At 40.5% G+C, this 64182-nt stretch overlaps 13 protein-coding genes across 18 annotated transcripts in view; 8 read left to right on the top strand and 5 right to left on the bottom strand.

The window, feature by feature from the left end:
* Positions 1-801: 801 nt before the first annotated feature.
* On the bottom strand, positions 802-4353 carry Tes (Testin). Its single transcript, XM_064686568.1, has 4 exons — positions 3931-4353; positions 3220-3872; positions 1850-2768; positions 802-1788 (listed from the first exon to the last, which is right to left on the bottom strand). Exons 1-4 carry the CDS (start codon positions 4235-4237, stop codon positions 1172-1174), a joined length of 2496 nt encoding a protein of 831 aa, XP_064542638.1. The 5' UTR covers positions 4238-4353; the 3' UTR covers positions 802-1171.
* Positions 4354-4549: 196 nt separating this feature from the next.
* qkr54B (quaking related 54B) lies at positions 4550-9702 on the top strand. Of its 3 annotated transcripts, none has more exons than XM_064686571.1 (8): positions 4550-4757; positions 5238-5602; positions 5665-5789; positions 6437-6927; positions 6984-7088; positions 7153-7388; positions 7553-8315; positions 8678-9702. In XM_064686571.1, exons 2-7 carry the CDS (start codon positions 5311-5313, stop codon positions 7591-7593), a joined length of 1290 nt encoding a protein of 429 aa, XP_064542641.1. In that variant the 5' UTR covers positions 4550-4757; positions 5238-5310; the 3' UTR covers positions 7594-8315; positions 8678-9702. The 3 variants fall into 3 exon arrangements, with proteins under 3 accessions (XP_064542641.1, XP_064542639.1, XP_064542640.1); XM_064686569.1 differs by having other exon boundaries at positions 4552-4757; positions 7511-8315; XM_064686570.1 differs by having other exon boundaries at positions 4554-4757; positions 6987-7088; positions 7511-8315.
* A 1860-nt stretch (positions 9703-11562) lies between these two features.
* Positions 11563-14536, top strand: LOC135431783 (fatty acyl-CoA reductase wat-like). The gene is made up of 5 exons (XM_064687110.1): positions 11563-11717; positions 12677-12789; positions 12852-13362; positions 13426-14146; positions 14229-14536. The coding sequence occupies exons 1-5, from the start codon at positions 11642-11644 to the stop codon at positions 14314-14316; spliced, it is 1509 nt and encodes a 502-aa protein (XP_064543180.1). The 5' UTR covers positions 11563-11641; the 3' UTR covers positions 14317-14536.
* Positions 14537-15247: 711 nt separating this feature from the next.
* On the bottom strand, positions 15248-15754 carry insb (insensible). Its single transcript, XM_064688189.1, has one exon. It carries the CDS (start codon positions 15752-15754, stop codon positions 15248-15250), a length of 507 nt encoding a protein of 168 aa, XP_064544259.1.
* Positions 15755-17489: 1735 nt separating this feature from the next.
* On the top strand, positions 17490-20597 carry LOC135431485 (protein 5NUC-like). 2 transcript variants are annotated; one of them, XM_064686643.1, is made up of 7 exons: positions 17490-17589; positions 18462-18690; positions 18748-18898; positions 18959-19212; positions 19275-19569; positions 19625-19922; positions 19983-20597. In XM_064686643.1, exons 1-7 carry the CDS (start codon positions 17580-17582, stop codon positions 20468-20470), a joined length of 1725 nt encoding a protein of 574 aa, XP_064542713.1. In that variant the 5' UTR covers positions 17490-17579; the 3' UTR covers positions 20471-20597. The 2 variants fall into 2 exon arrangements, with proteins under 2 accessions (XP_064542713.1, XP_064542712.1); XM_064686642.1 differs by lacking the exons at positions 17490-17589; positions 19983-20597 and adding an exon at positions 17631-17787 and having other exon boundaries at positions 19625-19942.
* Positions 20598-22987: 2390 nt separating this feature from the next.
* LOC135431439 (protein 5NUC-like) lies at positions 22988-26025 on the top strand. 2 transcript variants are annotated; one of them, XM_064686586.1, is made up of 7 exons: positions 22988-23115; positions 23851-24075; positions 24135-24285; positions 24343-24599; positions 24660-24954; positions 25008-25305; positions 25364-26025. In XM_064686586.1, the coding sequence occupies exons 2-7, from the start codon at positions 23858-23860 to the stop codon at positions 25921-25923; spliced, it is 1779 nt and encodes a 592-aa protein (XP_064542656.1). In that variant the 5' UTR covers positions 22988-23115; positions 23851-23857; the 3' UTR covers positions 25924-26025. The 2 variants fall into 2 exon arrangements, with proteins under 2 accessions (XP_064542656.1, XP_064542657.1); XM_064686587.1 differs by having other exon boundaries at positions 23092-23219.
* Positions 26026-29807: 3782 nt separating this feature from the next.
* Positions 29808-31986, top strand: LOC135431612 (protein 5NUC-like). Its single transcript, XM_064686827.1, has 6 exons — positions 29808-30033; positions 30095-30245; positions 30308-30564; positions 30680-30956; positions 31016-31316; positions 31376-31986. The coding sequence occupies exons 1-6, from the start codon at positions 29810-29812 to the stop codon at positions 31945-31947; spliced, it is 1782 nt and encodes a 593-aa protein (XP_064542897.1). The 5' UTR covers positions 29808-29809; the 3' UTR covers positions 31948-31986.
* A 1555-nt stretch (positions 31987-33541) lies between these two features.
* On the top strand, positions 33542-35525 carry LOC135431827 (protein 5NUC-like). Of its 2 annotated transcripts, none has more exons than XM_064687157.1 (5): positions 33542-33840; positions 33922-34057; positions 34147-34367; positions 34425-34701; positions 35205-35525. In XM_064687157.1, exons 1-5 carry the CDS (start codon positions 33641-33643, stop codon positions 35475-35477), a joined length of 1107 nt encoding a protein of 368 aa, XP_064543227.1. In that variant the 5' UTR covers positions 33542-33640; the 3' UTR covers positions 35478-35525. The 2 variants fall into 2 exon arrangements, with proteins under 2 accessions (XP_064543227.1, XP_064543226.1); XM_064687156.1 differs by having other exon boundaries at positions 33544-33840; positions 34111-34367; positions 35205-35524.
* A 1681-nt stretch (positions 35526-37206) lies between these two features.
* On the bottom strand, positions 37207-42676 carry LOC135432204 (uncharacterized). Its single transcript, XM_064687744.1, has 4 exons — positions 42618-42676; positions 39680-40055; positions 39429-39581; positions 37207-38407 (listed from the first exon to the last, which is right to left on the bottom strand). Exons 1-4 carry the CDS (start codon positions 42667-42669, stop codon positions 37504-37506), a joined length of 1485 nt encoding a protein of 494 aa, XP_064543814.1. The 5' UTR covers positions 42670-42676; the 3' UTR covers positions 37207-37503.
* An 8844-nt stretch (positions 42677-51520) lies between these two features.
* On the bottom strand, positions 51521-53697 carry LOC135432010 (protein 5NUC-like). The gene is made up of 6 exons (XM_064687448.1): positions 53403-53697; positions 53206-53341; positions 52894-53150; positions 52558-52834; positions 52196-52496; positions 51521-52135 (listed from the first exon to the last, which is right to left on the bottom strand). Exons 1-6 carry the CDS (start codon positions 53603-53605, stop codon positions 51561-51563), a joined length of 1749 nt encoding a protein of 582 aa, XP_064543518.1. The 5' UTR covers positions 53606-53697; the 3' UTR covers positions 51521-51560.
* Positions 53698-53708: 11 nt separating this feature from the next.
* Positions 53709-56253, bottom strand: LOC135432011 (protein 5NUC-like). The gene is made up of 6 exons (XM_064687449.1): positions 55969-56253; positions 55764-55914; positions 55059-55315; positions 54708-54984; positions 54351-54651; positions 53709-54291 (listed from the first exon to the last, which is right to left on the bottom strand). Exons 1-6 carry the CDS (start codon positions 56190-56192, stop codon positions 53801-53803), a joined length of 1701 nt encoding a protein of 566 aa, XP_064543519.1. The 5' UTR covers positions 56193-56253; the 3' UTR covers positions 53709-53800.
* Positions 56254-57049: 796 nt separating this feature from the next.
* Positions 57050-57383, top strand: LOC135432469 (uncharacterized). Its single transcript, XM_064688190.1, has 2 exons — positions 57050-57182; positions 57249-57383. Exons 1-2 carry the CDS (start codon positions 57081-57083, stop codon positions 57381-57383), a joined length of 237 nt encoding a protein of 78 aa, XP_064544260.1. The 5' UTR covers positions 57050-57080.
* Positions 57384-61128: 3745 nt separating this feature from the next.
* The window catches only part of CtsK2 (Cathepsin K2), a 3281-nt gene continuing 227 nt past the window's right edge, over positions 61129-64182 (top strand). Inside the window, exons 1-4 of the mRNA XM_064687472.1 lie at positions 61129-61267; positions 63081-63287; positions 63349-63557; positions 63631-64182. The exon at positions 63631-64182 is cut by the window's right edge and continues 227 nt beyond it. Of these exons, the coding sequence (XP_064543542.1) occupies positions 63087-63287; positions 63349-63557; positions 63631-64182 (962 nt within the window). The 5' untranslated portion in view covers positions 61129-61267; positions 63081-63086. The remainder of the gene's footprint in view (positions 61268-63080; positions 63288-63348; positions 63558-63630) is intronic.

The following is a 64182-nucleotide window of genomic DNA, read 5'->3' on the forward strand; positions in this document are numbered from 1 at the left end:
TCGGTCAAAACTTAACAGATTTTCACGAGGTTTGGCTTTTTGTTAATGGTTTGACCTCAAGATTAATTTGGCATCTAAATTTGGCAACAATATTTTTGGTCAAAATTCATGTGAAAATTGTACCCTCAAATATCCTATATAGTCATTAGTTCAAATTTCCCACCCCCATAACTCGGTCAAAACTCATCCGATTTTCATAATGTTTGGCTTTTTGTCAACGGTTGGACCTCTAGATTAATTTCGCATTTAAATCTGGCAACATTATTTTTGGTCAAAATTCATGTAAAAATGGTACCCTCAAATATCCCATATGGACAAGGTCGAAATTTCCCACACCCATAACTCGGTCAAATCTCGTCCGATTTTCACGAGGTTTGGCTTTTTGTTAACGGTTTGACCTCTAGATTAATTTAGCATCTAAATCTGGCAACATTATTTTTGGTCAAAATTCATGTGAAAATTGTACCCTCAAATTTCCTATATAGACATGTGTCAAAATTTCCCAACCCATAATTAGAATTGAAGAATTAAATTTTAACTTAAAAAAGGCCTTAAGAAAAATTAAGGGGAATCGAAGAAGTCTTTATAAATGAGCTTTGAATGTCAGTGAAAAGATCTAAGGAATCAGAAATTTAATAATATTTCAAATGGAAAATGAGTAAGTAAGTTTCCTCAGTAAGTTCCCGGTAAGTTTCCTCAGTTTAACTTGACTTAATCCATTTAAAAACAAACCGCAAGAAAACTAACACAAGCAGCATGATTGATAAGTTTCCCAGAATTTCCCAAAGAATGTGACACATGTTTTATTTAAAACTTTTATTGTGTAAAGTGCATTATAAAATTGTTATAAAAAAACCTGTAGGCATAATAATCTTTATAATGTGCATACTCAGTTATGTACTCGAATGCGAGTGTGTAAATATATATTGGCACGGCTAACAAACGTGTGTGGAGTGTATATTTATATGGTACTATATACTATATATATATATATATATATATAAATGTCTAGGCACTTTAAATACATGTAAAAAGGAGTTCAACCTCGTAATTGTGCACAGTTGCATGGCTAGTGGATACGCTAATCTAGGCATATAGAAGTGTATAATCTGCGTCTGATCAGATCTTTTGTGCGTATTCGAAATACTGTTTGGGTTTCTTCCGTTCCCGGTTAGGCTGGAATAATGCTGCGCACACAGGCGGGACTGCAAAAGGGCATGTCCTGCTTGACGCAGAAGCGGCCGCCAATCAGGGACTTGGCGCACTGGGCCCCGGCGCACACAAAGCACGGCCCGTGCCAGTGGATGTCGCCCCAGGCCACGCCCTGATCGGCTGGTCCGATGGGCAGCTGGCAGCGCTTGCAGGTGCCGGCATAGAACTTGTCGTAGCACTGCAGGCAGAGCGGCATGTTGGACTTCTCGTCGGGAATGTACTGCTGCCCGGCGAGCGGTTCGTCGCACTGCAGGCAGCAGAAGTGCTTAATGTGGTACGTGGCGCCCTCGGCGGCGGTGTACTCCTTGGTGAAGATCAGCTCGTCGCAGGCCTTGCAGCGCGGTATCTTCAGCTTGATGGCCAGATCGCGGCCACAGTAAACCTGGCCGTGATGGAAAAAGTACACCAAGTCGGCCAGCAGCTCACGGCAGGTGTGACACTTGAAACAGCCCGGATGCCAGGCAATCTCTTTGCCCGCCCGCTCCGCCTTGACAGCTACCTCGCCCAGCTCAATAGCTAGACCGCAATCGCGGCAGCTGATATTGGGCAAAGCTACCGATCCTGCTCCTGCGGAATCTGTGCAATTGAGTATATCAATAGTATAACTGCAAATTGGACTCTATTGAGAGGTACTCACCTCCTCTCGCCGGGTTGTCGTCGCCCAGCTGCAGCTGCTGGAACTGCTCCGGCATGGCAGCACAGTTGGGATACATGTTCATATGCTCAATGCCCGGAATGGTGGTGAACCTGCCCAGGCTGGCGTTGATATCTTCGCCCGCGTGCCCGGGCGTCGATGGCTTCGAGCAGAAGCCGGAGTCTTGGCTCGCCGAGTTGGTGAGCGTCTCGTTGCCGTAGCTGATGTCGCCGCCAGCTGCATTGGCCATATTGGCGAACAGCTTGTCAATGTCGTCGAGCAGCTGCTCGTCGTTCAGCAGCCAGTCGTTCATCTGCTTGAGCGGCTCCAGCAACTGGCACTGGTCGTGTCTGATGCCCTTGTCCTGCAGCGTCTGGAAGAGGCGACTGTAGTAGGGCGCGTTGGCCGCCGCCGATTGCAGCATCTGCTTGTCCACGCCCACGCGCTGCAGCTGGGCTTTGGTAACGGGCGCCAGGCCCTCCAGCTGCTGTAGATTATCGGTGGCCACGGGCGCCGAGGCAATGATCACCGACGGAGCTGTGCGTCCGGAGCGCGCCTCCTGCAGTGCCTGCTTCAGCGGCTCCGCCTGCACGATTTGGGCAAAGACCGGATCGCGCTCGTAGTCAATGTGGGCGGGCAGTCCACAGTCGTACAGAATGGTCGACACGCCGCCAAACTTGACTCTTCGCATGGGCGTGTCCTGCCGCATTTGGGCGCCAAAGCGAGCCTGCACCGGATTCTTGAGCGGCAGCGGCGAGTGAAACGGCGTCGCTGGCGACGATTTCAGCGGAGTCGTCGCCAACGCAGGCGGCGCACATACCGTATTAATCTCTGCCCTAAACTGGGGATTGCTGGCATATTCCTTGCGAAACTCCGAGATTGGTCCCAGCCTGGCATCCCGCGAAATATTCAGGTTCTTCTCCTGCAAGTGGAAGTGCAATGGCCGGTTTTCAAAAAAGGGAACTATGCCATATCTTAAGATCGACTCCATGAAAATGGAATAAGATATCGATAAATTCGTTGTGCGCATGCTATTGGGAATTGATGCTAAATACATTTAAGACGGGATTCACCTCTCTTGAAAAATGTATTTAATGGTGAAAACCAGCTATTGGAAACCCGTATTTTAAAGAAATACAACTCGAGACAAATCCACCAATTCTTATAAGAATCTGCATATGCGGATTCAAACTGACGACTGTGTGCTATGATATTTTACACTGTTTTTTTTTCACTATTCTGCGGTTGACAAAAGCTGAATGAGATATTTTGTAACAAAAAAAAACTGCAAGATCTAACTGTTCAAATTTGAAGACTGTTATACTGTTATTTTTGAGTTTTAGCGCCATCTAGATGACTGAGGCGGAACTTACCTTCAGCAAGCCCAGGAGCTTGTCATAGACGACGCCGTGGGTGACGAGGCTTTGCATTGATGGCTTGCTAATGCCCAACAGTTTGACCTTGGTCTCGGCACGCAGTGCGGGATGTGCATCGAACTCGGTTGTGGAGTCGCTCAGCGGCTCCGAGAAGGCCACCAGCAGCTTGGGCTGCGCATGCGCTCCTTGTTGGGCGAGCGCGTGCGCCAGCTTCTGATTGGACAGCAGCTCGTTCAGTGTGGCATCGAGAACGGGCGGCAGGCCGAGCGAATTGAACAGCTTGCGGGCGGCTTCCGGCAAGGCTGGCGACGGCTGTGCCGGCACAATGTGCTCCACATGGCCGTGCGCTAGACGACCTACGCGCACCACGATGCCTTGGCCGACGCACTGATCGCGCAGCTTTTGCACATATTGCTGTAGTTGCTGGGCCTCGGTTTCGGTGAGATTGTCACAGAGCGCGGCGTCCAGGTCATGTGGCGGCACCTGGAACTCTAGCTGCTGCTTGCGCTTGTTGGCCGCGTCGCTGCCGGCAACGGGAATTTGAGCAGCGCCCAGCTTCTCCATGTAGTCCGTGATGACGTCGGGTGCTGCGTTCGGTGGCACCCATTCCACCTGCACCGGCTGGCTGGCCAGTGCCTTGATCTTGATGTCTGTCGGACGGGTATACATATAGCCATATGGATATTCTGAGGTTGATCTTGTACTTACATGCGGGCTTTGCTCGTATCTGGCCCAGGATCTCGAATTGCGCCCAGCCGGTGGCGTCGTCATCCGTGCACAAGTGCTGATCCTTGCGGCACATGCAATTGCGGCACACCTTGCGCCAAAAGTGCAGATCCAGCCCAGGACACTTGTCCTGGCACTCGCCACAAGGTGCTCCGGCGCCGGATTCGTGGCCAAGTTTTGAACGCTTCAGCAATTCCCGTCTGCTTTCCAGCTTGGACAGCCACTCTGGTGCCGTGGGCGTCTCCACGCAGGAGTTGGTGTTGCCATTGTTAGTCGCAGTGTTTGCCATTTCGTTAATGACTCATACCTTGGACGCCGGTCATTAATTTTATTAAATTTAATTGTTAAATTAAATAAAAGGCCAAATGAATGAAATTTCGCAAAGACAAAGCACAAAGCAGTGTGACCGGGCACGACAAGGACAAAAATACCAATTGCTAGAATGTGTAGCTAGTTTCGTTAGGTTTGCTCCACAATTCGTTTAGCCTAGACATCAACACTTTCAGCGAATGCAAAATGTTACACTCAGCTGATTTGCGAACTTCGAATAATAGTTAACTTGGCCGCAGCTCTTTCTGTGCATTGTTTTTCGCGAACGTGCAGCCCTGGCCAACAACCAAAACTAAATTGCCAGCCATTGCATAAAAAAACATACATATTCCGTGCAAAGACGTTTGAAATACTAAAATACGGATTAACTACGGGATGCGAAGAAATTAAGAAAATCGCTGGCGAAAAACTGTCGATAATTATATACTCTAGCAGCGTTCACGCAGAATTCGCGAAACATAAAAGAAAATGCAATAAATGTATGTGTATGTAGGTGGAAACAACTGCGTCCCACTGAAAAGTGAAAGTGCAGCAGGACAGACGACGACGACGACGGACGGACGGACGGACGGACGGACGGACGGACGGAAGAGCTTGACTGCGGCTAAAAAGTGGCCAAGAAACTGGCAAAGATAATCGCTTACAACTACAGCTGCAATTGTAATTGAAAATTGTTTTAATGTGCGTTTTACCGGTCTCGTACCATTCGACGACAACAAATTGACTTTGAATTTCGCACGGTGGTTGTTTTTGGTTTGCTGTCGTTTCCGCTTGTGTATGTGTGTGTGTGTGTGTGTTTGTGTATGCGTGTGACTCCTGGGGTAGGTGGGGGGAGCTGCATTTGAATTGAATTTTGAGTGCGTTTATAAAAAAGTGATTTAAATGTTGCTCCGTCAAGGGGTTGTCGCGGCAGTTAACACTACATATATGTATTTACATTTAAAAATTGATCGTTTTAGCTGCTGTGAGGGTCATTGAGTATCCATTAGCCAAATCAAACGCGGATTGCTGCCTCTTGATTCACCCGTAAATATGACCGAAAAGTACGACGGCAACGGCGACTACTCCTCGTACAATGAGGAAGACAGCAATGAGTATGTCGGAGGCGGCGGTGGCGGGGGAGGCGGAGGCAAGCCGCGCAAAAGTGTGAGCAGCGGCGGCGCCCACAATGGCGACAGCGGTGTCCACGATCATCACGGCGGACCCGAGGGCAGCGCCAATGTGCAGCTGAATGAGAAAGCCAGCGAATACATACGCGACTGCATGGCCGAGAAGAATCGCATGGACAGAAAGTTTCCAATTGCCGAGAAGCTATTGGAGGGCGGTAAGCGGCAGTCGAATTCACACTTTTCTTCTTTTCACCTGTTTTAATTGCCCTGTTTGCAGAGATTGAGAAGGTGCAGACCACTGGACGCATACCGTCGCGGGAACAAAAGTACGCCGACATTTATCGAGAGAAGCCGTTACGCATATCGCAGAGGGTTCTGGTTCCCATACGCGAGCATCCCAAGGTTATATTAAACAAATATGCACTCGTAATTATAACTAGAACAGAGGTTCACAAGTATTATCTCCGGCAATCAAAGCAAATATTTCAAAAATGCACCTTTTGTAGCTTTAAAATGCACATTTCACTGTCGGAATATCTTATCATCAAGTGTAGCTGGCATTCTAAGAGTATTAAAGAATGTATATAGAGGAATTTTAGTTGCATCGGTTATCTTTACTTTACTTAACAATATTGACTTAGATTACTCTAAACTGTTTAATTTATTTGACTCACGACAAGATTTCTTAAGTGTAAAGGGGTAATATTTAAACTAAAATGTTTGCTTTGATATATAATATGTACAACATTCTCTGCCTGTCTATTGTTCTTATGGACACCAATATCTGTGCTGTTAGAATGATATTTTTAGTGGGAGCCATAGATTAGTCTATTGTCACAGGAATTATCGCTCAAAAATTAATAGATTGCTTTGAATAACTAATTTTGTATACAGATAAATCCAAATTTAGCTTAACTTTCAGTCCAATCAGTTTTATTAATATGTGGCTAGGGTTTTTAAACTTTGCTGCTTCAAAATAAGTTGTTTAATCATGTTATTGTATTCACGTTTATTAACCTTAATGTTGTGACTAATGTCTATTGTTGCAGTTCAATTTTGTGGGCAAGCTGCTTGGACCGAAGGGCAACTCGTTGCGTCGATTGCAGGAGGAAACGCTGTGCAAGATGACTGTGCTTGGCCGCAACTCGATGAGGGATCGCGCCAAGGAAGAGGAGCTGCGCAGCTCCAAGGATCCGAAGTACGCGCATCTGAACAGCGACCTGCACGTAGAGATATCAACAATTGCGCCACCCGCAGAAGCATATGCGCGCATCGCGTATGCCATGGCCGAGCTGCGCAAGTATTTGATACCGGACAGCAACGACATCATACGACAGGAGCAGCTGCGCGAGCTAATGGACAGCACCAGCCTCAACGACAACGACACCAATGCCAAGAACAGCTACAAGAAGATGCCGCACATGCAAAACGCCAGCGTTGGTGCCAATGCCATGGCTGGGTCTGGGTCTGGGCCTGGGCCAGGCAACGCTGGAGGTGGTGGCGTGGGCATACCCAAAAATGTAGCCCATCACAGTTACAGGTAAGCCCTTAAGATACGCAGGCGTTGGTCAACCTAACTCGATTGATTCCCATTAGCAGAGGCTCCCAGCAGTCATCGTTTAGCAAAAATGTATTGGCCCCCAAGCAAAAGGTTATGTCCATTCTCGAAAAGGCCAGAACAGCAATGGACGAAACCTACGGGTGAGTTTCACGCTCCGTAACCGATTGCCTACTATTCTTATACTTATGTGGATTTCCCTTACAGTCGCGGCTATGACGACGGTATTGCCTATGATCCACATCAGTCCTACGACGCCTACAGCTATGCATCGCATAGCGGACACGGACACGGGCCCCACGGGCCGCCCAACAACATCTTGGGCGGCGTTGGCAACATCAGTGGCGTTGGCGGCGGAGCACGCGGTGGCCACTACGAAACCCAAGATTATGAAACAGACTACACAAGGCGGGACTACTACCAGCACTCGCCCGGATATGCAGGTACTTAAGATAGGTTTTCACAAAGATGAGGTTGGTAAGCTAAGAAGAATGATCTTCGAATGAGGATTCACTTCACATAATATTTGTTTGAATTAGTATGATCAATGTTTAATACTTTGCAGCTGGCGGCTCGGCGGCGCAATCAAACCCAAACAACTCAGCAGGCCTAAATTCAAATCATAATCGCAGTCATGTTAATAGGTGAAATTTGCTGGGGTGTAGCAACGCCGGCGATGGAGATGGTGTGAGAGGCACAGACAGTGCGACAAGTCCTATACCGAAAACCCACAATCTGATCAGGAAAGCCCAATTTGGTAACATCAGCAAAAGCAAAAACAACAAACACAACAGCAGCAACACGTTCGTGCCAAGCTATGATAAACATGAGCGCAGCAACAACACCAATAACAACAACAAAAGCGCCTGCTTAAAGGTAACAAGAATTGAAAACTCGGCTGATCCGCAGAGCAACAATTTTGAATTAAGAATCTCTGATAATAATCATGAGTATTTTATGCCACAGCAGCAGCAGCAACAGCAACAACAGACACAACAACATGCCCCACAACAATCAAAGACATTGGTACAGCAACAACATTCACAAAAAAAATACCCACCGCACAACAGTTACAACAAAAACAGCAACAATAACTACAATCACTTGAATAGGAAAAATTATAACAATTCCATCGATGCAACAACGACGACGTTATCAATAGCTTCTCATACACTGAACCAAACGGATCAGAATGCTGCAGCTGGCAGCAATCGCACCATCCACAACGACAACAACAACAACCACCACCACAGCAGCAACAACAACAACAACAACAACATTCACACATTAGGCAGTAAAAACAAGAACAACATGCAAAACAACCAGAACAACACAACAACTGTTACTGCGCCCAGTATGCTATTAGTAAGGTATTAAAAAGCAATTAAGAGCATAATTAATCAAATGGATATTACAACAACAATAATCCCTTGTCCAGTCCAGTTCAGAACTCCTTCACCGTTCCTTGCACACCCAAACGTTTGTCCACGGCTAATATATTACAAATGTAAATACATAGATAGTTTTCGTGATGCCTGCTTGCTTCAATATACCGATATGCTATATCTACCTATACATATCTAGCGCATATTATATATATATGAATATTTATCCTCAAGTTAAAACTCATCATGATACTCTATTTATTTACATTCGCTAGAAGCCGTTGACTAGAGACACCACCATACAGTTGAAATTTCTCTAAATACTCTTAACTTGCATTCTCTTACAGCCCTACTTATCCTACGCTTCATTTTCGTGAGATTCCGTTCTTGCCAGTGCAGTTTTTCTAATCCACATTCAAATCTAACCGATACAATAACAGCAAATACAGCAACAAAATATAGCTAAACAATAACAACAAATCAAGAGACAACATCACAAATACTTTGTACACTAAGAGGGAAGAATATTTACAAACGAAAAACTTAAGATATACATACTTATATATGTATATATAAATATATATACTAAATACAAACATATACAATATATACATTAAAATATATATATACATATATATATATATTTTTGAGTGCAAGGAAATCGTTGGATGATACAGCTGGATCTACAAATTGATATTTTACCTTGTGTTGGCTGATGGACGATGGACAATTTATGCCAAGGATATATTGTCCGGTTTTTTAATCTATATTTACACAAAGAGCAAAACATCTTTAAGATACTCGTATTCAAAGTGCGTGCATAAATAACAAATTATCAAGAGATATAACCGTTAAATACTTAGATAAGCACAGCTTAAAGCTGGCTCTGATACTTTGACATATATAACAACGTAACGTAATACTAATATATACATATATTTATTGCAAATCTGCTAAAAGAACAAAATGTAAACATTTCTCAAATACATACGTACATTTATGTACGCATACAATGCTCGATCTCCAGAATAGAACGCACAAGTCTTCAAAAGCAGCCCAAGTTAATATCTATGAATCTATGTAAATCAATGATTAAATTGCTAATTATTATTTAAATACCATAGCTGCAGACAATTGAATTTATATTTAGACAATTCTATCCTGGAGCTGAAGGCTATTCATGTATGTGTGCATAGCGTGCTGCAAATCTATGAGATTAATTACGTGAAACTAAATAATTGGGCACACTTAAATTAAATATATAAATATATATATAAATAAATATATATACAAATACAGAATTGAATATTTACATTCGAGTAACAAGCAAATAAATGATTGATCAAATAAAAGTAAAATGCTATTTATAAAATATTAATACTTATGAATAAAATACTCATAACTTAATATACATACATATTTATATTAATCGGAGATTGTGAGATGAAGCCCATATGTGGATAATGCTGCAAATGATTACTTTATTGAAACAAACAAAAGAAAACACTAAAATATTGTAACAAACAAATAATACTCATTGAATTTACACAACTATATGTGCAGAGTCAGAAAGCTCAGAATATTTTTCCCAATTTTAGTAAGTCCCTTTTTTTTTATTTTGATTTGTACTTTATTTGTGAATTGACTAACAAATTGTGTGATGAACAGAAATTTCGAATATGAAATCCATTGAGAGAGAGGGAGAATGAGAGAGTTTGTGCCAAATGTAATAAGCAACTGATGGAGCAATAAAGTTTTCAGAAACACAATCTTCCAGTTCCATACCAGTCGAAATAAGTATTCTGCATTGACTTGACCTGTGAATTGACTTCTGCATTGTATCACAGTCTAAATGATTTTAAATTATTATTTTGTTTAATTTAGAAGCTGAGCCAATCGATATGAACATCAAGAACATAAAGACTAACCTATTGTTAGTAAAGTGCAAACATAATGAAATCAGATAAAAAGAAAAATATCTTGTCCAAAAATGCAAATTGTTGCAACTAAAGCAAAACTTAAGAAATATTTACTTATAACCATGTGAAAGTTGAATTGTTAAAAACAATTAAAATCTAGATTGTATAACAATATCAGTAATAAAGATACATTCATTTAATTCAAGTAAATATTGTTATTATTATACTAATATAACTAATAAACATACATACTTTAAAGCGGTTCGGAGAAACCCAAATACAGAACTTAAATTATATATTAATAATACTTAAATGGATGGCAAAAAGTTAAAACACATTTACAATACAAACTATAATAATCAATACTAAAAATTCCCCGCCCTAAAAACAACAATAAAATATATGATAACGAAATCGAAATCGAAACAATTAAAATATTGAGATATTCTCATTAATTATTTCATGTACAATTAAATAATAAAAATATTTAAACTAACGCTCGCGCTCAGCTTTTTTCTTTAAATTTATTCCAGCTTTTCTCCAACCATTTTCCGCTCAAGGGAAATTCAAATTATTCGTCGAAAAGCCAAATCTTATCAACATCGGACCACTTTGCCATATAGCTGCTGTAGGATAGATCGGTGGACTAGTAGGATCTTTTTCGAGCTGCACTATTCAATCTATTTTTAAATCTTCGTCGTGCCGAAGACATCTTCACTTTATCGATTTATATTGAACTCGACTATTAGAACAGATTATTTGTATGGGCGCTATGTCAAACAGTTGGGATGTTGGGAATCCGATTATCTTGTTTTCCCACAAAAAGTCTGTGCCCGACCTATATTTCATATGGTAACAATATGATATTGTGGTGGGAGCCGGCCGACGTCGACAGGTGTATACCCTGCACTAAGCGGACGGACGTCAATCTTCTAGTTTTCATAGATACCTTGTCGAATCGGGTATTGATTTACTTTATTGCAACTTCTCTGGGTCTGCTTGAATGCATTACACGCAGACAAATTGCAGGGAACATACAATTGCATTATTTTGAATCTTATCAAAGTTGCTAATTGAGGTCAATAATATTGGGATTCAAAAAGTAGGCGCACATTCTAGTCTAGTCAGAGGCGGGCTTGCATTCGTATCAATCCAAGCAAACATAAAGTAGCACTAAATGTTTACTTTTTTTTGACTTTAGCTAGTTCATTAATATTGATGAGTCCAGGGTTATAAAGCTTAGGAATGAATTTATCGAATGGCCTGTATAAAAGGTTGTGCAAGTTTGGAAAACGTGTCATTTCAACGTCGGCTCTTTAATCTGATATCGGTTCCCTCGAAAATTAATTCTTGTTTCTTACATAAAGTGCATATAATATAATATCATTTCAAATGGAATCCGAAATTAAGAAATTTTATAAAAATAAAACGATTTTTTTAACCGGTGGCAGCGGATTCCTTGGCAAAGGTACAAAAACGTAAAAGTCAGCTACGGCAATTCACATTGGTATTGAAATAAAACGAGAAAGTAAGGATATCTTCGGCACACCGAAGATTTGATACCCTTGTAGACATTTGTCAGATAAGCGAAGCTCGTAAATGATGTAATATATTAAAGTAGTGTGCTCTTGATTAGAAAAAAACAAGAAGAGTTCAAATAGAAAACGCCGGAATTTTTCTCACAAGAACTATATTTTCCTCCGATCATGCCTATGGCAGCTGTACGATTTAGTAGTCCGGTGTGGATACGATTTTGCTTATATAGTGAAACTAATAAACGCCGAGCTTGGTCCATATACCTTGAGAAACAAAAAATTAGTTAACTTCCGATCGATCTTTCTTATTGTAGCTATAATATATAGATTCGATGTTGACAAGATTTAGGCACATATGTAAGGAACATATCTCGGGTGAATATTGTCTGATTTTGAAATGTTACACCTTTTTGAATTCGTACGGAACCCTACTATCAATTGACATTCAAAGAAATTTAAAATCGATGGGTTCAAAAAAGTTGTTGACCAAAAAACGATTCGATTGTAAAGTTAACCTTTTTTGACGATTTTTTGGAATATCTCGGCCGAATAATGTCTGATTTTAGAAATTTATACCATTTTGGACTCGTAAGGAACAGTTCTATCGATTGGCATCAAAAATATGAAAATCTAAATTTTGACCCAAATCAACCAAAAAGCAAGGGGTTACATCACGTTTTTACTCAAAATCGGGTTTCGGTTCGAAAATCAAAACTTTTTTGAGGTTTTTTTTTAATATCTCTGGTAAATATTGTCTGATTTTGAAATTTTACACCTTTTTGGGGTATAATAAGCAGCGAAAAGTATCGGAGTTTGTGGCTATATCAAGAGTTCTGTTCGATTGGGAAAGTTGGGTTCAAAGTCTAAAATTCTGGAACATAAATACTTTCAGTGATTATTGAGAAGCTGCTGCGTGCAACGGATGTGAAGCGCATCTATTTGTTGATTAGATCCAAGCGGGGCAAGGACACACAGGAGCGCTTTGCCCAATGGAAAACCAGTTCCGTGAGTATCCACAGTCGATCACGTCTATTTGTAAGTCGAGCAATATAGCTCCCAATCCATAGCTTTTCGATGTCCTGCTCAAATCCAAGCCGAACATATTCGATCGCGTGGTGACCATAGCAGGTGATTGCCAGGAGCCGGATCTGGGCATCAGCCCGAAGGAACGCGCACTGCTCACGCAGGAGGTGGAGCTGGTCGTGCACAGCGCGGCAACGGTGAACTTTGCCGAGCCGCTGCACGTGGCATTGGATATCAATGCGAGTGCCACACGCCAGATGCTGCAGCTGGCCAAGGAGATGCAGCGCCTGGTGGCATTTGTGCACGTCTCGACGGCTTTTTCCAACTGCGTCATCCATCACATTAAGGAACGCTTCTATCCAGAGCACTTGAGCTGCAGAGTGAACAAGGTATTGGAACTGAGAGAGCTGCTGAGCACGGATATGTTGGATCGGATGGCTCCAGCACTGCTGGACAGGTTTCCCAATACGTACACCTACACGAAGGCCCTGGCCGAGCAGCTGGTCCAGACGGAGGCGGGTGATTTGCCCGTGTGCATCTTTCGTCCAGGTTCAAGTAGGTAGCATTAGCTAATCCATTCGATTCATTTGCAAATGCTCCATTGTTACCGTTATTCAGTTGTGGCGACCAGCAAGGAGCCCGTTCCTGGTTGGATAGACAACATCTACGGACCCATTGCGGTGCTCTACGGCGTCTCATTCGGGGTTTTACGTGTCGCCCCCCTCAACCGGAAGGCCATATCCAACATTGTGCCCGTGGACGGCTGTGCCAATCTGGTTCTGGCCTGCGCCTGGCGTACGGCCATGGAGGCCACGCAACGTAAACAACAGGTTATCCCAGCCGATGCGACCATCTACAACTATGTGCCCAGCAGCGAGAATATAATCCACAATTCGGATTTCACTGGCGCCGTGGAAGGTAAACGGCACGTTTTTCCCATGACCCAGGCGATATGGTATCCGTTCCTGCACACCACCACGATACCGTGGCTCTTTAAATTGGCCACCATCTTCTATCATCTGCTGCCCGGCTACTTGGTTGATCTACTGTTGCGCCTGCGCGGCCAGAAGCCGCGCCTGATTCCAATCTACGACAAGATACACAAGAATATCGATGTGCTGCAAAAGTTTATGATCGAGAGCTGGAGCTTCGAGACGCCCAACACGGATCGGCTGTGGCACAGCATGTCTGCCGCGGATCAGCTCGAGTTCGAGTTCGACATGAAATCCTTGGATTGGCCTGGCTATTTCGATCGCGCCTTGTTCGGCATGCGCACCTACCTGGGCAAGGAGGAACCAACCGAAGAGTCCATAAGGCTCGGTCAGCTGAAGGTCAATCGGTATGTTGACTATTATTTAAATTTGAGCATATATCCCATCTGATATCTGTTATCTGTACTCTGAGCTTATGTCTACTTTCAGCTTCCTCATACTGCATCGACTCCTGCAATTCGGCATTTTCTGCCTTGGCATTGCTATTGTGAGATGGCTGCTCCTCCTGTTCCTGTAATTATGTAACCCAGGAAGACTCTATGCATATTTTAGAATCTTAGGTAGTTGTAACATTAGGTTTTAAAATATCTGGCTCAAATTAATATTGTTGCAAATGGGAGTGGTATTTTTATTCTATGCAGAGCTCGTGCCAACTTCATAAAATGTACATATTTCTTTTTGTAATAAACATGTCCCTAATCCCAGTTTCTGTCATCGAGCAGTCCTGATCCATTAAATTGCCTTATTGTTCCCGTTGTGGCCCAATCAACAAACAAAGTTAATGCCTGGCTATATATTTGATTTTTCTACTCTAAGTTTGGAAATAAACTAACGTGTATCCATTGTGGATAAATCTATGTTTCCGGGACCATAAATCGAAAAATTTAAAGACATTTAAATGAGTACGTTTCAATTGCCAAAGTGTATTATTAAATAAAAAATGTTCATATCTGACTGAATGGCTTTCATAGTTCAATTGCAATTATCTTGCCACTGTCAAAAGCTAATCGCTACGCCACCTCGCAGCGATGACAAGAACCAACAAGTACCCGAACCAATAAATTATCCAAGAGCTCAGCGCTATTTTCGAACGGATAAATATTTGTATACCGAACGTACTTCTATCCGAAGTTCTTTGTTATCTCAACGGAAATGATATTTGAATTTTCAATTCAAAAAAAATGCATAATTTGTAAATATATGGTATTCATTTATTAAATAAAATATAGATTAGTTTTTATATTGCTTCACAATAACTGACTAGAGTAAATCCACTAAAAACTAAAATTTGTATTAAATGTTTGAACTCTCCCTCGCCTTAAGGATCGTGTTGCGGAGCCTTTATCTAATGAACTTCAGGCATCTACAATGTTCGTTTTACGTACAATAAAATTGTACATTAAACTGACTAGAATGTCCCGATTAGGGATTGGTGGTGCTGTCCTCTTTTAGGCATGTAATAGTCCGTCGCTTTGGCCTACCAGCTTGCCAAGCAGCGCCTTGTACAGCACGGACTCCGTGGAGACACCCTCGCTCTGCAGGAAGAGCAGCGTTTCGCGTGCGCACATGGCAAAGCCCAGAGCCTCGGCTTCACTGCGTCGGGCTGGCGCTGGAAAGTTGGCTGCCACCTCGGCATCTTCTTGGACTTCTTCGTCGCTGTCGAATGCGCTGGCCTCGCGTTCGTCCAAATCCTGTTCGAATGAGTCCAACTCTGACTGCAGCTCCATGATCTTTTGCAAAGCCTCGAGCAAAATGCTGTTGGGCGCATCTCCAATATCGTTTGCTGGGCTATGCGACTGCTGAGCTGGTGGTGTATCCGATCTGGGCTCCAATTCCAAGCGATGGCGCTTCTCGCCAGCTGGCTCGTTGTCCAGCTCCTTGTCCGGCTGCTCCTCAGCTTGCTGGGTTCTAAGCTGATCCGCACGTTTGCGCTTCATAATCAGTTTCCCGGACATAAGGGAATCTTCTTCAGCTTTGGGTGTGTCCTGTATCCAGTTGGTTTTTGTCCGCGGCACAACCTTCGTTCACCTGGTGATCACAACAACTGAACGCCGAATGCACCCCAGCGCAGCACGAACGGCTCGAACTGTTGCAGGGAGCGCGATCCTAAAAGCAACCCCAACTGGAATAAGAGACAGCCGGGCATTAGGGGATGTGCCTGGCTGGAAATTAAAAGGCGACCAAAAAAATTGTTGCAGCTGTTGAAATTTGTCGGCCGCTGCTGGCAGCTGAAGCGGGAGGGCAACAGGATACTGGCAGGATATTGTGCTGCAATCCGAAAGCAACCCCTGACAATCTGCTCTCTCCTGCTGCAGCGGCCTGCTATCTCGTCCTCGTCCCAGTGACCCTCGCCTCGTTTCCCTTTCCGTTCTCGTTGCCTCGTGTCTGTTCCTGTGTGTCGGCTACCCTCACTGCGACACACTCTACTCCCTTGTATGTGCTGTGCATCGTAGCGCATTCGGGGATCGGCCCACTCCCAACCGAGCATTTGCAGCTGGCACGCTTCACAGGCATCTCTTCGATTTCTGTGGCGCTGTCCCTTCCGAGTACGCTTTGACCTGTCAATGTTAAGTGCACACCCATTACACTGAAAATACAAATTTGGTTGCTTCTTGTTGGTTGCACTTTTTATTTCATAATTTTGTGAGGTCGAAGGAAAATCCTTGAAATCTTTGAAATCATATGGCATACATAAATGCTTATTGCTCAAAATTTTATATATATATATGTTTTTTTTTGGTATTTTTATTTGCCGTTAAAATTACCTATTATTCAGCTCAGCTCAGATATTGACTCTAAACATTTTGTTGTTCTTTCTTTTTCGTTGGGCTCTTTTACATATACAAGAAAGTCAAGTTTAATTTTATTTTATATTAAATTATATCAAAGTAATATTACATTTTATATTAAAACTATTTTTTTTTCAGTGTATATAATAACAAACAGTATAAAATTGTTTGTAGGCAGTATTTTAAAATGAACTAAAACTATGATTATTTTAAAACCAAATATAAAAATATATTTTTTGAATCGTCGTTGAATGACGGACTTCTCTATAACAAATGTAGCATGTTGCTGGGTATGAAAATAGTTTGTTTTCAAGATAACTTGATCAAGATTGCGGTAGAAAACATTTAAATTTAACGGTAACTTTTCCAGTATCCATTAGATCCATATATATCGACAAGTTATAAGAGGTTGTCATCAATTTTCGAATACACAGATCAAGAATATTGTAATATTTCCCACAAAATAGTAGGAAATTCATTTTTGGAGGTATATTTATAGATATCGCATCCAATGTGGTGTGATATATGTATAGCAGGAAGGCTAACTGGGCGCAGGGTTAAGGATATCTCCTAGCAGGCACTCCCAACTACAGCAACATGTCTCTAGCCCCTCAGTAAGTATAAGAGTATAAACTTCTTTTAAATAGAAAAACCCAAAAAAGTATGGCAGCGGAATTTTCCACGAAATTCGTTAATTTAGTTCGATTTTCTCTGCTATATTTGCGAAAGAAAATAAAACTCATATTTAGAGTGTTATTTTTGCAAACGCAACTTGAGAATTTAGCCATGACTTAACATGCTGCGATTTAGAACAGATTGTTCATATATAAGTAGTATTAGCTAATGCCGCTATCAGATCGTGCTCTTTGCTACGAATAGAGGGGAACACAGCCGCAGGCACCTGCTTGGAGAGAGAGAGTGCTTAATTTTAATTTTAATTTAAAAAGCTGTTTTCTAACGATTTGAGTCCAGTTTGTGAACAGATTGTGTGATGAGTGCATGTAAGCGCCCAGAGTTGAGTTCAATTCAGTTTTATTCTGAAAGTCAGGCACTTTTCTGTGGATAATAAGGCTTGGATTAGCTGCATATCAAAATGATAACCCTTAGTTACTTGACTGCGATAAGGCTCTAGGCCTAAAGTTTTATATATATATTATTCACCTACAAATAACGTACTAAGCCTCCAACACGTATATTATGTAAATATTTTGCTATACCCTACATCAATCGGCATGTCCGACTTAAGAAAGTATACTTAAATATACCATTAATTGATTATATAGATACGAATAATCGATGTTTATAAAAGTCGAGCTCTAGTTTTCAATACCAAATTGTGGTTCTCCCATCAAATGTGGAAAATATTCTAAGTACCTAATGTTCTGCAAGTTTGGTGCTGGGTATCTTATAGTCGGATACCCTGGACAGAAACATTCCTACTTGTTTTGTGTGAGAGTAAATGTAAAAACTATTAGGTCAATAATTTAGATTAGATGTAAAGATCTTAGGTTGTAGAAATGATTATAGTACACAATTTAATATTATTAAAATTATGATTTAATCGTCAATTAACATTCATTAATTACAATCAGATAATTATAATTATTAATTATGAGTCAACAAAGCAACTAGAAAGTTTGAAATTGAGATGTTTCCATTCGTAAACTAGTCTAATTGCTTACTTTTGCATTTCCTGGATTAGATTCCAAGATTAATGTAAACAAACTTGAAGTGCACTAAAACTGGGTAGATGTTATCAAGACAAAGATTTCTACCCAGACTCCATATCACATTAGCCATATCGCATAGCCGTGTCTACAGGTGCATTCAGCTATGCAATTAATCCCAATCAAGCATTCCGTTAACATTTCAGTCCCAAAAATGTGGCAAAAGTGGCTGTTGGTATTTTTAGTGGTGTATGGGCACCTGATAAGTGCTAATCCCATCGAATCCGGAGACTCGGCCCTTACGGAATTCATAATTCTCCACAATAATGACATGCACGCGAGATTTGAGCAGGCGAATAAAAACGGAGGAGCTTGCACTCCGGAGGACGCGAACAGGGATAAATGTTTTGGCGGTTTCCCACGAATCGCTCACGTGTAAGTGCCCTGAAAAACTTTGGTCAATGAAAGTCTATTAATTGCTAAAACTTTCAGAGTGCGAAAATATCGCGAAGAGGCAAAGAACGGAGGAACTCCGGCACTTTATTTAAATGCAGGCGATACATACAGCGGAACAGTCTGGTTCACGGTCTTCAAGGACGAAATTGCCAGCACCTTACTCAATAAACTTCAGCCGGATGCTATGGTAAGATCTCATTGCGAACAATTGAGTACAAATCTTAATACCTGCTTGCGATTTGCGTAGTGTCTGGGGAATCACGAGTTCGATGAGAAAATCGCAGGACTTGTGCCCTTTCTGAATGCTGTGCACTTTCCGGTTCTGGTCTCCAACGTGAACTTCTCGAAGGAGCCCGAATTGGTGGCTACCAATAAACTAAGCAATTCAACAATTCTTGAGGTAAATGGAACTAAAGTTGGTGTCATAGGATACCTAACGCCGAAAACGAAGGAAGACTATATCAACAAGGTGGAGTTCAGTGAAGAAATCGTGTCCATCAAGTAATTGTGCATGTTCTTTTGCTAATGGACTTTATTATTAACTCTCATTAACTCCCATTTAGCGCTGAAGCACAAAGGCTAAAAGATCAGGGCGTCAATATAATAATTGCCTTGGGACATTCTGGCTACCAGAAGGATCAGGAGATTGCCAGAGATTGTCCCGATATCGATATAGTAATCGGCGGCCATTCGCACACATATCTGGACTCCAATCAACCCGTCGCTGACAAGGACGACACCAATCCTGAAGCGGTTCGAGGACCCTACCCCACCACGGTGATTCAGCCAAGCGGCAAAAAGGTGCCCGTCGTGCAGGCCTACACCAGCACAAAGTATCTGGGCAAGCTACATGTCCAGGTTAGGTATTGATACAACCCCCAAGATTTAATAATAACCTATTCTTATTTGGCAGTTCGATGCCAATGGCGATTTGATCAAGTTTGAGGGCGTGTCGCTTCTCTTGGACGCTTCAGTTCCGCAGGAGCAAGATTTCTTGGACTTACTTGATGTATATCGTCCCAATATCACGGCCAGAGGAGAACAAATCATTGGCCACACCAAGGTCTATCTGGAGGGCGGCAATATGTGTCGATTAAGAGAATGCAATCTCGGCAATCTGATTGCCGATTCCATGGTCTACACTCGCGTGCTGGAAAACAAGGGCGGGGAATACTGGACAGATGCGGCCGTTGCCTTGATTTCGGGAGGAGGTTAGTTTCAGACTGAATGCAATTGTTGTTCCACCTATTAAATATTTCCTTCTGTTGCAGGCATACGAACCTCGATTAATAAGAATGCCGAAGGATCTATTACTTTCAGGGACATGGCGGAAACGATTCCCTTTGAGAATCGTCTATTTGTGACGCGTATTACCGGGAAGACATTGCTCAACGCCTTGGAGCTCTCGGCCTCAATCAGGAACAGGGACTCCAATGGCGGCTTTCAGCAGTTCTCTGGCATACGAGTCGAGTACAACTACGACATGGAAGAGGGACACCGAGTGACCTCCGCCTTGATTCGTTGCGCCGAATGCAGTGTCCCTTCCTATCTCAATCTCGATGAATCGGCCTACTACAAGGTTGTTGTGCCGGAGTTTCTACTGAATGGAGGCGATGGCTTTAACCTCATCGAGTCGAACGATCCGTTCACTGAGCTCCTGGAACAGGACGACAAGGGTGCCCTACAACAGTATCTACAGGGTAGACATTTCGTTTATCCCGCCATAGAGGGTCGCATAGTTATAAAAAAATCCAATTAGTTACCTAGTTCCTCAAAAATAGAATACAATCAAAATTTTTCAAAATTTGTGCACAAATTTTAAACTCAAGTTGAAAATACGCAATGAGAAAGTTGTTGACCGTAAAAATGTATCTTCCACATATCTCTTCTGGGCAATATATTTATATCACAAATATCTCAAATATATATCGAGTAAATTGAGTGTATTTGTGCAAAAGTTTTGATCAATTTTGATACTAGATATTAAACATAAAATGTTGCAACATTAATAAATTAAATGCTTAACAGCCTGAACATTAACTAGTCGACAATTAAAAAGACTTTCATTTTCGGCAAACAAAAAATATTAAGTATAAAAAGGTCAATTAAATGCATTCGGGTGAAAGGCTCTTAAGCAAAAAGGAGAATTGAAGTCGGGCCAAACCGACAGCGCGATACTCTGCTCATAATGTATCAACAGATGAAAAGGGCTAGAAATGCGATTTTAGAAACTCGAATAGACTTTAAAATTGGAGGAAATATACAATTTCACTAAATCCTTCAATAAACTTGGTTAGTTCAGCCCTAAAACTGCAAGGTTTTGGAGTCTCTAGCTTAAAGGTTCTTTAACTATGACGTCTTTCGCCCATTTCAGGAATATATTAGGCTTTCTACATTTTAACAATCACAATCGCAGCTTTAGATAAATTATAACAATATATTTATTATGTATTTTATAGGCTGTTCTAGCTTCAGCGATAAATATGGATAGTTAGACGGTCGGACAAGAAGACAGAATATATTATTTTTCCTTTAAATTTTAATATGTTAATTCTGTTCTTGATCAGATGGCAAGCTTAATTGATATCAGAGATTATAATAATGTAGAAAATAATAATGTAGTAAGATAGTAATATATTTTAGTTAGGCCTCAGCAAGGTCCTGCGTTCCTTAATCTTGCTGAAGAAACCTTGAACAGAACTGAGCAATAAAACTCTGGCCTAATGCTTCCTAATATGCCAAGGAATAGTTGTTTGCAGAGCCTACCATCTGCTTTATGGGAGGGGCTAATTGTGGGCAGGTGAGATTTGTTCGTGTGTCAGGTAGGCGAAATTAACTTACCTTACCTTGTCAAAGTCCCGCAACAGACAAGCCAATCAAGACAAAGCTAATCTGATCAGACTGGAATCTAAGAGACTTTGTATTAGTAATAATTCGATTTTTTAGCAAAGTTTGGACTTTGTTGTATAGTCATCGCAGATAAGATATTCTGTGGTTTTTTGGATACCTTATCTCCCTACGCCAAAATAAAACAAAACTATATTTTTAATTTGTGTTGTCTGAGCAAAGCTTTGATGAATATCTGAAAGTATTTGATATTGCAACAACTGCTAAAATACAAATTTAATTTAATGTAAATTAAATGTAATGGAAGAAGAGACATTTAGTTGAATTACAAATTTTGATATTCAACCGTAAATAACGAGTATTGAGTTATCACTGAGCGGAAGCTGTCAGTTTTCTCCGATCTGACGAAAATCAATTTTATTTATTTCGAACAGAGCCTAATAAATATCTTGCCAAAGTAAAAATCTAAATGTGGAAGAGCATAATGAACAACGTGAACATTATGTTTGACATAATATATACTATATGTTATTATGCTAGAAAAAAAGCTGGATGATAAACTGACACATGGTCTAGATTATTTTTGCCAAGATTTCTTTGATTTACGATCGGGAAACAATACATGGCTTTGTTATCATTTTCATTTTTAATAATTTTTTGCGTAAAACATATTGATAGCAGAAGAGTTTTTATAATTCACAGCCGCAGAACAAGATAATGTTTGTTCGTAAGATCTTTTGGCAACTTCTGCAGCTGTCTTTTTCGTTGGCATTGACATATGAATGTGAATGTGAATGTGAATATGAGCTGTGAATAAGTGTCTGAGTGTTTATATGTATAGAATATTTGAATATGCCCATGTACTAGTACGAAAGTTACAGTAGCTAAATAAATACATGAGTACATAAGTATCTGTGTGCCTATGTGTGAATGTATGTGTTAATATGTAAGTATATTAGTATGTGTGAATGTATGTGTGCATTGTTGTTGTTTGCGTGGGAACATCACGTTCTGTTTGGGCAGCTGTTCGATATATAACAAACCTGTAGAATGTATCTATGCATGTGGAATGGCAGTATCTTCTGCACGAAACACGCAGGCAATATCTATATATGCATAGTTTCTGCAATTTTCGATTATACTAGTTAGAACGTATATAGAAGGTATATCAGTATCCGCAGCTACTGAACCCGATGACACCTATGGACTAGAGATGCGACTGGTGATAACAGCCCTCAGCTATATCAGTTAGTCAAGAAAATAAGGAATGAGACAATATTGGAGAGATAATCACATCGCAAATAGCAATTAGAGTCGTAGTGCTCGTATCTGCAAATAAATACAATAGAGCTATTAAAATCATTGCCTTCGCCAGAAACACAGCCAAAAAAAAAACAGAAAAAAACAAAGCAGAAAAAAAACAGCAACAGTCGCAACCACGCGCTGCTCGTATCGTAATCGGGCGCTCAGCGAGACAATATTCAAGTATTTCGGTTATAGCCGCTGTTCCACGACGTTTTTGGGCCAGTTTGTTGGCGGATTGTGTGACGAGAGCATGTAAGTACCTGCCTACGGCTGGCTGGCTGCACAGGTGTTTTCCCGACGCGAGATTTCTGTTGCACTACCTGTTGATATCGTGCAATTGTCAATCTGTATTGTTCGTATGTACATATATAGAATTACGGGTAAATGGAGACTACTTTCGATCCACTTAAAACTCAGGGGGAGAGAGAGAGAGAGGGAGAGGGAGAGGGAGGGCGAATTTAACTTGCAGTCTTCGTATCCGATATTCATTCATTTCTTGTATCTACACACAATCCGCACACAATCAGCTGCTAATTAATAGGTATTACAGTCCATGTCATTGTATTTACATACACAAATTTGGAGTCCATACGTAAGCACACGCATATATATTCATTTTAGTTTTTTTTTTAAAGAGGCCACAAATCATTTAATGAACGAAAACTTGCGTCCGTCTTTTCACGTTTTCACGTACTTCGTGTAGGTACATGTTTTAGATTAGATTTAGTAGCTATTATAATCTTGAATATTGATTTGCTATGAAAAGTTTGCAGCCAATACAGCACATGTCATCTGCTGATAAGCTGTTATTTATTAATGAATCGCCGATAAAAATTGATTTCTCTCACAACAAAACAATATGAGTTAAATATTAAAGATAACGGATATAACGATTATTACGAAATTTAGTCACATTCGCAATTTTGTTCGAGATCAAATTGCGTAAGCTTCATGTACATATATTACATGTAATATACTCCTCTTCAGCTCGAGTATGGCTTATCAGTTGATTATCGTGGCATGCATTTTGCTGCTCGGCCGGACGACCGCCAATCCCATTGCTCCGAGGACCGTTGCCACGGAGCTCATAATTCTGCACAATAATGACATGCACGCGAGATTCGAGCAGACGAACAAGAACGGAGGCACGTGCACCCAGGAGGATGCCAATACGGACCAGTGTTACGGCGGATTCGCGCGGGTCGCCAGCGAGTAAGTGGAATGGACTGAACGATCCAGGGGTCAATCTCTACTTAAACCAATTCTTTCAGAGTGCGCAAGTATCGAGAAGAGGCTAAGAACGGAGGAACTCCGGTGTTTTACCTGAATGCAGGTGACACCTACACGGGAACAGCCTGGTTCTCGGTTTTCAAGGACAACATTACCAGCGCTTTCCTCAACAAACTGCAGCCGGATGCTATTGTAAGAGCCATTCAGTTCGCAAATATATATTATATTAAATACTTTGCCTTTTTGTAGTCACTTGGAAACCACGAGTTTGATAAGAATGTGAAGGGTCTGATACCATTCCTCAATGCCGTGGAGTTTCCCGTTCTGGTGTGCAATTTGGATTTGACCAATGAGCCCGAGCTGGCGGCGACTAAGAAACTGGCCAACTCCACGGTTCTCGAGACGAACGGAGTTAAAATAGGCGTAATTGGCTATCTCACTCCGGATACCAAGAATCTTTCCTTCCAAAACAATGTGGAATTTGCCGAGGAAATCGTGTCAATCAAGTAAAAGCGCCCGTTTCTTACATAAATCATAATTTGTAACATCTTTGTATATATTTTCAGTGCTGAGGCAGAAAGGTTGAAAGCTGATGGCATCAAGATTATTATTGCCTTGGGACATTCTGGCTACCAGAAGGATCAGGAGATTGCCAGAGATTGTCCCGATATCGATATAGTTATCGGTGGTCATTCGCACACTTATCTGGACTCCAATCAACCCGTCGCTGACAAGGACGACACCAATCCTGAAGCGGTTCGAGGACCCTACCCCACCACTGTGGTGCAGCCAAGTGGCAAAAAGGTGCCCGTGGTGCAGGCTTATGCTTACACAAAATATCTGGGAAAGCTGCATGTCCAGGTTGGTTGAGGCTTAAGTACACATAAGTATATGATTTGTAACCTTTGATCCAGTTCGATGCAGAGGGCAATTTGATTGAGTTCGATGGATCGCCGATACTTTTGAATGCGTCAGTTGCGCAGGAGCAAGACCTGCTGGATTTGCTTGAGGTATACCGTCCCAATATCACGAGATTGGAGCAAACAATTGTTGGATACACCAAGGTCAATCTTGAGGGTGGCAATATCTGTCGCCTGAGGGAATGCAATCTCGGCAATCTTATTGCGGATTCCATGGTGCACACCCGAGTGCTGGAAAACAAGGGCGGCGATTACTGGACAGATGCTCCGATAGCTCTGCTGCAAGGCGGCGGTAAGTCTGACAATTTTGACAATTCTGAGCCAATCTAAGTCCAAGCTTTTATTTCTAGGCATCCGGAGCTCCATTGACAAGAATGCGAACGGTTCCATTACGGGCAGCGACATTCTCACAGTGCTTCCTTTCGAAAATAGCCTCTATATAACGCGTATTACGGGAAAAACATTGCGAGCTGCCTTGGAACGCTCGGCCTACGTTCGCAACCTGGACTCGAACGGCGGCTTTCTCCAGTTTGCCGGAGTTCGCGTCGAATACAACTACGACAAGGAGGAGGGGCAACGCGTGGTCTCCGCCTTGGTGCGTTGTGCGGAGTGCAGTGTGCCCGCCTACAGCAATCTGAACGTATCCGCCTACTATAAAGTAATCGTGTCCGAGTTTTTGCTGAATGGCGGCGACGGATACGTATTGACCGAGGAGCATGAACCGTACTCTGAACTCTTGGAGAAGAACGATCAGTTTGCGTTCGGTCAGTATTTGGAGGCGCGTCATTATGTCTATCCCGAAATCGAGGATCGTATTATAATCCGAGGTCCCACAGATGCAGCGGGTAGCATTATTGGCTCCGTGGCATTGATCATACTGTCTTCCGTGCTCACGCGCTTCTTTAACTAGTTGTAACTACTTTTGTATTTGTGAGCTCCAGTAAAAAGTCGTAACTGCCTAGGTTTGAATTTATAAGATTAAATGTACAATAAATATCTTAATGCCTCCATAGATCTCTAGCACAACATACCAGGCCTTATCTTGCGATCTATTTGTGGCATCACGTGCGACAGTATATGTCAAGTGTTTATAAGTAAATCAGCGCATATACATATACATATATAAATACACAAAACCGTCGAGTCACTGAACACATTTCGTTTATATAGTAGAGATTATTGTGATCATAAACACGAACTCAGCATAATGCGATAAGTGAAAACCTTATCTCAGGTAAAGTGAATAATTTTCCATTTTTATTACAAAATGTACACTAAACTACATCAAATTGAAATCATAAGTGCGAGTGGCTTATTCAAATTGGTGATTTACACCTGATTCCATCAGGCATTACATTAGTATTAAAATATTCTTCCTAACAATCTGCTCAAACCTGAACGGCTAATGGCCTATACTTACACTCCAGATTGTAAATAAATAAAATTGACAAGCATATAATAATCAATAATCAGTAATAAAAATATAAAAATAATTAAATATAAAAAAAATACTTTCTTTAATTAGACTCGAACACGAAACAGATCGCACTACTTACTACTAAACAACCCTTTTTACCCATTTTGAATGGGTTCAAGATATAAATATATTCAAGTACAAATTTAACAATTAAACAAACTGTAGACATTAATATAATCGCATTTCGGAACTATATTGTGAATGTGGGCAATCATTATATATTATTATGGAAATAACGAGCACATTTGAGCGTTATCCGAAATCAGCTGGCAACTTTTTGATTGGCGCTTCAAATGTCTTAATCAGGAACTGAATGTCATGATACACAGCGCATAAACTAGGCATGTGTTGATTTTGTGTGTCTGGAACAAGTGCGATCTATATTTAAGTTTTTTTCACAGACACTTTACTTTAATTTCCGATTCAATGCATTTGAGAAATGCGACAATATACAGTTTAATTTCGACATTGCGCCAGCGACAATACACATACATTATATTGCTGTTTATGCAAATGTATCTGTGTCCAGTTGCTTGTGTGCTGAGCATATCGCGCGATCGATGCTCATGCCGCAGCTGATAAGACAGCCATGCAGACAACGTAAAGTAATTGCAACAGTAAACCCTCTCTCATGCTCGCTCTCACTCTCTCCGTCTCTCTCTCTCTCTCTTTTGCGTGGGTGTTGTGCAGAACTGCAAATTAGGAACCAATTTCGATAAATGACAGATGACAGATCTGCCGAGAACTGAACCAACGCCGGCTGCGAAGTTTGTCTCTCTGTTTGCCTCTCTGGCGGCATTTGCAATGCGTTTAATACCAGTGCGGCTGCGGACGTTGGTGGCAACGGTTGTTTCGCTGCCAGCGCGAATAAGTTGCATTTGTGATCTTCGCAATTGTTGTAAGTACCGTGAAGGAGTCCGTGTGTGTGTGTGTGTGTGTCGCATTAGTTTACCCAATTTGTCTTGTTATGGCCCTGTTTCCCGGCAACCTAAACTTTAAGGTTTTTACAATCGATTTGAACCTGGCAATTGTAACAGCTCGTTTGTATCTACAGGTATCTCTGTGCGAGTTTGCACTTACCTTTTTACGGTACAACAAGTAGATTGTTTATTGTAGGTATACCATAAAAAATAACTGCGAGTTTATTTTAGTTGCCCATACTATTCTGCTACACTTAAATTAATTGCTTGCTGTTAGCGGCTGTGGCTATTCGAAAGTCAGACCTGTTCTGAAATATGAGTATTCATCTAAAAGTGATTATATTCAATTATTGAAATTAGAGTTGAATTCAAAAAGCAAACTGCAATTTTACAATTGTGCTAAATAAGTATAAAAAAGTATAACAAATGTTTATATACCAAATATTGTAATCAACATATTTAATTTGTTTATGTATTCAATTTCTGGAACTTGTTTAAGAGTAATTCCGGCAAAACTGAAGCTCAATAAACACTTTAAAATTTTTAGGTGCTAAACAATTTAATTAGGGCCCATATTCACCCAGATTTATTTGATTTAATACAGGCAAGATATATTATCTGATGAAAACGATTGACACGTAATTGTGTAATTGTGCTGATTTTTCTTAAAGTCATTGACATTCGACAGAAACTGAAAATGCCAACTTAAAGTTGAACCAGTGCCCGTTGTCAAGTTAAGTATTTCACAAAAAACAAAATTTGTTGTGTAAACAAATTAATTGGCCTAAAAATTAAAACTGTGCAAAACAACACATTTGCTCCGAAACTCGTTTGTTAATATTTTATTTCGATTATATTTATAAAATTATCTGTTTGCTTTTGAAGAAACGACTTTGTACTATGTAGATAACGTGTTTTATGTTAGGGGAAGCAATTAACTTAACTTAACTTACATATGCATTTAGGTGACAAGCTACAAAAGTGTGCCCTAACTCATATTTAACAATAAGTTCACAAATTTAATTTTAATTTTAAACCAACAAACAATATTTGGGCACTTGGAGAGGGTAACTAAGTCGTTGATAAAGTGTGCTAATAAAAGGTGTAGGGTATTCGGAAGGTGTAAACTGTGTCAAAGTTGGTAAACTTCTTTGACCATCCATAACAACGTATGCATTATTAAAAGAAATAAGAGTCCTCTAGTCGCGAGTGCCCGACTATATAGAATATAGAATACCCTGGACCTTCTACCTTCAATGGCTTAAGAAAATGGCTTATAAAAACTGGCTATGCGGGGATTCATCAAGAAGTATTATTTTGAAGGGATAGTTAATATAGTATATTACTCAATCAGTCTGCCAGTTAGCTAATTGAATATAAAGCTCCAAGTTTTTGTTCGAATTTTTCATATTTTAACTTTTAATTATTCACAATATTTATGAACACATTCTTAACTATTTGTTGAGTATATATATTTAAAGCGAGTAACATTGGATTAAATATTACTACACTAAACACTATAGAAAATGCATCGTTGAATAACTTTTGTAATTTTTACGGGACCTAAGAATAGATAACTAATGTACCCATCTTTACTTATACTTAATGAGCACTGGGAGTAAAAACGGAACTAACCCAATTGACTTTGATATTGTTTTATTAAAGTAGCCACTCCCAACCATGCCTATTTCCACACATCCATATTTATTGTCCGAACAATCGATTAAATTTAAAGGGGAATATCCCGTGCCCATGATCGAACTGCTTTAACATATATATTTTGATTGCATGTACTATATAAAACCTTATTGGAGTTTCAGCCTCTCCCGGCATAAGTTATTTGCTTCAAATGTTGGTCATCAATTTTCAATCCACTTTCCTCCCGTGAGAAATGTAAATCTATCAATTTTGCAATTGCACTCTACGTCTCAAGTCATATATAACACTAACAGGTATTTCCCGGTTCAGTTTTTTGCATTAAACTTTAGACAAAAATGTGCACACATTTGCGGTGGACAATTCACAGACAAACCATCTCGAACTCCACATCTGATGCTATATTTAGCATAGATAATTATTTTGTTGGCTGACTCGAGGTCCGCGTTTGTTTAGATAAAAAGTTAAAAATAAATTTAATTTAATTTAATATTTTGCTTCCAATAAATTTCTTCAGGGCAATTATTTTACACGTCTGCGCTTTTAGACGTGGAGAATGATCAGTTTAATTTTTATGGATATCGATAAATATCGATTTAAAGTTTTAAAGAGTATATGAGTTAATTGATTAATAATGTATGTGTGTTGAATATGATGTTCCTAAGTGTTTAGACCCGTGTTTTTTGAAAAGCTTTTTAATTTTCTCTTCTCTTTTTTTAATTCTTCGAAGCTCCAGACTTAAAATGTCCCATCAATATAAGCTTTTGGCCATCCTGCTGTTGCTTGGCAACAGGATAACAGCACATCCAATAGAAGTGAAGCCCGCCGTGGCTACTGAGTTCATTATACTCCACAACAATGACATGCACGCCAGGTTCGAGCAGACGAATGTCAACAGCGAAAGTTGTCCGCCGGAGGACGTTAAAAGGGACAAATGTTTTGGCGGCTTCGCACGTGTGGCCAATGTGTAGGTACTTAAAAAAAAATACATTTCTTAACATGCCTAAGAGAATATAATTTAATTTCAGAGTTCGAAAATATCGGGCAGAAGCTAAAAATGGAGGAACCCCCGTGTTTTATTTGAATGCCGGAGATACGTATACGGGCACCGCGTGGTTTACGGTCTTCAAAAATAAAATCGCCAGCGATTTTCTCAACAGGCTGCAACCGGATGCCATCGTAAGAATCAATAATAGAAAGTGTAATAAACCTTTTACATTTATTTGCTGTACTTAACCCAGTCTCTAGGAAATCACGAGTTCGATGAGAAAGTGGAAGGACTCGTGCCATTCCTGAATGACGTCAACTTCCCGGTATTGGCCTGTAACCTGGATCTCACAAAGGAGCCTGCAATGGCTGCCTCCAAGCATCTAGGCAATTCGACAATACTGGAGGCAAATGGTACGAAAATTGCCGTGATTGGATACGTTACACCAGACACAAAATTGCTGTCCTTAAGAAATAACGTGGAATTCAATGAAGAAATCTCCTCAATCAAGTGAGTATACAAATTCGAATTATATTAATATTATATATTAATTTTAAAAAAAAACACATCACTCGGGAAAGGTTGTTTAATACCAATGTTTATATCGTCTTTTCTTTATTTGCAGCAAAGAGGCGGCCAAACTAAAGGCGCAAGGCTTTAAAATAATCATTGCCCTGGGACACTCCGGTTATATAAAAGACCAAGAAATAGCCAAAAATTGCCCCGAAGTTGACCTTGTTATTGGCGGACATACGAACACATTTCTGTTTAACGGAGAGAAGCCAAGTGTCGAAAGTATAGACGGTCCATATCCCACTGTAATTAGACAGAAGAGTGGTAAAAAAGTGCCCGTGGTACAGGCCTACGCCTACACGAAGTACTTGGGTAAATTGCACGTGAAGGTTGGTTGAGGAGCAAGAAAAACAAGAAAAATTTCTATTAATCACATATTCCTTGACAGTTCGATAAAGAAGGAAATTTAATCGAATTCGATGGTTTGCCCATCCTATTGGATTCTGGAGTCGCGCAAGACAAGGAATTGCTTAACCTGTTGGAAGTTTACCGTGAGAATGTTACGGCCCTAGAGAAGTCCATTGTGGGTCATAGCAAGGTGTACCTTGAGGGACGTAAGACCGTTTGTCGTTTGGTCGAGTGTAATATGGGAAATCTGATTACCGACGCGATGATATTCAGCAGAGTCATGGAGGATCAGGGCGGCGATTACTGGACAGATGCGTCCATTGCCATTCATCAGGGTGGCGGTAAGTTTTCTCAATATGCGTAATGTTCCATTTGGAAAGTAACCTCTTCATACTTCCAGGCATTCGCAGCTCAATCGAACGGAAATCTGATGGCATTATCACTCAGAGCGACGTGCTGGCGGTCCTTCCCTTTGAAAATGATCTTTACATCACAAGAATCAGTGGGAAGACCTTAAGGAATGCTCTGGAACATGCGGCCGCGGTTAGATATAAGGATTCCGACGGAGCATTTCTACAGGTATCCGGCTTGCATGTGGTCTACAATCCGGATATGCCAGAAGGTCATCGGGTTACCTCTGTGGAAGTGCGTTGCGCCAGTTGCACGGTGCCAACCTACAGCAGTCTGAACGATGCCTCCTACTACAATGTGATTGTGCCGCAATTCTTATTCGATGGAGGAGATGGCCACATAATGATTGACCAAACGAATCCTGTGTCGATACGGATGCAAAAAACGATTGTTGAAGCCGTTCAGCAGTACCTTCAGCAGCGGGAATATGTCTATCCGGAGGTGGAGGGCCGCATTCTGTTCAGAGGAGTAGGGGGAAAAAAATCAACTGGATCCACGATAAGCATTATGAGCTCCCTAGCATTGATGCTATTTTCATTTGTAGTCAATCGTACCTTTTAACTGATCTTAATGTGAATATTCATCTAATGATAATTACAATAAAATACAATAATAATAATAAAAATTATAATAATAATAATAATAATATTATTAATAATAATAGTAATAATAATAATAATAATAATAGTAATAATAATAAAAATACTAATAATAATACTAATAATAATAATAATAATAATAACATTAATAAAAATAATAGTAATAATAATAATAATAATAATAATAAGAATAATGATAATAATAATAATAATAATAATAATAATAATAATAATAATAATAATAATAATAATAATACTAATAATAATAATAACATTAATAAAAATAATAGTAATAATAATAATAATAATAATAATAATAATAATGATAATAATAATAATAATAATAATAATAATAATAATAATAAGAATAATGATAATAATAATAATAATAATAATAATAATAATAATAATAATAATAATAATAATAATAATAATAATAATAATAATAATAATAATAATAATAATAATAATAATAATAATAATAATAATAATAATATTAATAGTATTAATAAAGTTTAATAAAAATAATAATAAAATTAGTAATAATAATAAAAAGGTTAAAAATAGTTATAATATTAAATGTTATATTGTTAATAAATATTATGATAAAAACTGTTGGTTCCTGTCATTATGAGTTAACTTAACTTTAAATCTTTGGTAAATTGATTCGAAGAATTAATTTGTAATAATTCATTAACATCAAAAACATACATTTTTCTGTACAATTATCTTCTGCCTATAAAGCTATAGGATCTGGAGTTTCGAAGTTAATCAAATTCATTAGAAGCATAGTGAAAAATTTCATAACATAATTATTTTTTGACCGATCATTTCTATGACAGAAATAATAGTTTGATCCAAAAATGGACCTTATCAAAGTTTCATGACGATATTTTTAAAACTGTTAGACTAGATACTCAAAACTAGATCGACAGATTTGGATGTTTGATAATGATCAAACATAAACATACTTTAACAGATCGGAGATTTCTACTACTATGCATTACGCATTTCAAGACAACATTATAATATTCTGCTATACTTTTCTAAACTATTTTTACAAATCTTGTATTATGTTCGAACTTCATTCAAAATGTAAGCGGTTTGCTCAATGGGACTTTTAATTAATGCAGAATTTTCATAATTTATGTTTCCTTAATTAATTAGACTAAGCATCGTGTCCTATCGAACCAGCCCGGCTTAAGCCAATAATTCCAACTTTTTTACCAAATAATTGGAAAGGAACAGTTGAACATAAAGTTGAATCGATCCATATTTATAACAACATTATTATATATATATTATATATTATAAATTAGATAACTTTTGGTAAATAAAAACATTCAAAAAAAAAACTTAAATTTAAATCAATTTATTTGTTTACTGTATGAATTTTGTAAAAATATCGTCAATCCAAACCTGGATTCATATGAATCATATATGTTGACCTTGGGCTGGGCTTGTTTCGAATCGTGAACCAGGCCTCCGAAAAGTTAATTCGATTAAAAGCTGAAAAATGAAGTAATCTGATATTTGTGTTGTTGAAAACTAAGTAACAATTCGTTTAAAATTTATATCCAACTTATCTGAGCAACTTTTCCTTTGCATTTATGTGAGAACAGAAAATATAAAAAAAACATAAGATTTCTATTTCCATGGATTGGTTAATAGCGCACTGGAGTTTAATACTACTGCCGATGTTAACCAGAGGAGTCCACAGTTTTAGATTCACAATTTTACACAACAACGATATGCACGCCAGATATGACCCGATATCGAGCAGCAGCGGGAAGTGCCCCAAAGGAGACGACGAGAAGGGCCTGTGCTTTGGAGGATTCGGTCGAGTAGCTACTGTGTGAGTTAATACTAATAATACTACTAATACTAATCAAGTTTATATGAAGAAAATGACACTGACTAACTGACACTGTCTTAGTGTGACACAGGCTCGGGCAGAGGGTTCCATGCTGTATCTAAACGCCGGCGATACCTTCCACGGCACGAACTGGTATAGACTCTACAAGGGGGATCTGGCCGCCGACCTATTGAATATACTCAATCCCGATGCCGTGGTAGGTAAGACCGAAACATATATCGATCTCGTAATTGTTGGATTATTTGGCAGTCCCTTGGCAATCACGAATTCGATGACAATTTTGAGGGATTTGTGCCTTTTCTCAAGAAGGTCCGGTTTCCCATTGTGTGCTGCAATTTGGATCTGCGCATGAGCCCAGAGCTACATAATCTTGGGAATTTAGTTCGTTCAACGATTATTACAAAGTTGGACAGAAATATCGGCATAATTGGATATCTTACGCCAAGCACGAAATATTACGTACCCTATAATTCGATTGAGTACTTTCAAGAAATACCCTCCATTAAGTAAGTATACTGTGGATGCAACTTTATAGTTGACAAATCTTTAATGGCATCAACAAGCTTGGAGGCGAAGAGGCTGCGCAATAAGGGAATCAACATCATAATTGCCCTTGGACATTCTGGCTACGAAGTGGACAAGAAGGTTGCTCTGCATTGTCCAGACGTTGATCTCGTCATCGGTGGACATTCTCACACTTTCCTATATACGGGCACTCCACCTGAGCGAGAGAAACCGGAGGGAAAATATCCGACCGTGGTGACCAGACGAAATGGCCAACAAGTTCCTGTTCTTCAAGCGTATGCATTCACAAAATATATGGGTAAAATCGATTTAGTGGTGAGTATTTTATGGATACATGAGAATTCCTTACTGAAGGTAGAATCGTAAATCTTATATTAACCAATATCTGATATAGTTCGTAAATTATGTCGACTAAATTCAGTTCAACATGAATGTTATATTGTTACTCACTTTAATACTCTAGCCATGTCCGTCCGTCCTCCTGTCCGTCCGTCCGTCTCTCCGTCCGTCCGTATGTAGGAATGCAGGGATCTCAGAACCTATATGAGCTAGAGACTTGAAATTTGGAATGAAGGCCCTTTAAGTGCCAGCGCAATACGAGTTTGTTTCCGTTAATCGATAATTTGCCCCGTTTTCAAAAAATCGATAAAAATCGATAGCGAAATCGTATTTTTTGATTATAACTAGTTTTTTTACTGTTGAATTGAGTTGGCAAATAGTGTGGTCTGTTACGAGATTTATTTAAACAAACAAATCAAATCAATCACAGGACATGTTAAACTAAATACGATTTCATATTTTATATTTATGCTTTTTAGTTTGACAATAATGGGAACTTGGTAAATTTCAGTGGCAGCCCCATTTTATTAGACTACTCGATTCCGCATCAAGCCGATATTATGACTCTACTGGCGACAAAGAGACAGCGGGTTGATTACCTGGACGGCAAGGAGGCCAAAAAGAAGACTTCGTTTTTGAAAATGATGTTTTCCGAATCGGCACTACAAAAATCGACAGGCTATGCAGCTAGCCTAGTCAACATTCTGGCTTTGTTATTGTCATTGTTTGTCTTATTACGAAATAACCGATAATCTAAACATTTTTCAGTTTTATAATTTTACAGAGTAGCATCCATAAAAGAAAATAGGAAGTAATAAAGTTTTGAAATTTATATGAAAAATTTACAAGTGGAAATGAGCCTTTCACGGGTTGGGTTACCATGGAACCATTTTCTTTTATCGCAAGTGCGTTCATTTATTCTATTTTAGAGGATATTGCCCGGCCTTGCTCGTGAAAAGCTTGATGTTAAGAACTTTATATATTAAATTTCCACGACAGTGGAAAATTGAAATCTACCCGAACCATCTCGATCTCATCTATTAAAAAATATGATCAAAGTGCATCGAATAAGGAATCAAATGTTGGAATCAACTGTTTCCGCCCATGTGAGTCTTGTGGTGAAAATCTTGAAGCCGAAAAATAAGCTTTCGTTTAATAAACCTTTGACCCACATTTTCCATCCAAGAGCGGTGAGCTCTCTAAAGAACCTATCAATGAAATTCTCTAAAAGAACTTTGAAAATGAGTTTGAGGCCGATCGGATGATAAACAGCAACTTTTCGCGATTTTTCCACCCATGCGGGTGGAATCTCGCGAAACCCCGTCTTAACGTGCACCTTCATCACGGTAACTACAGTGAACTCCCGACTATAGGCTCTTACTGTTTACTTTTTTATGTTTTTTCAACTTAGCGAAAGATGTTTGGGCCAATATTCTCAATGATTCTATGTAAAAGACCAATAATTCTTACTAAAAGATCTGAAATTGTTGCACAAGTAATTAATACCGTTTTTTTTTTGTTTTTAGCCATTTGAATTGGGTAGAGGACATAAAACATGAACAACCGAAATGATTCTTAGGTTCCGCACTAAATTATCCCTGTTACCTGTTGCTGAGGCTATTGTTGCTGTAGTTGTAGTTGTTGTTGTTGCTGCATTTCAAAGTTGTACGTGAGGAATGTTTACCTTTTTGTGAGTCTGAGATTGCCGTTTCAGCAAAGGAGAAACTTTTTATATACGTTCGTTGGACCCAGCTAAACATTTCAAGGTTGTCTTCAGAGCCGCCGAGCCGAATGCGTGCCTCTGTCCACGATTGAGTATACATACATACATATGTATGCAGGTGTAAAACTGTATAGACGCCTTTCATTAACCACTTTCCGTGGCAACAAGAGCATCAGTCAGCAAAACTTCAAACGAACCCAAAGTCAAAATCAGTCGCCCTCGTCTCCCTCTCCCTATCCCTCTCCCTCTTTGACTAAGGAGGAGTTGAGATGGAGTCGAGATGCTGGCCAAGTTAAAGGCGAGGGCGAGACTGACGTCTTTTAGTTATTGTTAATGTCTTCTGTCTACTGTGAACTGTCCAGAGTCCATCGTCCATTGTCCGTCACGACTTCATCTCCATCTTCATCTTCATCCAGTTGTGAGTGACACCAACACCCTGGCACATAAAAGCTGATGTAATGCGTCTGCGCCAACTCTTTTAATCCTCTTTTAAATTAAGAAAAATGATTTGCACATTTCACTGCAAGCCATGTCCAATGCTCATGATGATCATGATGATGATGATGATGATCATTCTCTGCTCTGCCAAAGCTATAAAATTCCTCAAGTTAACTTTAGAATTCGCTTTTATAATTTATGGTTATTGGCTTTTGGCTAACTAAAGGAGCCTTAACTTGGCAGTATAATAAATATCCATCATCCATCCATAATTATGCTAAAGGCTGATCAAACTCTTCCCTAAACTGATTGAATGTGTGTTTTACATTTACCAAATTCGTTTTATTAATCAAGAGTTTTGTCATACAATTAAAGCATATATTATAGTAAGTAGTATATAATAAGTATATGCACTCTTTCAAACTTTCTAGGCGGTATGGAAAGGTGTTCACTAATTTCTACAGAGAGTATAAACTGTCGTGGGTCCGCAGAGAGAAGTGTCATTTAGCAACGTGAAATGTACATTCCTCAGTGGAACCCACGGCAGGGGCCCCAAAACCTAGGGAGCACACACACCAGCTCCTTGCGCTCGACAAACTTATGGATTAGGTGTTAAGCTAAAAGCTGTGTGGCTCCGGCAACACCTTGAACTTGCGCGAATCCTCGTTGGTAACGACGGCGGAGGTCTTGCCCAGGACACGCATGGCGTTGGAGTAGTCCGAGTCGATCTGCGGAATGATTTGTTGCTCGTTGGGACGCAACGTGCGTATAAGATCGCTGAGCGAAAGGGACGACTGGGGTGTCATCTCGTCCTTGCTGACGACGGCAGCGGCACGCTGCATCTCCTGGGAGCTGGTCATCTTCTCAAAGTCCTGTGCGATTTGCTTGAGACGCACCTCAATGGCCGGCGACTCCGTGGAGCTGGGCAGCGCAGCTGGTGCCTCGCTGACCCTGACCGACGACTCGAAATGCGAGTCCGCCTCAGACTCGGGCTCATGATCTGCGTTGCCATTGTCGTCCGCATCTGGGGCATCCTCCTCTGGCTGGTCGTCGTTGGCATGGGATTGCAGCTGCAGCTGCAGCTCCTCGATCGAGTGCATCTCGTTGTGCAGCTCGTTGTCGTTAAGCGGAAAAACGTGCTCCTTAACGTCGTCGCCATCGGTCAGCTCGCGTGCATGCTCGTTGGAGGCATCGCCGGCTTCGTGCTCGTGCTCGTGCTCATCGAAATCAGTATCGCCGTCGGCATCGTCGTGCTCCTCAACGTCCGCCTCCAGGTCTGTCTCCACATCGGCGGCATCCGCGTCGACCAGCGACCGATCGTGATTCAGCTTGAACCACACCGTCGACGGCTGCTGAGCTGCATCCGCTGCCGCCGCACTCTCGACTATCGCTCCCGACGACTTTGGCTTGGCGAACAGGCTGCCGCCGGCGCTGGTCGACATGATGAGCGGCAGCGGGGTTGTGGTCGGCAGGCCCAGCAGGGCGGCGGGTGTGCGCGGCGTAGTCGAGGTGATGGGGCGTCTATATATAGAAGAGAAAGAGGAGAAGAAGAACAACAACTTGATTACACACACAGACCGAATCGACTGTGGATCGACTTGCAGCGAGCTTGGCATTGGGTTAGTGCGAAAGTGCGAGTCTGAAGCTAAAGTTAGTTAGTTGAGCACAAATCTCAGTGACAACATCAACAACAACAACAACAACGTCTATGGAAAAGCTAAGCCCCAAACCACCAATTCTCAGCAGGAGTCTCGAAAGTGGCGCTCAAATAGCCCCAATTGCTGCAAGCTTCAAGGAAATCAATGAATTTGAGAAAAACAAAATAAAAACAAAAGGTTTTCATTCAAATTGTTTTGAGGGGATCATTTCATTGTTTTCCTTGCCGATTGCACAAATAATTTTACTCAATTGCTCTTTTTTTCTTGAATCTCGATTTGTTGTATATTATTTTGTATAGTGATCTTTAAGTTAGTAATAGGCTGGTAGCTGCGCATTAGTCATCTGTATTAGGTAATATAACATAGATACAGATACGTCCGGAGACCCGGAGCCGGATTCCGGCATCTGTATCTATGTGTGTTTGTATGTGTGTAGTAATGGTATAGTTTAACGATTTGGGGTTTAGCTCACCTATTTGATTTCGTTTTTGTATTGTATTACTTTTTGAACTGAACGCTGAACGCAGCGTTCCATTGTGTATATAATTTTCTTTTCTTTTCTTTTCTTTTGTTTTTCTTTTGTGGTCAACTAAATTAACTTTTATTAATCACGTATTTGATCGATTGCTCATTGCGTTATGTGTTTATAAATATGTATGTTTATTGTTTTTTTTTTTGTCGGTGTTTCGTTTATCTTAATTAAGGACATTCGCTTAAAGTGCAACTTAGCGATTTATTATACTTAGTGGGGGGGAATAGTTATTATTACTTAGGCGTTTGTAATTCAGTTATTTTGATTTAGGTTATTTATGGATTATGCTTGTTTTTTGTTTTTTTTTTTTATATATCGTTTAGTGGCGCCCATGCTCTCTAGTTGTCCTTACCCCTGCGCAGACGACACCGGAATGCTGCCATAGTTGTAGTAATAGCAGCGGGTCTGCTCGCAAATGAAGTCCTTCACGGCCGAGCAGTCCTCGGGCATCCACTTGAGCGTCGGCTGCTTCAGAATGACGCAGCCCTTCTCGGCACCACTGCTGCTATAAAGACAAAAAGACAAAGAGGCAAAGCAATTCGCAAATCGTTAAAGTTAGCCTCAATTTGCTTCAGCTTGTCCTGCCTCTCCTGACTGTCTTACCTGTCGCGTGCCGTGCGCTGCGGGGAGGTGTTGCTATTGTGATCGACGGGATCGAGCAGGCCGGCCTGGATGGCATCGGCCGAGTTCTCGAAGAAGTCAAATGTGGCATTGAACGGTAGTCCGGTGCTCATCCATAGGAACATGCCCGTGCCCAAGCGATTTCCGGATGTCCAGAAATCATAGTTGCCGTAGCCGGCATTCTTCAGATACGTGGTCATCGACTCTGCCTTCTCCTTGGTCTCGAACGAAGCCAGCTGCAGGCCCAGCGACCGACAATACTGATAGGCCAGGAAGTAGTTTAGCTCCGGCGAATACGGATTCATGCGGCTGATGAAGTACTGCACGCCATCCAGATGTATGGTCGTAATGCGTTGACCTAAACGAAAAGAACAAGAACAAATCCAATAAAATCCAAAAACTGAATTGGTTAATCAACGGGGACTGGGACTGGGACTGGGGCCAATGAACCCGCAGAGCGAGGCAGTCCGCTCTGAATACTGAGTAATCGCAATAGGTAACCGTAACGGTTGCTTTTCGGCATCGAATGCGTAATCATAGACAAAAGATATCCAAAGTAAATATCATTAAATAGGATTACCAAAACGAGCCATACGAATGACAAAACACATTTTTCAGCGTATGTGCTTGGTGCCTATAAAAAGCAGACTTGGACTTGGACTTGGCCGGGAACTGGGAGTCGCAGTCGAAGTCGGAGTCAAGTGCCCGATGATTCATTGCAATGTTGTTAATGATGATGATGACCAGAAGCATTTATCGGTCTATGACCCACAACATACACAGAGATACACACACATACAGATGCGGATACAGATACAGATGCAGATACAAAAGCTAATTACACAAAATCCGATGAAAAATAATGGCGTTGATGACATTAATTACCTCAATAGCAAGAAGCGCGGCACCTAGTAGAACGAAAGTAACTTTTTGGGGTTTTTCTACTTCTTATGTAATTGCTGCGCGCCGGCAACAAAACCCGATCTCAAAGATGACAATGACTTGACTGGAGCTCAGGGCTTGGTCGGGGGACAACAGGTAGCAAAAGACGAATCCCTCATTTTCTCTGCCCCGGGCCCAGGCACTCGGAGCGTGCTAAACAAATACAACTACAACCTGTCGATGTGTGTGTGCCAGAGTTTGTATTTGTGTTGCTGGAAATACAAACAGCCATTCACCGAAGATACTTATTTTCGTTTTCAACTCTGATTCGGAGCCTCTAGCCAAACGGAAGAGTGCCTCGGCGGACAGTTGCCTATTTATGGAACTTGTCATGGATAGGCAACGCGTCTGCCTTGCATATAGCTCGGGAAGGGCCCAATGTTTGCCCGCCTGAAATATGTATTGTATCTGTGTGCGTGTGTGTGTGTGTGTGTGTGTGTGTGTGTTTGTATATGAAATTATTTCCGGCGATTTAAATGCAAGACACACACGAAGTCAAAGTCTTCTGATTTCAATAAGTAAACGAAGGACTGACTGTCAGACTGTCAGACACACGCATTGTCATATTTTTCTTGACTTCTTGCCATCTTTTGTCAACTGAAGTGAGCTGCCGAATAAATTGTCTCATTTGTTTTCTCCTATTTAAGGTAATAAAACATCAAAAATATGTGCCTCAATAATAGATTTGTACCGATTGCTCCTAGAAAATCCTGTCTAAATTATATATTTTATACCATAAGTCTATTGAATAAGCATATCAAAAAATAAATAAATAATTTAATCTATTTTCTTAAACTTCTGTGAAGAAATTTAATAATATCTGCAATCCTCATTCATCCTCGTGAAATTGGAGCACTCCAAATCGCAATTGGCTTGACTTGATTCCATCTCTCATCGAGCTGTAAATGGACATTTTGCCTTGCTGCTAATTTGACTTGGACTTCTGCATGAACTCCCAATAATTGGGCTGCAGTTTGCCAGTTTGCCAGTTTCCAAGTTTGCCAGTTTGCCGTCTCCAAACCTAGTTGAGCACTATAATTCAAGGTAATTGCTTTCGACTGGCCCCTTATTCTGGAGCGATAGTCCACGAATCTAGCACGTCTCTAATGATGCACTCAGAGTCAACTCTGGTTTTTGGCCAGAACGCGGATCGCGGATCGCGGAGACCCGCGGCGCAAATGTAATCAAATGACGGGACGGGGTAAGCCTAGTTATTTGTTGGCACCTAACTTCCCCCCCCACCCCCCCCCTCCCCCTCCACCGGTTAGCGGGTAACTGATTACTATGCACGGGCAGCTCTAGATGCAGTCGGGGGATAAGAACGAAATTGATAAAAAACAAAACAGCTTACGGCTACAAAAAAGTGCACAGAGCACTTGAAAAGCGGGAACGATCCACTCAAAGCTGGCAACTTACCTCCCTCCCTACCTCCCTCCCTCCCTCCCTCCCTCCCGCAACTCATAATCGTTGAAAGAAACTGCATATTTAAAGACTGAGAAATAATGATGGGAATTCTTAATCCACTTTTCTTCAGTCCCCTTGATTATTAGTGGGTATTTACGTAGTTCTAGATCTTACAAAAGGGTAATATATTTTATCTTGAACAATAAAAACTCAACCCGATTAAAAACATTTGAATACCATGAATGTGTTTCTATAAAATAATGTAATGTAGATTATATTCGAAAAAATTATATATTTCTTGGTAAGTCAACTGAATCTCGAGGATCCCGGCTTAAATCCCAGGCGAAATTATGGAAGTAGTTATATTTTAGCCCGTTTTACTTTAAGAGTTAATTTAATTCCATATAAATATATGCTATGTTAATAATAATAATTTTTGGATATTTTTGTCGATGAAGTAATTCAAAAATATTCGAAAGACCTTAAGACTTTTTCTAGTCTCAGCTAAGGTCCAATAATATTTAACTAGAATTGTGTTTAGCTGGTCCGTTAATTGCTTAATTCTATTACTAACCTGCAGCGCATGCCAAAAGGCTGAGCACACAAAACAAAATGATTTTGGCCATATTTGAATCAAGAGGTTATAACTCTCGAGGATCTTGGTGCACAAGCGATTTTGAATAACGAACGCGTTGATGCTGATGAGATCGAGGAGGAGCCGTTGGCACTTTTCGTCGCGTTCACTGTAAGCCTTCGACTGAATTGACTGATATCCAGGCTATATCACGCAACCGCGAACCGTCAAGAAACTGAAGAAGAAACTTGCTGCTGCTTCTGCTGCTGCTGCTGCTTGATTCCAGAACGCCAACACTTCCAACACACAATTCCAGTTTCCAGTTTCAATGAGAACTTCCTATTCCAATGCGCGCAGCACGATACGAATTGAGCCGATGGACGATGGCGATGACTCGCACCCAGCGAACACACACACGCACACGGACACGCACACAAAAATTGACACGCACGTACACGTACACAAAAATTGACACGCACGTACACGTACACACTGAAACACTGAGGCGTCGTCTTAAATCCTTGCACTAAATGAACACACAAATAGAACTTGAAGACTTTGGGCTGCTGCTGTTGCTGTGAGCTCTGTTTGGATCGGTTGTTGCCTGGCCAAGTACACAATGGTAAATGTCGTGAAGATGGCCAGATTCTTAGCTTAAAAAGGAAATTGGCGGACAGGCCCAAAGGCCGATTCATATGGGCCTATGTACACACATTTATACAGACAAACACATATGCATGTGTGAGCATGAATGAACGCGATGAAATAACGAAAGCAGCAATCCAAAGAATACAAATACTAATGTAAGTGTGACGATGGCTATCACGACAGCAACAGCAGAGAAAAGACAACAACCAGCCAGAAACAGAAACAGAAACAGAAACCGAACCCGAAACCGAACCCAAAACACAAACCCGAACCCGTACCCATTCCCAAAAGCCGAACAGCTATTTGCGCATTTCGTGGCTGTGTGCAGCGGGTATGTGTGTCCCTGTGTCTGTGTGTCGGTGTGTCTGTGCTGCGTGCCTTTGTGTGCGTGCTTGCTTGCGATCGTGCGGCACTGGGACTTGATGACTTCTTGCTCTTGGTCGGGCCCGGGCCAAGGCCCGAACTCACTGGAAGACAAAGAGCGCAATAAAGCCGCGACGGTGGCGTCGGTGCAAAGGTACAGACAAGCGGGCCAAAACCGAAATACCAAACACAAGCACACACACACACACACACTCACTCACACACAAGTACGTAAACACACATGCAAACGTGCCTGAGCTGCACGTTGCTGCCATCATTCCAATGGGAGTCGCAGTCCGCTGTTCATTGTTAGTTTTATTCTTTCTCCCACAACGCCGCTTTGGTTTTTGGTTCTGCTGGTCCCACTTCTTACCTGGCTTGTGTCAGGGTACCGCTCCCGTCCCGTGCCACGATTTCATCGCCACCGTCACCGTCACCGCCGCCTCTGGCCATAGTCAGCTCCAGCCCTGCGCGGTGGTTCCATTAATTTGGTACGCTATCGCAGTTACCGTCGACGTCGACGTCAACGTCGACGTTTCGACTGGTTTGTGGTTTCGGTTTTACGATCCCTGCCTGGAAGCGTGAAATGTAATAATGATCTTCTCTTTTGCATTTTGACAATAATTCTGCGGGTGCTCCCACTAAATATATCCCATATACCAAAAGGCCAACCAAAAGCTCCACTATAAAAAATTGTAATATTCGTTAAGTATTCATATGAACATATGTACATACATATATGTAATAAATACATAAATTCTTTTTGACATATTTATACTAATTCGCTAAAAACCTTAAGAATTAATAGTTTTTGAGCCTTACGACTTAATATTCCTTATTTATTCATTTAAAAGCCATTTCATTTAAGGGTTCTTTTACTTTTTTCTTATTTCATAAGAGCTAGAAAGCTGGTATATAAAACCAGAAAAGGATCTAGTTGGGAATACCCGACGAGGAGATACCCTGTACCCACTTTTACCGACGCCAAATACAGCTCGCATTATAAGCTGATAGCAATAAAATGAAAGATAATTGATCTGTTTATACTATTCTAGAAGCTTATTCCCAAATTTTGTGACTATAGTCTGTAAGAACTAAGAGATTTCCTCAAAAAACAGGATTTTCATATCGATTTTTATCGATTGTTTAGAAACAACGCAAGCTATCAATTATCGGAAACAAACTTGTACTGCGTGGGCCCTAGGAGGACCAACGTTCAAAGTTTCAAGTTTCTAGCTCTTAAAGATTCTGAGATCCTTGCGTTCATAAAAACAGACAGATGGACAGAAGGACATGGCTAGATCGACTCGACTATTGATGCTGATCAAGAATATATATAATTTATGGTGTCCGAGATGCTTCCTTCTGCCTGTTACATACAATTGTACAAAAACATTATGCCCCTTTTGCCCATTTTCAATGGGTATAAAAAAAGCCGAAAACGGATCTTGAAAAATAGTTTTTAACGATATTTCCCAAAATTAATTTGAGACGTGCCTCACACTTTGAGGAAATCCAAAAAGGTAACTAATCGATATTTCCTTTGTGTTAAAAAAAGGATAGAAAATGCTGGATGATCGATTATTTTTGTCCGATCGCCTTCAAACTTATTATCAAGGTAAATGGGGGTTAAAGGTTGATTTTTCGATTTCGCTGGATTCTTATGGGGATTAAAGTAATACGACAATATTTTAACTTGAAGTATTAACTTAAAATAATCTAAGACTATTACCAAATTCTCCGAATTTCCGATTTTGACTTCGGATAATACAAGATTCAATGGAAGTTCACAATACAATTTTAAGATACATAAATATCTGAGTATAACCCTAATTATTGTTTATTATAAGTAGGTATTGGATGATTCAGTTATTGTTGTATTTTTGTATATTCATATTAAACCTTGCAATCCGACAAATAATATATACATATACACAAGTTACCTAAGTTAGGAGCCAAGTTATTCGATTCGAGTTATTGCTGCTGCTATTTTCTGTGGCATCTGCCATGGTCCACCATGTCGCCCTTTGCCGGGCCTCTTCGTGGAGCAGCCTAATCAATAGTTAATCCAATTCGACACATGGCTGGATAAATAGGTGGATAGGTGGGTGTGGGGCATAATTATATACAAGTCCGAGAAGCGAGTAAATATAATAATGGCCTGGTGATTAAGAGTCATGGGAAATGGAATGCGTTCATTTTCCCAGTTGGCCAGGCCCAAGCCGAAGCCGAAGCCGAAGCCGCTTCCTGCGAGCTGCTCGCCGCATTGGTACTAAGTAGGGCTGAGCCTAGCTCGAATCTAGGCGGTTGTTGACCAGCAAAAAGTTGGCACTGTGTCCGTGTCCATGGCTGAAACTGAGGCTGAAACTGAGGCTGAAGCTGGCACTGTGCGTGCGTATTGCAATCAAAATTCTATCGAGGAACGCACCGAGATTTTGGGCCGCCCTACGTGTAACTTTTATTAACGTTGTTGTTGTTATTCTTCTTCTTCTTCTTGTTGAAGCTCAAACTGCCGCCGGGCCGACGCCGACGCTGACGCCGACGTCGACGCCGACGCCTGTCGACGCATTCAGTTTAATGTGACCGCCGTCAGTTGGGCTCCTCGCTATCTGGATTTAGCGCTGCCGGGCCATGGAGTTTGGCGTCCAAAGGCGGCTATTTGGATGGCCTTCGTCGTCTTAACAGCATTCATCCATATCCATCCATACATGTTGCTCTTCCTCGCTGGCTTCTTTTACTGCTGCTGCCGCTGCTGCTGCCGCTGCTGCTGCGTCTAGTTGATCTTGTGATCTTCAGCATTTGTGTGTGCTTACTTTGTTGGCTCGTCTTCGTCTTCGTCTTCGTCTTGGCCTGCGTCTTCTTTGTTGCTGGCTTCTCTTGTTGTTTTTTTTTTTATCCCTTTTCTCTGGTTTATTTCATTGCTAGTTTTCGCAGTGACTTGTTCGGGGTCTAAAAATAAACTTGGCCCAAGATTGAGGAATTTAATTCGCCTTTTGGTAGAAAATCCTCGACTTTGCACAACCGACTTTGGCAACACGCAGGCGGGCAACGCCGGCTTCGGTTTATTTTTGCTTCTACCCATACACACACACACACACACACGCACACACACACAAGTGCAAATAAATATTTGAATCTGTTTCTCAGGTGCGTGCATTGCTCCTGTATCCAGAAAATCGCAATCAACTTTAGCGTCAACTTCAGGTATGAGTTGGAGATGGAGATGATGATGATGACATGGTCATGGTATGTTGCCTATTGGCGAAGCCAGCGGGAATGCTAAAAAACTAATATACAGGTAGATTTTCCGCATCGAATCAAAGGATTAAGCGCTCCACAGTGACATCGAGCTCATTATCTCGGCCAGCCTCTCCAGATGCTCCCATTGCGATTTGCTTGATTTCCAAATCAAATAGGAGCCACATTTGTAGAATTTCATAGCCTGTGACCGCTGCTCCGGTTTTGTCCTTGATATGCGAAGGTCATCAGCATTTGCATCTCGTCCCTTACTGGCCACGTGTCGTGAGGGCCAAGCCCAGAAAATCACATAAACAAACCAGTACGTGTCCCCCCCCCTCCGGTTAATTCATACATAAATTCATGTGCGCAGTCCCATCGAATTTTGCAATAAGTTATTAAAATATGCGAAATCGCAGCCAGCATTTGCAATAAATGCTAAGCATAACAAACGAATTATAAACTCGGACTCGGACCAAATTGCAGGCAACTCTCTGTGCTACACATTTTATCAGCGATATGATGGCGACTTAGATACCCTATATCAAAGACATATTTCGAGTGATTATTCAATTGATCAGGGAAATGCTCCAATCATATTCCCGATATCTTTTAGACTTAAATATAAAGTAGATTTGCCCTAAAAAGCGTGCTGCAAGAAAACTCTACATAATGCCAGAAAACCATCTTTGGATACCCCTTATCTATTTCTAACCAATAAAACAACCTATTCGCTTCTTTAAAATCCTAATACTGTGTTCTTAAGGTACTAAATTATGATTGTACACGGTTCTACATACACTTAATAAATAAAAAAAAAAAAATTCGCTTTTCTATAAATTTATATTTTCTAAAATAATATTATTACCTTAGTAAGTGTTTAGTGTCGGAATCCTTTTTTAATGAATAATTAGCTTGAATGTCTTAACTTGATTGTAGGAAATCGATCCAAGCAATGATAAATTGTCCTCCATACAATCTGAAAACCCGGAAAAGCATCCAAAATTTCTCCAAAATATTATAAGAGATTATTGGATGAAAGCTAAGTTTTTGGCTATACAACCTGGATCCCAATTTGAAGCTTAGTAATTGTAAATTTTTCAAAAATCGTCCGAATCGAGGAGGGAATGTTCTCTCTTCAATATAGACTTCATCTTCCAAGGCAATATATGGATCACCAATCAGGACAAACTCTTTATTAAACATAGATATATATCTGTATCTATGTATAATATTGTTGAGTGAAGAAATGCACCCACTCATGCGTTGCAGGAATCGTGACACAGTTGTTATATGCTCATGCTGGGCTATAATATTTCAGATCTCGTTTTTTCTCGGTGTCTCGGCGATATCGAGCCGGCTCCTTGCCTTAACCTTAACCATAACCATATCAACGGTAAAAAGTTTCGAACACAAAGGCAACCAGAAGACATAAGCACACGAGGCAAATGAGCATTTGGCATGCCCGATCCCGAACCCGAACCCGATCCCGATGCCTGGTGCCTGGTGCTTAATGGCCTATGGCTGCGGAGCGCTAGCTGGCAATCAAAGCGAATGAGGACGAGGCAAATTTGGCCCATGCCGATGATGTCCATGAAAGAGGAACAACAACAACAACAACAACAAGAGGAACACAGTTTTGAGCTCTTCTTTGTGTGATTCACGTCATTTCGAATTCCATGTCAAAAGGTGAAGCCAATTCAGCGAATTCTAGCGAACTGGGCAAAAAAATCACGACCAACAGGAACCAAAAAAGCCAACCAAATAACAAAGCCATGAAAAATAACAACAACAACAACTACAACAACAACAAGCGACACGAAAATCGCGTTGAATGAAGATTATTTCGACTAATTTGTTGCTCCGACTGTTATTCCACATACTCGTCCAGAAGTGCTAGTTACCACGAATACAAGCTCTTCCACGGGGCAGCCTCACGTGCCTCGAGTCCAGCTCCAATTGGATGTGGAGCATAATCAATCCAAGGGCCAACAGACGTGGTTAATGTCACTAATATGGCCATTAGAGTCTATCGTATGCGGAAGGTATTTTCAGTGGAGGAAGTCAGAGTTGAGTTCGAAGACGGAAGATGTCTTTTACAAGCACATTTACCGTTTAAATTGGGGGGTGGGGGGGGGGGCGAAAAACTAGTTGAGCAGATTATACTTGTGCCCAGGTCGCCGCTCGGCCGGAGAAGCGAATCTATTTGAGAAATTGAAATGCCACTGCCAAGCACTCGACATTTAAGCAGGCATTCAATGTGAATGTGACTGTGACTGTGAATGCGGGTGTGGGTGAGTTCAAGAACCTTTCTTTAACCATGACTAACCGAATGACTGATAGCTGAAAGCTGAAAGCTGAAGCTGAAAGCTAAAGTGCCGTGCAAAATGCCCGATTCTGCACTTGACCGCCGCCGCCGCCTAGCCAAAGAAGACCCCAAGAACCGAGAATCGCAGCTCAGCTGACATCAAGTGCCGAGACAGAGTTTAAGTATGAGCTGCTCGCTATAATTACATACGAGCAGAGAAGAAGAAGACTTCCCAGTTGCTGGGCTTAAGGCTTCTGGCAAAGATGCCAAAGCCAACTGGCAAATGGCAACTGCCGCCAGCAGCAGACGGTGATTGTGTCGCCTACGACCAAGTCATTTGCTGTCTTTACCTCTGGCCCAAAGCGCACAAGTATCTGTAGTTCTCACGACATCAGCAGCAGCAGCAGCAACAGCAGCAGAAGCAGCAGCAGCGACGACGGTAGCCACATTGAGCCAAGGGCCAGGCCGAAGGTGAGGGCCAGGGCCAGGGCCAGGGCCAGGGCTGAGGCTGAAGCACGCATACGCGAATGCACACTGGAGTCAGCAAAAGGCTCAGAGTTCAGTTCATTAAAATGGTAAATCTTACAAAACAGTCAGAACTCCAGATCTCCCCCCTTATTTGATATGTTGATCCTCTAACCGAAGTCAAATGGAAGATTTGTGCGAGGAGTAGAACATTGTCAAATTGAGAGTTATAGGAAAATCTGTAAGTCAAAAATAATTGTTTAATTACTTGCCATTTTAATTAATTAGAGTTCAGTCCGTTCATTTAAATGGTAAATCTTACAAAACAGTCAGAATTCCAGATCTCCCCCTTATTGAACATCCAATCGAAGTCAAATGGAAGATACATTTGTGCTCGGAGGAGAACATTGCCAAAATGAAAGTTTTAGATAAAATTTATTGCCTAATTGCTTGTCATTTTAAAATCTTTATCTTTTAAATTATTAATTATAAATACCTTAAAAGGGGTGCGACAGCCCAATACTCGCTTGTAAAGAAGCCTTTCTGATTATGAAATGTGGAATATTTCACGCAGAGTATTGAACGGAACTGATCATGTCTCTTATATGTCTAATTTGGTTCAAATTGTCTTTCTTCTCAGAATCAAGAACTTTAGTTTAATTTGACAGTCTTACTTGAGCACAGACACAAGCAAGAGGTCAGACTTAGACGACGAGATTTACTATTTACAGAGGCCAAGTTTGACCAACCTATTGTTAGAGTAGAGCATGTTTATTAGTGCGTGCCAGTTACAGCGGGGCTTAGACAAAAAAAATAAAACAAAAAAGAAGAAGCAAACAAACGTCTTCCGCCAAGGGCGTCGTATAATAGTGGAGGGTCAATGCACAAGCTGGCGGTACGACGACCCCCGAGTCTAAGTAATTAACAAAAACAACAACAACAACAAGAGAATTCAGCTAACGAAACTCAACATTAGATCGCTAATGACCTCGGCGCTCGGACTGAGAAGATCAGGTTACATATACTTACTTAGTTGTCGCTTTGGGTATTGCTGTCAATTAATGACAGCGATTAACGGTTTCTTGCAGTTTCCATATTAGTCGGGTTAATGCCAAGTGAGAACGTTGCAGCGAGATACTTAGCTGGCCATGTATGCAGATTTTAAGAGGTGATAGAGAACATATTAAGAGAATTCTCCAAGTTAGAGTGTAGGGTATTTGACCACAAAACTCAAAATATTCAATCCATCTTAATATAGTCCGCTTATCGCATGAATCCATCCATCATACAATTGTAGGTCACAATAGAGAAGGAGTCTAACCCAGTTTGAGCCTCACTTGTTTATAAACATTGTCGGAGTCCTGGACAGATCGGATGCCTTGAGTCGTGAGCCTGGTTTTCCATATAGTTAATCCAAGGTTTTGGCTGAAAACCTTTAGGTTTTACAAGGAACTTATTTCCACATGCGAGATGCGAGCTTATATGATCTCTATTCCAAATTGCATTTATCAAATATGAATTAAACATAATGGCTGGGTCCCAAGTTATTTATGCTTTGTGGCTGGGCTGCCCTTATAAGTTTCCCATATTGCACCCAATCATTTCCGGAAAAGTATATGCTTTGGTTCTGGTTCCTGCTTCACTGTTTTTTTGACTGGTAAAGTTAAAGGCTCGACTCGTAGTACAAAATTAATCCGATCCGATTCGGTTTAGAACGTGTCTGCAGCCCATCGTTTTTTTGTATTATGAGCTTCAATTAAACGTCAAAATACATTGTCACAAGCAACTTAACTAAATGAAGTTATTATTTAACTGAAGTTATTACACAAGAAAAATTCCAGTTTTTGACTGGGCTTTCGTGGAAAAATGAAAACTAATCCAATTCCGAATTATGATTTTAGATTGTATTGTAAAAAATATCATTAGGTATGTATAAAAAGGTATGAAAAAGTAACTAGCGCAATTGGAACAAGTGAAGTTTGCGATCGGGGCGGGGCGCAGGATCTGCGTTTTTTCTCAATAATAGTTATACGATTTTCAAGCATGGGATAGACAACTTTGTGCTCCTGATAGTATTTGCTAACTATTTCCCGATCAATCAGTTTAAGTCGATGGAGTTCCGGTTCTATTGAGTCCTTCAAATGTGTGTGACCATCGCCTCCGTTCATAATAAAGCTCGGCACAATTACCGAGTAATATTTGTCTCTCTCCAAGGGCTCATATTGCGGAATTCTGCAATCGGCGCAGAGCGCATTTATTGATGTTACGCGTTTCCCCTTTGGTCGATTGTAGTTGATGACCATGCGCAATCCGGACACCTGCAGGAAGCCCCCATCCGAGTCGGTGTGCCGCAAGGAGGCCGAGTACTCCAAGGCCTTGACAAGATCATGGCCCTTAATGCGGCTGACCGACACGGTATTGCCATACGGCAAAGCTGTGGCTATATCCACGCCCGTCACAGTTCCGTCCGGGCCCGGGTCGATGCTCGCGCGTATTCCTGTCACACAAATTCCTTAACAACTTCTATAAAAATGAACTTTAGAGACATACAACATACCTCCCGAATTCATTAGGGCTATCGCTGCATCCGTCCAAAACAGGCCCCCGTAGTCCTCAATGACTCGGCCGTAGACCAAAGCGTCTCCAATAAAGTTTCCGAAATTGCATTCAGTCTGACGACACGCTAACCGATCGCCATCGAGAACAACCTTACTTACGCCAACCACCTGGGTGTCCAGTTCATCAATAGTCGCCCTTTTGCTGTCCAGGAGCGCCTTTATAGCGGCATCATGCGCTATTGTGTTATCCAGTAGAATGGGAGAGCCATCATATTTGATCAAGCGACCCCCATTGTCAAACTAAGTATTGGAAATAGAATCCTTCATCAATGATCGCCTGATTTCCATCAAGGAAGCTTACCTCCAAATCGATTTTTCCCAAATACTTGGTATAGGCATACGCCTGAAGGACCAGAACCTGTTGTCCATTTGTTCGGGTCACCACAGTCGGGTAGTTGCCCACGGGCTTCTCCCGCTCTGGCGGCGTGCCCGTGTATAGGAACGAGTGCGAGTGTCCGCCAACGACAAGATCAATGTCCTGGCAACTTCGGGCGATATCCTGATCCATGCTGTAGCCGGAGTGTCCAAGCGCAATTATAATATCGACTCCTTGGTCAGTCAGTTTCTTTGCCTCGGCACTTGTGGAATACACAATTATAATTCCCCAACTATTTAGCTAAGCAAATCGAATACGTACTTAATGTAGGGTATTTCATTGTGGATCTCAATATCAAGCGCCGAGACTAGTTTTCTTGTAACGGGCGTCAGGTATCCAATAATCCCGATTTTCTTTTCAAACTTTGTGATGATCGTTGAGTGAACCAAACTCTTCATTTTCTGCAATACCGGAACCCCTTTCAGGATTATATTACTGCAGACAACGGGGAATTTGATCATTTGCAGAAAAGGCACCAATCCAATCACGTTGTCATCGAGCTCGTGATTGCCCAGCGACTGTTAAACGGAGGGAATCCGTAAATGCAAAACGAGTGCCGAGCAAAGTACCCACCATTGCATCTGGATTCAGCATATTCATCAGTTGGCCTGCCAGTTCACCCCTAAATATTGTGAACCACGGAGTACCTTGGAAGGTGTCGCCTGCGTTCAAATAAATCGTTGGACCCTCGGCTCGGGCCTTTGCCACACTAAAGCAAGTGGATCACAGTGGGAGGTGGGAGATGGGAGACGGGAGAAGTCAAAACTTACGCCGTAGCTACTCTCGCAAAACCCCCGAAGCACAGCCCCTTCTCATCGTCTCCGTGGTCGCACTTCTCATTTCTATCTTTCATCGGGTCATATCTGGCGTGCATATCATTGTTGTGTACGACGGAGAACTTAAAGCCCCGCTCTTGTTTAACAAGCAGTAGCAATATTATCAAAGTCCGGTTCAATTTTAAGCATAGTTCCATTTGAATGCCATTCAAGTCCTTTTGCGCCTAGAACTTATTTTTCTTTCAATTATTAGGCTTTACTTGTAAAAATGATTACATTTGATAAGTGAACTATGAAAAGTATTTTACAAAAGGATTTATTTAAGTCTGCTTGCTGGGATATGCCCAAATTCCAGTTATGAAAAGCTTCAATATATTTTACTAAGGAAGATATCAGGAATCTAACTTTGATCCTCTGAACACAATGCGGCCCTCCACCTCCGGAGTCACAAATTGGTGGGCTTTAAAGTACTGTCGAACAGCTTGAACAATCGTTTTTTGCATTCGTATTGAAACCGGGTTCGTTTCTTCTACCAAAGTGTAACCCAGACCGCCATTGAATATAAATTGTGGCACAATCACATTGTAGTAGGAGGCATCGTTCAGACTGCTGTAGGTTGGCACCGAGCAACTGGCGCAACGCACTTCCACAGAGGTAACACGATGACCTTCTGGCATATCCGGATTGTAGACCACATGCAAGCCGGATACCTGAAGAAATGCTCCGTTGGCATACTTATTTCTTACAGAATGTTCAAGAGCGTTCCTTAAAGTCTTGCCACTGATTCTTGTGACATACAGATCATTATCAAAAGGAAGGACGGTCAACAGATCGCTCTGAGTGATAATGCTATCGGACTTCCGTTCGATTGAGCTGCGAATGCCTGGAAGTATGAAGAGGTTACTTTCCAAATGGAACATTTTACATGTTGTGAAAACTTACCGCCACCCTGATGAATGGCAATGGACGCATCTGTCCAGTAATCGCCGCCCTGATCCTCCATGACTCTGCTGAATACCATCGCATCGGTAATTAGATTTCCCATATTACACTCGACCAAACGACAAACGGTCTTACGTCCCTCAAGGTACACCTTGCTATGCCCCACAATGGACTTCTCTAGGGCCGTAACATTCTCGCGGTAAACCTCCAACAGGTTGAGCAATTCCTTGTCCTGCGCGACTCCAGAATCCAGCAAGATGGGCAAACCATCGAATTCGATTAAATTTCCATCCTTATCGAACTGTCGAGGAATATATGATTAATAGGAATTTTGAGAAATTTTGCACGTCAACCAACCTTCACGTGCAATTTACCCAAGTACTTCGTGTAGGCGTAGGCCTGTACCACGGGCACTTTTTTTCCACTCTCCTGTGTAATTACGGTGGGATATGGACCGTCTATTTTCTCGACGCTTGGCTTCTCTCCGTTGAAAAGAAATGTGTTCGTATGTCCGCCAATAACAAGGTCAACTTCGGGGCAATTTCTCGCTATATCCTGGTCCTTTTTAAAACCAGAGTGTCCCAAGGCAATGATAATGTTAAAGCCTTGAGCCTTTAGTTTCGCCGCCTCTATACTAAAAGTGCACAAAAGGTCCACATGTGACTAGTATGTAGTTATGCAAAATATAATCAAAAGTCGTGTTCTTACTTAATTGACTCGATTTCTTCATTGAACTCCATGTTGTCTCTTACTGACAGGAATCTCGTATCCGGCGTAACGTACCCAATCACGGCGACTTTGGTGCCATTTGCATCAAGAACAGTCGAGTTGACCAATTGTTTGGTGGCAGCCAGTTCAGGTTCCCTCGCCAGATCCAGGTTACAGGCCACCACAGGGAAACTTACTTCATTTAGAAATTCGACGAGACCCTCTACTTTCTCATCAAATTCGTGGTTTCCTAGGGACTAGATTTTGTTGAAGAAACTTTATTTCCAGATATTTAAGGATATCATTTTGTTTGAATGTCAAGTAAATGTGCACGACTTTTAGCTACCCTGTACCTAGCTTCGAATTGCTGTACAAACGTTTACTTTATGAAGAAACTATTTCTTAATTAGTTATGTAGCCTATCGCCATTAGATTATCGACTAAAATATGGTTTATAAATATGTGAATATAACAAAAGATTTTACATTTAAAATTTAGTTTCTCTGAGCTAATCCTGCTAAGGTATATCGTTACAGATATTGTTATAATAATATTAATACTCATTTTGTCTATTTTAACAAAGAATTTAGAAGAAAGCACTTTTCAGTAAACAACTATGACAAAACAAAATTCAGTATATATGAATACTAGGTATCTCCTAGTCGGGCATTTTCGAATGGAGGACTCTTACTTTCTGGCACTTACCATTGCATCTGGCTGCAGTTTATTAAGAAAATCGCTGGCAATTTTGTGTTTAAAAAGTGCAAACCACGCTGTGCCAGCAAATGTGTCGCCGGCATTCAAATAAAATACCGGAGTTCCCCCATTTTTAGCCTCTGCTCGATATTTCTGAACTCTGAAATAAGAAGATGTGCGTTAGGCATGTCTAAAGACCTTTTGTACCACTTACACATTGGCTACACGAGCAAAGCCCCCGTAGCATTTGTCCCTTTCGACATCCTCCTGGGAACAACTTTCACTGTTGAGACTCGTCTGCTCAAACCTGGCGTGCATGTCATTGTTGTGGAGTATAATGAACTCAGTAGCTACGGCGGGCTGCAGTTCTATGGGATTTGCTGTGATCCTGTTACCAAGTAACAACACAATTGCCAAGAATTTCCATTGGTTAATCATTTCGCTTTGGAGCTAAAAGAATGAAACGACGTCTACAGCTGCACTGGCTCTGTGGATTATAAGTAGGGCTATATAAATGGATTGGCAAATGCTTCCAACACAAAAGCATTATCACCTCCATACGCCAGCTGCCTTATCTGCAATACAGGTCAGTTTCCCCTATGATGGCTAATCACGAAATGCTTTTCCTGGAAGCTGCCTCTGACAGCTACATTTACATAAATTTAAGTGGACTCACACTTCAGTTTATTGATTGTGTTGAAAAAAAGAAAGAACGGCATGACGAATCTGTTTTCCATGCTTATAAGTGATATTATAAAGATCTTTGTACCTACACAAGCTTTATTATATAGTAAAGTGATTTGATACAGTTGCAGATATGATGTAATAGGATTCTGTAAAGATATCTTGGACAGAAATTTTGTCTCTTGAAATATATAAAGGTGTAGGCTGTGGATTATTGATAGACGGAATTATGCAAATGTATCTGATAATAGCCTTAAACTGAGAGAAAAACGAGAGAGAGAGGGACCAGAACTAAACAGACAGACGAACAGGACTAGAGAGATATATATATAAGTTTATGGGTCCGGAGATACCTCGTCTGCCTGCTAAATAAATTTGCTCATTTGCCAGTTTCAGTGGATATATAAACAAAACATCCGCTTGCATTATGTATCACGTCATTTAAGCAACGGAAGTATCTCATAATCATAAAATTAAAAACAAATTATATTTTTTACTTGCACTTTTGTTGCATCCGTTTGCAAAGAGAAAGGTGTTTGTATAAAAGCAAAGTCCTCGACATTGCAGAATCATTGCAGAGACAGCACCCAAAGCGTGAGAATATCCCTGATTAAGAAGCTTTGACAATATCATCCATTCAATATGAATCATATGAAAGTAATCATCTTGGCTCTCATTGGATGCCTGGCATTCGCGTCGGCTCTTCCCCAGATTGAGCGGGGCTCAATATATGCACCCAGTGGAGTAAGTGCTCTCATAACAGATCCATTCAATATTTACTCAAATATAACTTTCTTTATCTATTCTCAGAGGTTTGCCATGACCGAAAACTGGGCAGCTCCGCCAGTTGACCTGAGCCAAGCCATTGTAATCCTGCCAGTGGCAACACCCATTACTGAAGCACCTCAAGAACCTAAACTCACATCCCGCAATTTGACTGGTTAAATATTCTAAATATTTTAATTTAAATTAAATTATTTTCTATGCGTTAAATAATTATTAAATAGAAGATTTCACTAATCCAATTTGGTATTTATATTATAGTATAATTACTTTTAAGCTTAAGGTTCATTTTTAAATCAAAGTATGTTTTATAATTTCTTTTTTTTTATAACATACAAAACCTTTAAACATTGAAAATGGGTGTAGAAAGTTTATAAAAGATTGAATCAATTGCAATTTTATTAAATAGATATATTCTAATGTATTGGCTGCGGACATGTCGATCTAACTATATCCGTTGATCTGTTTAAAAGTCTGTGCGTCTGTCCGTCTATTTGTCTGCAGAATCACATCAATTTCAAAAACTAATATAGCTATTTGTCTTATTGCTTAAAATAATAATCACGGAGAAAAATAATCACGGAGATATAATGGTACATATTCCGATTCTTTGGCCATATTTCTTGAATTTTGCTTCTCCATGATAAGGTTGTTAATATCCCTTACAATATATTCCATATCTACAAACATCTTTGAACATCTTTAATCCTCATCAGCTTTTCATAGCGTATTCAGTATCGTCTATGATCAAGCGAAAATTCTTAAAGATGCATTCCTGATTTACAAGAATTTGAAGATTTTACATGATCTTAAAAATACCCCCGATGAAAGCACTTCTCTCTTGGATGATAATTCCAATTGCAACCAGTTTTCCTTCATATGCTTATTTGTAACTGGAACAAAGATTGAAGGTCATTGTTGTCTGGTTTGAAGCATTATATTTGAATAAATAATTGTTAATAAAATGCTTAGAATCATAACCAAGAGATTTATTTTCCTGTTCTTATCGTTTAATTGTGTTGTCTTATCGCATTGGAATCAATTTGAGATTGAAATGAGGCAAATATTTGTATTATGTGTTTCCTGCAAATACTAAAAAGCATAGTAGGGAAAACAGCAGAGATAATTAATTAATTGTTTGTGCTATTATATTTGTTTAAAAATGAAGTTTAAGTTTATCAAAGTCTTATCCACAATAAAACTATTTGAAGTTATGTGCGCTCTTGTGAGCTCAGATTAAAAAATACCTAATACTGTTTTTATATATATATATATATATATATGAAATGAAATGAAAATATTTGCCTTTTAGCCTTACGGACTTTCAATCTGTCGACAATATTAATATGGCTTTTATTTGAAATACATTAAGGTCAGCATTTAAATTCAGAGGAATGTGAATACTGATATCAACATTTTTATACAAATAAACACTTTTTCAAATTCTACTTTTTTATTAAAATTTTGCTACTTTTGTGGTGCAAATTAAACTGTAGTTTTTTAAACTTAGCCTAAACCAAAAACTGCTCATCTAAAGGATAACAAGGATAACAACCAAAAACTTCTCATCTAAAGGATAACGAAAACAAGGAAACTAAATGTTGCATAAGTTTTGATCGCAAGAAGTTGACTTCCCATTGAAACTCTTCCACAAATGGTTTCTTACTCATTAACTTAAATTCTACTCTCACATTACGACCGAGGTCGATTCTAGTCTGGGTCTCAGTAAGCAATTGTTCAAGGAGTATAACGATCCGAGCACGAAATATAAACTCTTTAAACTATTGTAAAGCGTATTATTGTGTTATCGTGTAATAAATAAATTGAATAAATAAATTATATGTATTCAACATCATCTACATCATCAACAGTCTCTCATTGTAAAAGCTTTCTTTTTTAGGGAATGTATGGAAAACTCTTTTTTTTTCTCGAGATAACTTGACCAAAACCGGCATTTATTAATTTTACTATGCTCCTTAGATAAAAGACATATCAAAATCGCAGGCATAGTTCGATTAGTGAGAAAATATGTTCTGTTTTTCAATAAGGAGCTTGATGGTCTTTTCTTATATCTACAACAAGAGGTTCTTTCTTGTTCTATCTAAAATCCGTTTCGTCTTGAGTTTGACTCATGTGTCTGGTGCCTACAATCAATCCATGAAGGCATAATTGAATGGAAACAGAAATTTATTTGTGATATTTTTCGCCCGTGAATTGAGCTGGGATTCCAGTATCCGCTTGCCGTCTGTTACCAGAAGATACTTCTTCGCATTGAATGTCATATTCCAAACTATTTAGCAAGTAAAGCGTCTTGATATGAAGACCTTGTCATTTTTTATTATTATTATTATTTATTTTTACGACTGCGCTTATCGGCAGGTGGGATGAGGTAATTGGATCGTAATTTAAAAATACGTTAACTATCTTGTGTTAAAACAAAAGATTCTTCGTACCTGTCAAAAATGTCGATTAGTTACATAAAAATAATGAATGTGAGTCGAAACCAACTGAATTGCAAGAGAGATTCATGTGACTCACGACACGGAAGCTCATATTTGTAAGATTAAAATAAACATTTTATGCTTACACTTTTGTTTGCAAAGAGAAAGGTGTTCGTATAAAAGCAAAGTCCTCGACAATGCAGAATCATTGCAGAGACAGCACCCGCAGCGTGAGAATATCCCTGATTAAGAAGCCCTAACAACATCATCCATTCAATATGAATCATATGAAAGTTATCATCGTGGCTCTCATTGGATGCCTGGCATTCGCGTCGGCTCTTCCCCAGATTGAGCGGGGCTCTATCTATGCACCCAGTGGAGTAAGTGCTCTCATAACAGATCCATTCAATATTTACTCAAATATAACTTTCTTTATCTATTCTCAGAGATTTGCCATGACCGAAAACTGGGCAGCTCCGCCAGTTGACCTGAGCCAAGCCATTGTACTCCTGCCAGTGGCAACACCCATTACTGAAGCACCTCAAGAACCCAAGCTCACATCCCGTCGCCTGATTGGCTAAATTACCCACATATTATAATTATTTTGTATGCCCCCCAAATTGTAGCTTAAGAATTTAATATATGCGCGTCAGGCTGAATGAAAGGCGCACAATACGAAACAAAACAGTAATTTTTCATAAGCATAAATAAAAATTTTAAATCACAAATTAATATTTTGTATTTATAAATTTGAAATTCCTTTAACACCAAGTGAGGAAATGAATTAACAAATTCTTAACTGAAATTATATATTTTACAGCACGTATTAACGGGGCCCAAGCTAACTGGTAAGACAGCATAAAAATAAACGAAATACTTATTTAAAAATATGCAAACTTCAATTAAGATTCAAGGGATTGCTCAAATGCGGACCCAACAAATAAAAACAAGCCATCGGAAATGGTGAATTTGACACGTTAAACCATAAATTATGAATATTTCGACGACCCAATTTAAGAAAATGTTTTATTTTTTTTCTAGTTGGAATGAGCCTTGCCTTGGGATTCCCCTTGAATTGTCCCCCTCGAATGATTTATAGGTGCACAATTAAATTAAATAATTAGCTGTATATTCTTGTATTTCTACTCAAATTTGTTTACTCCACTCCCAAAAACAAGTTCCTAACGTTTTCTTCCACGAAATAGATAAAATGGAAGCTCTCAATAAATACATGTTTATACAGACATACATGGTATATATTAGTATATGTTTTAGGGTAGAAACAAATCCATTTGGCTGTTGATGTTATACATGGCGCTAATTAGTGATTATAAATCCCCAAACCAGTCGACATTTCAGACGATTCGCGTAGCCAAGTCGAACATTTATAAACATCCAGTTTCGTATGACTTACATATGCATATTTCGAGACGATCTGTGTGAGACAATACGGGACGGGACTAGCTTGTGAAGTTCGCATTAAACATTTCTAATTGAATTTGCATGATAACGCCGAATCGCCGACGACGACGACGAGCGTTGCTTTAAAAGCACAGCCTCCGACATCTGGGCCTCGCATTGATACTGACGGATCAGCCCAGAAAGGTTACTCGATAGAGCTCATTGTGCATATATAAATATTCAATGTGATAAGAAATCAAGTGAAATGTTTCAGAAAGTGTCCGATTTATTTATATATATGTATATAAATATATACATTTATTAATTAACAAGAAATCTGTTTTATGCAATCTACGGGCCTGTTCTAGTTTGCGATTCGGCTTAAAGTTATTTTTCGAATGAGTCCGAATCGACTTCGAATCGTTTGCTTTCCGAAAGAAAATATTGGATTAAATAACCAGAAAACTGCTCTAGTTTTGCGATTCGGTTTAAAGTTATTTTTCGATTAAGTCCGAATCGACTCCGAATCGACTCCAAATCGTTTTTACTCCGAAAGAGAGTTTCGGATTAAATAACCAGAAATCTCTTTTACTCAATCTACGGTCCTGTTCTGGATTTCGATTCGGCTTAAAGTTATTTTCAAGTGAGTCCGAATCGACTCCGAATCGTGTTTTCTTTCCACCTCGATATCAAATGCTGGAACAGCTGTTTTCCCTTAATAGTGTTTGACATACAACGACATTTTATAAATGAAAAAACAACTCTATATGTGAGATAAAACTTTAGCCGGAAAAACTGAATATATTAATAAATACAAATATAATATTTCAATTAATAATATAATACAATAATTAAATACAAATTATTTGGCTGACAAGAAACGTGCATAACTCAAATTATTTTGCCAATTGTTTTTCAGTCCAACAGCGACAAGATTTGATCATAATCCAAATAAAGAGCATCAATCAATTTGGATTTCGAAAAGCTTGATCGGAATTGAAATCTAGAACAGGCCCGCCAATTAATTGCGTAATCTTCGCCAATTGCAGTTCGTAGCAACTAATTAGCTACTGCCTGTCTATTGACAGGCGGCTTTTTAATTTAATTTAATCGGCTTTAGCTTGTGAGGTGCAGCAAGGTTTTCTGGGTTTTACCGCGCCGGCTAATCGTTGCTCAAGTGAAAATAATAAAACGAATGACATGAGAATATAAAACGTTAACAAAGTATTATTAAAAATAAACCCGGCGACGGAGATTTACTGTTAATTTGATGTGTTCATAAATAATTTTTTTTACTGCTGCTCACCTGGCCCCCAAACCAGGCCCCATCTAATTAACTGGCGAAACTTGAATTCAAGGTTTAAAAATAATGTAAATAAATTTGCCAAAGCTTCTCGCGTCGAGGGTTTAAATTCCCCATTTGAATGGTTGAGTACTTATGATTGATAAATCTCAATGAATTTTGCCGCTTAATGATGGGAATTAAAGTTGTGGTATATAATTAAAAACAAGTAAGAGATTCTAGTCGGGAGCTCCCGACTAGAGCATACCCTAAACCCTATTCTTCCGACGGGCGATAGGCATAAAATGAAAAATACTTGATATATATATACTATTTTAGAAGCTACATGTCAAGTTTGGTGACTCTAGCTCATATTATTTGCCGAAATTGATCAAATAACAGGATTTCGATAACGATTACTTGGAAACGGGACAAGTTATCGACTATCGGAAACAATCCTACAGCTAAAATTTCAAGTCTCTAGCTCTTATAGGTTCTGAGATCCTTGCGTTCATACATACGGACGGACGGACGGACAGACAGACGAACATGGCTAGATCGACTCGGCTATTGATGCTGATCAAGAATCTATATAATTTATGGGGATGCTTCCTTCTGCCTGTTACATACATTTGCACAAATACATAATACCCCTTTTACCCATTTTCAATGGGTTCAGGGTATAAAAAAAAAAAACGAGAAAATATAAGATTTGTGCTTGCAATTCCCTTACAGATAACAATGCGACTGTTGATTGCTCTTCTCCCGTTCGTGGCACTGGCCACTGCCCAGTTTGGCGGCTTTGGGGGCAACTTTGGTGGAAATATTGGCGGCAACTTGGGCAATGCCGCAAATAGGCTGCAGCAAAGGGTTTCGAATATTGCCAGCCGATTACCATCTCCCCCCGTACTCTCGAATGTGCAGAACTTTGGCGACTTTCTGGTGAGTACGCACAGCTATCGAGTTATAGGTGCAGGATATTAATCTGCCCGCATGTCCTCAGGCACAATCGGGCAAATCCTATCTCTCTGCGGCGGACCGGCAATTGCGCGAGGGCATCTTTAGCGCCCGCAAGACCCTGGTGGATGCCAAGAACGCCGCATTCAAGAGCGGCGCCTCCACCTACGAGCTGGCCGTGAATGCCTTTGCGGATCTAACGAACGCAGAGTTCCTCAAACAGCTGACTGGCCTGAGGAAGTCATCATCCGGCGAGTAAGTGAACCCGAGTCCTCAGTTCCAATACATCAGCTAATTAACTGATCGTCCTCTTTGGCTTTCAGCAAAGTGCGAATGCCCATCGTATTTCACCCAAGTTGGCAACGAATGTGCCGCTGCCCGACTCCTTTGATTGGCGTGAAAAGGGCGGCGTTACGCCTGTCAAGTTCCAGGGAGAGTGCGGCTCCTGCTGGTCGTTTGCCGCAACGGGCGCCATCGAGGGTCATGTGTTCCGGAAAACGGGCAAATTGCCGAACCTGTCTGAGCAGAATCTAGTCGATTGCGGTAAGGTGGAACTGGGTCTCGCCGGCTGCGATGGCGGCTTCCAGGAGTACGCCTTCAATTTCATCACGGAGCAAAACGGCATCGCGGTTGGCGAGAAGTATCCCTACTTGGATAAGAAGGACACATGCAAATATACAAATGCTATATCCGGTGCCCAAATCACCGGATTTGCTGCCATTCCACCAAAGGACGAGCAGGCCATGAAAACCGTGGTTGCCACTCAGGGTCCCTTGGCCTGCTCCGTCAACGGGCTGGAGAGTTTGCTGCTCTACAAACGTGGAATCTATGCAGATGAGGAATGCAACAACGGCGAGGTGAATCATTCCATACTGGTCGT

This window comes from Drosophila montana, unplaced genomic scaffold (genome assembly GCF_035044405.1).
Source record: "Drosophila montana isolate Dmon_TW-CO22-7 unplaced genomic scaffold, ASM3504440v1 contig_3200_1, whole genome shotgun sequence".
Taxonomy (NCBI): Eukaryota; Metazoa; Arthropoda; class Insecta; order Diptera; family Drosophilidae; genus Drosophila; species Drosophila montana.

What these genes read in the sequence shown, in the direction of transcription:
- Tes (XM_064686568.1), bottom strand. Translation starts at nt 4,237, where the DNA reads ATGGCAAACACTGCGACTAACAATGGCAACACCAACTCCTGCGTGGAG. An exon ending in AGCTCCTGGGCTTGCTGAAG is followed by an intron (nt 2,769 to 3,219) that starts GTAAGTTCCGCC and finishes TTCCACTTGCAG; the next exon opens with GAGAAGAACCTGAATATTTC. An exon ending in CGACAACCCGGCGAGAGGAG is followed by an intron (nt 1,789 to 1,849) that starts GTGAGTACCTCT and finishes TCAATTGCACAG; the next exon opens with ATTCCGCAGGAGCAGGATCG.
- qkr54B (XM_064686569.1), top strand. Translation starts at nt 5,311, where the DNA reads ATGACCGAAAAGTACGACGGCAACGGCGACTACTCCTCGTACAATGAG. An exon ending in CCATACGCGAGCATCCCAAG is followed by an intron (nt 5,790 to 6,436) that starts GTTATATTAAAC and finishes CTATTGTTGCAG; the next exon opens with TTCAATTTTGTGGGCAAGCT. An exon ending in GCACTCGCCCGGATATGCAG is followed by an intron (nt 7,389 to 7,510) that starts GTACTTAAGATA and finishes AATACTTTGCAG; the next exon opens with CTGGCGGCTCGGCGGCGCAA.
- LOC135431783 (XM_064687110.1), top strand. Translation starts at nt 11,642, where the DNA reads ATGGAATCCGAAATTAAGAAATTTTATAAAAATAAAACGATTTTTTTA. An exon ending in CAGCGGATTCCTTGGCAAAG is followed by an intron (nt 11,718 to 12,676) that starts GTACAAAAACGT and finishes AAATACTTTCAG; the next exon opens with TGATTATTGAGAAGCTGCTG. An exon ending in CCCAATGGAAAACCAGTTCC is followed by an intron (nt 12,790 to 12,851) that starts GTGAGTATCCAC and finishes CCCAATCCATAG; the next exon opens with CTTTTCGATGTCCTGCTCAA.
- insb (XM_064688189.1), bottom strand. Translation starts at nt 15,754, where the DNA reads ATGTCCGGGAAACTGATTATGAAGCGCAAACGTGCGGATCAGCTTAGA.
- LOC135431485 (XM_064686643.1), top strand. An exon ending in AACTTCAGCCGGATGCTATG is followed by an intron (nt 18,899 to 18,958) that starts GTAAGATCTCAT and finishes CGATTTGCGTAG; the next exon opens with TGTCTGGGGAATCACGAGTT. An exon ending in TGCCTTGATTTCGGGAGGAG is followed by an intron (nt 19,923 to 19,982) that starts GTTAGTTTCAGA and finishes CTTCTGTTGCAG; the next exon opens with GCATACGAACCTCGATTAAT.
- LOC135431439 (XM_064686586.1), top strand. Translation starts at nt 23,858, where the DNA reads ATGGCTTATCAGTTGATTATCGTGGCATGCATTTTGCTGCTCGGCCGG. An exon ending in TTCGCGCGGGTCGCCAGCGA is followed by an intron (nt 24,076 to 24,134) that starts GTAAGTGGAATG and finishes CAATTCTTTCAG; the next exon opens with AGTGCGCAAGTATCGAGAAG. An exon ending in AGCTCTGCTGCAAGGCGGCG is followed by an intron (nt 25,306 to 25,363) that starts GTAAGTCTGACA and finishes TTTTATTTCTAG; the next exon opens with GCATCCGGAGCTCCATTGAC.
- LOC135431612 (XM_064686827.1), top strand. Translation starts at nt 29,810, where the DNA reads ATGTCCCATCAATATAAGCTTTTGGCCATCCTGCTGTTGCTTGGCAAC. An exon ending in TTCGCACGTGTGGCCAATGT is followed by an intron (nt 30,034 to 30,094) that starts GTAGGTACTTAA and finishes ATTTAATTTCAG; the next exon opens with AGTTCGAAAATATCGGGCAG. An exon ending in GAAGAAATCTCCTCAATCAA is followed by an intron (nt 30,565 to 30,679) that starts GTGAGTATACAA and finishes CTTTATTTGCAG; the next exon opens with CAAAGAGGCGGCCAAACTAA.
- LOC135431827 (XM_064687156.1), top strand. Translation starts at nt 33,641, where the DNA reads ATGGATTGGTTAATAGCGCACTGGAGTTTAATACTACTGCCGATGTTA. An exon ending in TACTCAATCCCGATGCCGTG is followed by an intron (nt 34,058 to 34,110) that starts GTAGGTAAGACC and finishes ATTATTTGGCAG; the next exon opens with TCCCTTGGCAATCACGAATT. An exon ending in TGGGTAAAATCGATTTAGTG is followed by an intron (nt 34,702 to 35,204) that starts GTGAGTATTTTA and finishes TATGCTTTTTAG; the next exon opens with TTTGACAATAATGGGAACTT.
- LOC135432204 (XM_064687744.1), bottom strand. Translation starts at nt 42,669, where the DNA reads ATGGCCAAAATCATTTTGTTTTGTGTGCTCAGCCTTTTGGCATGCGCT. An exon ending in CAGCGCACGGCACGCGACAG is followed by an intron (nt 39,582 to 39,679) that starts GTAAGACAGTCA and finishes TTGTCTTTATAG; the next exon opens with CAGCAGTGGTGCCGAGAAGG. An exon ending in CCGGTGTCGTCTGCGCAGGG is followed by an intron (nt 38,408 to 39,428) that starts GTAAGGACAACT and finishes TTCTATATATAG; the next exon opens with ACGCCCCATCACCTCGACTA.
- LOC135432010 (XM_064687448.1), bottom strand. Translation starts at nt 53,605, where the DNA reads ATGGAACTATGCTTAAAATTGAACCGGACTTTGATAATATTGCTACTG. An exon ending in AATGAAATACCCTACATTAA is followed by an intron (nt 52,835 to 52,893) that starts GTACGTATTCGA and finishes GTATTCCACAAG; the next exon opens with TGCCGAGGCAAAGAAACTGA. An exon ending in AGCCCTAATGAATTCGGGAG is followed by an intron (nt 52,136 to 52,195) that starts GTATGTTGTATG and finishes TTTGTGTGACAG; the next exon opens with GAATACGCGCGAGCATCGAC.
- LOC135432011 (XM_064687449.1), bottom strand. Translation starts at nt 56,192, where the DNA reads ATGATTAACCAATGGAAATTCTTGGCAATTGTGTTGTTACTTGGTAAC. An exon ending in TTTGCTCGTGTAGCCAATGT is followed by an intron (nt 55,915 to 55,968) that starts GTAAGTGGTACA and finishes TTCTTATTTCAG; the next exon opens with AGTTCAGAAATATCGAGCAG. An exon ending in TGCCATTCATCAGGGTGGCG is followed by an intron (nt 54,292 to 54,350) that starts GTAAGTTTTCAC and finishes TCATACTTCCAG; the next exon opens with GCATTCGCAGCTCAATCGAA.
- LOC135432469 (XM_064688190.1), top strand. Translation starts at nt 57,081, where the DNA reads ATGAATCATATGAAAGTAATCATCTTGGCTCTCATTGGATGCCTGGCA. An exon ending in CAATATATGCACCCAGTGGA is followed by an intron (nt 57,183 to 57,248) that starts GTAAGTGCTCTC and finishes ATCTATTCTCAG; the next exon opens with AGGTTTGCCATGACCGAAAA.